General features: G+C 48.3%; 4 protein-coding genes across 4 annotated transcripts; all 4 read right to left on the bottom strand.

Moving 5' to 3' along the window:
• Window positions 1-39370: 39370 nt before the first annotated feature.
• LOC138721388 (inositol 1,4,5-trisphosphate receptor-interacting protein-like 1) lies at window positions 39371-40984 on the bottom strand. The gene has a single exon (XM_069858421.1). It carries the CDS (start codon window positions 40982-40984, stop codon window positions 39371-39373), a length of 1614 nt encoding a protein of 537 aa, XP_069714522.1.
• Window positions 40985-46495: 5511 nt separating this feature from the next.
• LOC138721387 (inositol 1,4,5-trisphosphate receptor-interacting protein-like 1) lies at window positions 46496-48109 on the bottom strand. The gene has a single exon (XM_069858420.1). The coding sequence runs from the start codon at window positions 48107-48109 to the stop codon at window positions 46496-46498; it is 1614 nt and encodes a 537-aa protein (XP_069714521.1).
• A 5510-nt stretch (window positions 48110-53619) lies between these two features.
• LOC138721385 (inositol 1,4,5-trisphosphate receptor-interacting protein-like 1) lies at window positions 53620-55233 on the bottom strand. Its single transcript, XM_069858419.1, has one exon. It carries the CDS (start codon window positions 55231-55233, stop codon window positions 53620-53622), a length of 1614 nt encoding a protein of 537 aa, XP_069714520.1.
• Window positions 55234-60743: 5510 nt separating this feature from the next.
• On the bottom strand, window positions 60744-62357 carry LOC138721384 (inositol 1,4,5-trisphosphate receptor-interacting protein-like 1). The gene has a single exon (XM_069858418.1). The coding sequence runs from the start codon at window positions 62355-62357 to the stop codon at window positions 60744-60746; it is 1614 nt and encodes a 537-aa protein (XP_069714519.1).
• Window positions 62358-70867: the final 8510 nt, after the last annotated feature.

Here is a 70867-nt window from a genome sequence, read left to right as displayed (position 1 = left end):
ATACCCACACAATCATTCAATTCAAAAATTAATTTGGAGATCAAGGGACTGACTTAGGCCTATACCAGTGAGCAAAAGCGATTCAGGCTTTGTCACATGATCCAAGAGAACTGAGCAACAACAGTTTAGCTGCTTTAATCCTGCTTAATTTGAGTGCAAAGAAATTCACATGTGCTACTAAGAACATTTTGTGAGTACACTGTGTCCATTTTTCTGGGTCCCCACGTCCAAAGACTTTGTTTCATTGAGAGCTCACGACATCCTTGATTAGCAACCCCCGTGCCGGCAAACGAAATGTACAGTATTTTCCAGAGGTAGTGAGCGACTTACTCAGAAAATATCCTGACAAAAAGAGGTGGTTTCAGAAAATGCACTTTACAGTCTGGGGTGACAGCACAACCAAGCACCTTTGGGAGCTTCGGCAGTGAAGCAGGTCCCACTTTCATAGAGCAGGGGCTCTATGAAACAGTGACCCAAAAAGTATATTTAAAGAAATAATACAGCTGTGTCATGAGAGATCTTAGCAATATACATAGAATCATAGGATCGTTAAGGTTGGAAAAGACCTTGAAAATCGTGAAGCCTAACCATCAACATAATACCAACGTGTCTACTAAGCCATATCCTGAAGCGTCATGTCACATCTACATGCTTTTTGAACACCTCCAGGGATGGAGACTCCATCGTTTCCCTGGGCAGCCTGTTCCAGTGCTTCACCACTCTTTCAGTAACATTTTTCCCAAGATCCAGTCTAAACCTCCCCCAGCACAGTCTGAAGCCATTTCCTCTCATCCTATCACATGTTCCTTCGGAGAAGAGACCAGCACCCACCTTGCTACGACCTCTTTTTTTTGGTAGTAGTAGAGACCAATAAAGTCACCTCTCAGCCTCCTCTTCTCCAGGATAAATAATTCCAGTTCCCTCAGTCAAACCAGACTTTGCATAGGCTACAGGGTCATTAGCAGTGAAAAGGTACCCCCTTGCCAGCCATCACCACATGATCCCAGGGCCACACAGTGGGGTACCAGCCCACCTGAAGCTTGGCTACAGCCTGTTTTGATGGAGACAGCCAAGCAAATTTTCATTAGATGAAAGAAATCTTACAAAAATCCCATCTGGCAAACCCAGGCACACACACATACCCTTTCCCTCTCTAGTGCCGCGTGCACTTGCTGCTTTTAGAAGAACTTAATTAAAGTCAGTAGTGAAATTTCTAAGGGAAAAAAAAATGTAATCCTTTACAGTAAATGTGCTGTGATTGTTCTGGGTTCACCCTGCCTCTCCCCCTTGACTGGTCTCACAGTGAGACAACATAATCTGAGAGATCAAATAGCTGAAACCAGCCATGCTTGCTTTCCATCCTCTTCCTGACAAAGCAAATGGCTTTGGACAAGGACTTGAACTGCTTGATCCAAGCCAGGAGTCATGCTCATCCCTGGATCTAGCAGTTCCCCCGGTTCAGTAGCTGGCTGCCCAGCTTGTGTAAACGCCTTTCCTGGACACAAAGATATCTCTCTGTAGGAAACCTCCCTTTCCAGGAGCATGATTGCAGCAGACAACTTGTGAAAAAGTCCTGGCTTTGTCCTCTGCCTACAAGCACAACATGAAGGTGTAATATCCTTACTCCCACCCCCTTCAATCCCTAGATGTCTGGTGAGGAGTCCCTAGGAGTTGCGTGGAATGGGTGGGAGCCCCCTGTTTAACCTGGAGAGGGCGAAACCGTAACTCTTCACCTGAAATAAGTGTGCTGGGGCAAGGGGATGGAAATGGGCTGAGGAAACCAAAGAAAACACCTGGGCAGCAGCCCTACGCAAAGTGCAACACAAAGGATCTGTGCTCCAAGGCACATAGCGCTGCCTGCTTGCTGCATTGTTGGGTCCTAGAATCTCCAAGCCCATATTTCTAGGTCTGTAACTTATCCAGCTTCGACGGGCCCAGTTTTCCATGAAATGTGAAGGTGCAGATGGAGTCACATCTTCAGATGTTTCACAGCAAACTTCATAGGCAGATTTAGCTGGGATTTACCATGGGGGAGTCTCAAGGGCCTCTTTGTCCATCACCTTTGCCTTCTTTTACAGCTCCATCAAGACCTGTGGTTAGCTGACGGTTGGGGAAAAGTGCCCAGACAGACATTCACAGGAATTTGTTCATTTAAATTACAGCCCTCCAAAATGCTGGCAGGTCGATTAAAGAAGCTACCAAATAAAAGCCACAACGACAACAATACTGCGGCTCTGTTAAAGAAAGAAGCCATACAGAAAAGTCTGTGCTGGAAAACCAACCAATTCAGCATCAAAGAGAGAAGAAATAACAAGCAAATCTTGCCCTCCTCCCCTTACCAGCGCGGTGTATTTTATCTAGTCAGAGTGGCGGTGCTGGCGTGGAGCCAAGGATCTCACCAATAGATACAAGCGATGCTGATTAAGAAACGTAACCAAAGTAATTAATGATGGGGGAGGACTGACTCCTGGTGCTGGCAGCAGAGCTGGGATCTGACTTGTTCTTTGCAATGGTTAACCTCAGAAAGAGTCAATTAGAGCAGGACTTCCCAACCTTTTGCAACAGACGCTCTCACTTTCAATTAAAATGGCTCGCTAGGAACCCAGAGCAGCAAGTTTGAGTCAGCAGGCTCCACAGAGCATCAGGCTTCCCATGCCTTTGTAGTTTCTGACTGGATTTTTCTAACATGCCAGTTTTTAATTTGCAAAAATATTGTCTGGATTTCACCCAGGGATTCAGATGGGCTTCAGCGCTCTGTGCTCTGTTCAATATTCTGGACAAGGTCCCAGCCTCTCCAGTATTAGCAATGGCACTTGCTCTGATTTTCAGGACAGCACTGGGATCTCCCTCTCTTTAGGTCAATCCTGTTGATGAGGTCCATGTATGTTAATGTTGGGTCAATATTCTGGACCGCTGTCCAGATCTAGATGTTCAGTTCTGTCCTCTGGACAGGGTCAGGTTTGTCCATACTCGGATCATAGCACAGGGTGGGTTTTGGGGAGATGAAAGTGATTTCAGCCCCCTAGATACATTAGCAGTTTGGTTCAGTTTGATATTCTGGGTGAATTCAGTAACAGCTCTAGCTGATTTTCTTCAATATCGACCAAAGGCATAAGCTAGAAACTCTAGGCTGAAAAGCAAATTTTAACTTTATCCATTCTCTCTTACATACTTTGTGTCAAAATAATAATATATGAGAGAATTTCAAGGGAATCAGAATAATTTTCATTTTTTATTTTATTTTGGGGAGGGACTTCTGTTCCTTGCAGGAAATCTGAGTGTTACTGAGCAAATCTTAGCCCCTTCTAGCAAGTCCAAAAGATGAGCTTCTGACTCTTCCTGGCTGGGCCTCCCTGGCTCTGCCAATGGACAGACATGGATTTATCCCTTGTTTTCCTTTACCCTTAAACTTCCAGATTGTCCACCTCCTCTTTTAGGGACAACAGGCAGAATTCACCATGAGATGAGATCTCAAACCCCGTGGCAGGGGGGTTGCAACTAGATGATCTTTAAGGTCCCTTCCAACCCAAACTATTCTGTGATTCTATGAAATTGAAACCAGGCAGAGGTTTAAAATAAAAGCTGTTTTCCTGCACACTGGAGACTGAGTCTTTCAAGCTCTTATTGCAATTCGTGCTGAAGTCTGTAGGCAACATCCAGACAGGCAGAAGCTCTACTGGTTTGAAAGGAGTGTCTGCCTTGTCTCCTTCCCAAGTGGAACTTCATTTTATGTAGCTTTGATTTATGACCACATAGAAAGACTGCACTGTGCTAAGCATTGGTGTTATACTGGGGAGGTAAGATCTTGAGCTTTATCCTCCCTTTGTCCCAGGCATAATCACCCTAAAAATACAAATTACTGAATATTTACTCTGTTTCTGGAGACACGTGTATATAGTCTCCTTTCCCACGCCCCTTTTTAAACATGTAAAGTCAAGGTTCGTTTTCATGACATTCTTTTACGATTTTCATCTCAACTGGAGAAGACGTTTTCCAGCCTGCAAGGCAGAGGCTTTGCTTCAAATTGTCAAAAGTAGCAAGTTCAAGTCCTGTGGTGAGGGTCACATTTTTTATAATAAACCCTTCATATTCTTTATTATGCACTTATTAAATGGTTCAGTACGTTAATTATCATTATCATCCAATATATTTTGAACGGAATGAAAATGTTTCAACAACACTTCTGCTTGAAGAGGGAAAACATAATTTACAAGTAATTTTCATGAAATTTTGCATGCATGGAGATCTTGTGAGGTAGGGAACACACTTCGTCTGAACTTTATAGCCTTCTTATTCAGTTTTCATTAATAATATTTCCTTTAGTTCTCAATAGGTTTCTCTAGCATTGAGAGAACAATATCAGAGCCCTCCTGCAGCTAATTTAATATCTGTAAATTTCCATGGCTGATAAGCAACAACTGCACAGATTAATAGAAAAGTGAAATAGTGAATGTAGAAGAAATAAACCACAAATGAAAGTGGAGACTGCAAGATGCTATGAAGTGATAATCATTACAAAAAGTTAGGCTTCATCAGGTAAAACCACTAGCAGAAGAACAGTGATTATTATTTGTCCTCTCAAAGAAAATCAAAGCTTTAAATTTGCTTGTTGTTCTCAAAAAACATTCTCTTGATAGAGAGAAAATACTTTCTAGTGGATTTCTTCATCAGCTGCTGAAAAGCATGGCTTATTTCATGAACACTTACTTGCAAAGCCTTTGCACTCCCCTTCTGAACTTTGAGTGACTACAGTCGCTCCCCATCCATCGTCCTCTGGAGAACAGGCCTTATGAGGAACGGCTGAGAGAGCTGGGGGTGTTAAGCCTGGAGAAGAGGAGGCTGAGGGGAGACCTAATTGCTCCCTACAACTACCTGAAAGGAGGTTGTGGAGAGGAGGGAGCTGGGCTCTTCTCCCAAGTGACAGGGGACAGGACGAGAGGGAATGGCCTCAAGCTCCACCAGGGGAGGGTCAGGCTGGACATTAGGAAAAACTTTTTCACGGAAAGGGTCATTGGGCACTGGAACAGGATGTCCAGGGAGGGGTTTGAGTCCCCTTCCCTGGAGGTATTTCAGGTACGGGTGGATGAGGTGCTGAGGGACATGGTTTAGTGTTTGATAGGAATGGTTGGACTGGATGATCCGGCGGGTCTCTTCCAGCCTGGTGATTCTATGATTCTACATCCAGCCCCTATTAATTACATCCCTCCCCATCCTCCTTGCTCCTGTACTGCTGCTTCTTCCCCCCAGCCCTGCTTTCATCCCCTCAGGCAAAACCCACAGCTTTGCAGTGTCTGATGGTATTGTCCTGTCTACGGAAACTCCACTTTTAGAAGACACATTAGTTGCAGCTCTACAGCAAACAAATCTTCCCACAACAGGTCTGTCCCATGCCAGCTTGGGGGAAGAGTCCCCTGGAAAGAATACTCATGAGTCCTGTCAATTTAAGATGTGTTTTTAAATCATGGAATCATAGAATCATGGAATGGTTTGGGTCAGTAGTGACCTTAAATATCATCTAATTCCAACTTCCATGAGCAGGGACACCTCCCACTGGATCAGGTTGCTCCAAGCCCCATCCAACCTGGCCTTGAACACCTCCAGGGATGGGACATCCACGACTTCTCTGCGTAACCTGTTCCAGTGCCTCACCACTCTCACAGTAAAAAAATTTCTTTCTAATATGTAATATAAATCTCCCTTCTTTCATTTTAAATCCTTGCCTGTGCAACAGGCAACAAAAAGTCCCCACTGTACAATCTTTTGTTGTAGCCATCACACACAAGAAAAATGTTGAGATAGGAGACAGCATATTGTGGGTGTTTTAGCAATGGGAAAGTCTGTGGAAGGATCGCAGACCTCATTGTACTAAAATTTTCCCTCCACAGTGAACTGTAGATGGTCTGTAGAGAAATGCAAGCAGTAGCAAGCTGGGAGGGTGCAATTCTGCTCGCACTGGACCAGTCTGGTCTGGTTCTGTGAGCCAATCCATCCTGTCTGGACAGGATTGGAGCCTAACACTGGGCCACCGGAAAGACAGGACCTGCAGGAGGAAATAAATTCCCCTGGAGCCACGGGACCAACCATGGTGCCGGTCACCAGGACTTATCAACAAGCAAATTCTTTTCCAATCCTGCAAATACCCAAAGCCCTGGCACCCGCAGACCTCACATCGCTAATTAAAAATGGCCGTGAATACCTCAATAAACAACACAATCCATCATGTTCAGGACATAATAAAGGGACACGGAGTGGAAAAGGAGCTGTGCCCCAATCCTGCGTGCTATACTGTATGTGTTTCACCACAGGGAAGCATGTGCTAATTTCTTACCTCTTTGCTGACTGCACTGTCCTTTTGCATAGTTGCTGCTAAACTGCATGAAAGGTATTTCTAATCTCGTGACGGTGACTGAAAAGGGTTGAAGGACACAAATTAAGTCTCATAGCAATAGAACAGCCCAAGAATGGAAGGTCAGCCAGTTGACTCTTCCCAGAATCCTCTGAACAATGCAATTATTCATGAAGGAAATTTCAAATTATTTTCATTAGACTTCTGTTTTACCAATCTAACCAAAGTGATTAATTAGGGATTAAAATATTTACTCTGCACATGCTGCCTTGGCACGGCACTAGAATATTTAAGCATTGTACTAAAAGGGTCAGCTGTCTCCAGTTTGGAATTAATTCTCTATTTTCTGTGTAAAAGGGCATTGACACTCATGTCTGTACTACACTTAGGATCCCATTAGGGACACGGAGCGAGAAATAAGTCTCTCTCCTGCCCTTGTAGCTGCCCCAAGCTCCTCAACTTCTTTACAGGGCTACTTTGACTGAGAAGAAGGCAAAAGCAGCAGCAGCAATGGCTACAGAGTGTCGTGCAGCAGATTTGAGGTTCAACATCTATTCCACAGAGCCAGAAAGGATGGAGATGCTCATGAGAACCTGGAAAGAGGTAGTTGTGCTGGAAGACTGAAGAACTGAACTCAGGTATTGTTCTAGCTATGAGTATACTGCACAGCCCTGGACAGTTTCTTGTTCTAATTTGTGCCTCAATTTCTTCATTTTCATTTGGGGCTCGTCAACAGCAGGGTGAAACTTTGTCATGCTTGGTAAAGAAGAGTGGTACTTTGATTTGGGCCTGTGAGGGAGCAAAATACTCTTCCAGTGAGGTTAGTAGGACATGGCCCAGCAGAGGATGCGCATACCCTGGTGTGGACATCTTAAAAATATTTGTCCTTATCTGAGCTTTGAGTTGGCGTTAGGTACAATTATCACACAACTATGATAGGGTGTGCAGAGAAGTGGAAGCTCCCATTACTGCAAGGATTAGGAACCCCAGGCCTCCAAAACCGGAAATTTTGACTTACTAAGAGTGGCAAATGTTTTCACTGGATATGAAGTTTAGAAAAAAGACCGCTTTGCATCCCCCCTGAGAAACAGTCTGCTGGAAGTGCCTCGCTTACTGCATTCCTTTCTTCCATAGGTGCAACCAGCAACCCCAGACCAGGGGCAAGTGCCGATTCATGGACAACAAGGCTAGCACACTTCCTCCATTGACCTTTGGAGCCTCCTGGAATAGATGTACAATTCACCCCTCATCCCCGTTTGCCTAACTGAATTCAAAGTAACGGGATTGAATCATAGAATCACCAGGTTGGAAGAAACCCACCGGATCATCGAGTCCAACCATTCCCATCAAGCACTAAACCATGTCCCTCAGCACCTTGTCCACCCGTCCCTTAAACACCTCCAGGGAAGGTGACTCAACCCCCCCACAAACAGCCTCTGCCAGTGCCCAATGACCCTTTCTGTGAAAATTTTTTTCCTAATGTTCAGCCTGAACCTCCCCTGGCGGAGCTTGAGGCCATTCCCTCTCATCCTGTCCCCTGTCTCTTGGGAGAACAAGGAAAGACTTCTAAAATTGTGAAGGTGAGAGACTGCACAACAAATGGTGCATCAGGCCACAGCAGCCCTCCCAGTGTGGTCAGGGATGGTTGCATTTCATAGAATCCTAGAATCACAGAATGTTCTGAGTTGGGAGGGACCCACAAGGATCATCGAGTCCAACTCCTGTCCCTGCATACGACAACCCCAACATTCCCACAACGTGCCTGAGGTCATTGTCCAAAAGCTTCTGCAATATTGTCAGGCTTGGGGCTGTGACTGCTTCCCTGGGGAGCTGTTTCAGTGCTCCAACACCCTCTGGGTGAAGAATCTTTTCCTAATATCCAACCTAACCCTCTCATGGCACATCTTCCTGCCCTTCCCTCAGATCTTGTCATTGGTCACAGAGAGATCAGTGCCCGCTCCTCCTCCTCCCCTTCTGAGGAAGCAATAAACCGTGATGAAGTCTCCCCTCAGTCTCCTCCTCTCCAGACTGAGCAGACCAAGTGACTTCAGGCGCTCCTCGTACGGCTTCCCCTCTAAACCCTTCACCAACTTTGTCTCAGGGCTGAGGACTGGAGTGGCTTTGCTGGCACGGCAATCTGACACATCTCAAGCAAGTGTGTGTCTCTGCAGGATAGTTAAGATGCAAGGTACCTCAGAGCTGGCGAGTGCTGCCACTGCAACCTCACCAAGATGAAAAAGATGTATAACAGGATTTGCATTCCTTTCTAGACTGCTGCAAGCAAACATTTCACCACTTATTTGTTACCAATATTATTAGAAGTCTCAAACCATTTCCTGGCTGGGGCATGTTTCCTTGAGGGGACTGAAGTCACCTGTCACTTTCTTTCTCATGTTACTTAATCGTTTTAGTCCAAGCAGTAAGCTGCCAATCATATTTAATATTTAGTCACCTTGAATGCATTGCTACTGATTAAATAGACCGCTATTTCAGTAAACAACTGATGAGAGAATACTTACAGCTTCATTATAATTATTCCACCAGATATTAGAACACTGTTCATACCTAAGTCCAAAGAAAATTTAGGTCTTTTCTTATTTATTTCACAAACAACATTTTAATTGCTGCCATATTAGCAGAGCTATCAGTACTAATTGGATAATACCCCTTCAAAGATTTTTCTTATAGCCGCCTCCTTTGCTTGCATGCTTTTAAGGAGTCCATGTTTTTTAGCATCTCTGCTGATTGCCCATGAAGAAATTTACCCTTATGAGTTTATCATCCTGCACCTATATATACATATTTTTCTTTTGGTCTGGTTTGTTTGTGATACAGTGAAAACAAGTGGCTCCTGCAAGAGGGAAGAATAGGATGGCAGGACAAAGACTGTACTGCAACTCATGGCAGAGGTGTGATGAAAAATCCAGGTCTTCTGAGATCATCTATGGCCTTATCACCACTGCCAGATGCGAGTTCCCCAAACGTATTTGTATCCTGGGAGGTGGTGGAGTCACCTTCCCTGGAGGTGTTTAAGGGACGGGTGGACAAGGTGCTGAGGGACATGGTTTAGTGTTTGATAGGAATGGTTGGACTCGATGATCCGGTGGGTCTCTTCCAACCTGGTGATTCTATGATGATTCCATGATGATTCTATGCTGGGTGCAACCCTGGGGAGATGGGCTGGATGTCCTGAACCCAAGAGTGAGAGCCAGCATCAGGCTGCAGGGTCATCTGCGTCTGGGGAGGTGGGAATGAGCTGTCAACAAAAGCAAGTCCAGAGAAGAGCAATGAAGCTGGGGAAGGGGCTGGAGAACATGTCTGAGGGACCTGGGGGTGTTTAGTCTGGAGAAGAGGAGGCTGAGGGGAGACCTCATTGCTCTCTACAACTGCCTGAAAGGAGGTTGTGGAGAGGAGGGAGCTGGGCTCTTCTCCCAAGGGACAGGGGACAGGACGAGAGGGAATGGCCTCAAGCTCCACCAGGGGAGGGTCAGGCTGGACATCAGGATGAAATCTTTCCCGTAAAGGGTCATTGGTCCTTGGCAGAGGCTGCCCAGGGAGGGGGTTGAATCTCCTGCCCTGGAGGGGTTTAAGGGTCGGGTGGACGAGGTGCTGAGGGACATGGTTTAGCGACTGATGGGAACGGTTGGACTCAATGATCCGGTGGGTCTCTTCCAACCTGGTTATTCTATGATTCTATGATTCTATATCCTCTATTCCACAGAGTCAGAAAGGAGGGAGATGCTCACGAGAACCTGGAAAGAGAAAGTTGGGCTGGAAGACAAAAGAATTGGACTCAGATTTTGGCCTAGCTATAAGTATCCTGCACAGCCCTGGACAATTTCTTCTTCTAATTTGTGCCTGAATTTCTTAATTTTCATTTGGGGCTCGTCAGCAGCAGGGTGAGACTTCGCCATGCTTCCATGGCCTTATCCATAGCACATCCCCTACTCTGGGCAACGTACTCCTGGAGGCTTGGAGGATCCTTTTAGAACATACTTGAAAAGAAAAGTAAACTTACTGTTAGTAGACTTGAAAAGCAGGAGTCTTGCTTCCAGCAGAAAACCTCTTACAGGGTGCACAGTTTGAGAAGTGGTGGCAAGAGATGCTGCAGAATCAGATTCATAGACTCATAGAATCACTAGGTTGGAAAGGACCCACTGGATCATCGAGTCCAACCATTCCCATCAATCACTAAACCATGTCCCTCAGCACCTCGATTGAAGCTGGGCAGCAGGTTTTGACAAATTATATGCTTGATAACGGGTCTTTGCACACTGATGGTAAATTTTTGGACTGAGTTTGGGTAAGAAATGAGAGGCAAAGAAAAGATGTTCTGTATCACCAGCATCTAGGCAGGATCTTCAGGCCTTGCTTCTGGAAGGAAGGTTTTATTTAGAAACTCTGCTAGGGCCACTTTTCAAAGGAAGAGATAATACATGTGTTTGTTTCGCTTCAGTGAGAGAAAATGAGAAATTGTTACTTAAGGTTGACCTAAACATTTCTTCTTGTTTCCCTCCCCCTCACTTACCTCTTCTCCTTCCTCCCTCACAGTTTTTCAGTTTGACCACTGAACTGAAAAATTAATTATTCTTACAGCTCTATTAAAGGATGACTTATGCCAGGCTGCTTATAGACAGCCTAGCCGATGTATATTAAATATCTCTATATATGTATATTATACATCTCTATTTCTTATTTGATTTTGCCTTTCTTTTAGCATCTATCCCTTCTTTTGATAATTTCAAAATGTTCAAGTGCTCACAGGGTGCCATTAAGCAAATACATGCTAAAATAAAATAAAATATGAGCCCTAGAAATACCACTAATAATAATGCTGAAGTTGAACCGGAAAAGTAAAATTGCCCCATCACTTCATAGTCAGAATTTTGTGCTACAAAACCCTCGGGCGCACATGGTCTTCAGTGTGCATTGTGATGATTATCTGTGTAGGAAAACAGCCTAAAATGCAAAATCCTAACCTTCATGCAGCTAGCTAAGGGGAGCAGCACACAATTAAAGCATGAGGAGCACTTACATTGTTTTCTCTTTCTTATGTTACCTTCTACTTGTGTCTCCTTGTACCAATGCACCATCCTGGGATGATCCACGGAGTAACAGCAGAAGACATCCAGGGCTGTTTCTCTGCAGCTGGCAACAGCCAACTACCTTTGTGCAAAAAGCAATGTAATTACAGGCTTTGGGATGTTTCTGTTTCCAAGAAACAGCAATATTTGAGCAAAGGAGAGGACAAAAGCATAGCTCCCACAGGAGAAACTTCAGAGCACAAGCAATAGCATGGTGTGAAGAGATATCACATACAGCTGGGGGGAAACCAGGACACTCACAGGCAAAATCCAGCAGTTAAGATAATAGCATCAGCTTCTTCCTCTTGCAGCTGGGTCAGATCTTTCTGATTTCTCAGGAAAACTCACTAACCTTAACATCTTCTGGAGTGAATTGTTTATCTAGGAGAGTAAGGAAGACATGGATTGAGAAACAGGTTTGTGTGATCAATAGAATGAGTATTCAACTAGAACTACATTCACATCGTTCTTCATTCGCCTCTCCCCATCCTCTCAAGGGGGTCTGTGCTTTGGTGAATCCCTGCTGGGGTCAATTAAACTCACTTTTCCAAGTGAAGAGCTTGAAGATAGAGAAAAGGCAGAATTCTGGCCTGGGCAGTGCAACCCCAACTGCCTCCACCATGGACAAGGTGGTTTTCACAGCCGCAAAGCCATGAATGGATCTGTCCATCCCTACATTAGAGACTACATATCCAGCTATGAATCAGCAAGGCTGCAGGGTTTGCAGATGCGAAACCAAAGATAAAACATCCAGAAGTAGACATAAGGCATTCTTAGTCAATGGGATCCAAACTGTGAAAACACTTCCAGAGGAGATGACATAAATGTGAGGTCCAGCTGTATTTATGTCACATCATAAGACATTTTATACTCCTAGAAGAACCCCGTAGAGAACAATCTCAGGCAATGTCTTGCACTGCTGCAAGAGATAGAAATGTTCACAAATCCTATCAGATACTCTTCCTTACTTGTCTCAGCCACAGTAACATGGATCGCTGGTTCAAACCCTTCCCAACCCAAGGATCAGGTAAGATATGTTGCTATAAAATCATAGAATAGTTTGAATTGGAATGAACCCTAAAGCCCACCCAGTTCCAACCAACCTGCCATGGCCAGGGACACCTCCCACTGGATCAGGCTGCTCAAAGCCCCATCCAACCTGGCCTTGGACACCTCCAGGGTTGGGGCAGCTAAGATTTCGCTGGGCAACCCGTGCCACTTCCTCACCACCATCGTTGTGAAGAATTTCTTCTTTAGATTAGATTTTCCTCTAGTCTAAATCTGCCCTTCTCCAATTTATAGCCATTCTCCCTAGTCCTGTCACTCCATGCCTTTGTAAATGTCCCTCTCCAGTTTTCCTATAGCCCCCTTCATGGGGAAGGTCACTATAAGGTCTCCTCGGAGCTTTCTCTTCTCCAGGCTGAACGACCACAACTCTCTCAGCCTGTCTTCATATGGATGGTGCTCCAAGCCCTCTAATCATCTTTGTGTCCTCCTCTGGACCTGGTCCAACAGTTCCATATCCTTCTAATGTTGAGGATTCCAGAACTGGACACAATACACCAGGTGGGTTCTCACAAGAGCAAAGCAGAGGGGCAGAACCTCCTCCCTCAACCCCCGGTCGCTGTGTAACTTACTACACCATCTTAAGTAGTATTTCAGGGTGTAGAATACACCCACTCTTCTTAAATTGTCTGAAAAGGTCTTACTTTTCTCACTCATTTAGTTTCAAACAGGCCTATGGAAACATTCAGTTTCCAGCCCAGCTAAGATTGGCAGCAGGAACAAACATTAAAATGTTCAGAACATCTTAAAGAGCAGAGTTGCAGAGTTAGAGCTTTTTATTGTTGTGTTATAACTTTGCTTTAATCAACTTTTTATCCATTGACTCCCTTGCAAGTTCCAACCAATATAATTAGCACTATCTAAATTAGTTATCACTCAAAATTACTTCCTTCTTGGAAAAAAATTTTTATTTTAAAATTATAGGTGTTGCCATAGGCTATGCCAGAACTATATGCTTGGGCACATTTTAAGTAGATAATATTTTTAATCCTAATTAAAAAAAATATTTCTCCCTCCATAAAATGTTAAGATTTGTGAATGACCTTGTTTTCCTTTTGATAGACACATGGTAACAATCAACTGATCTTCATTCATATACATACTCTGCACGTTTCATTGAAACATTATATTGTTCAGCTAAGCTCTTATATAAACTGAACACACTTTTTCATTGTCAGGTTTATTCTCATTTCATTGCACACTTGATAGAGAGCAGAGAATCTAACATTTCCAAAGGGTCCCTATTTCAGAACCTGCTATTTACACAGTGCCATCAGTAAGCAAGACTGTGTCCTCAGTAGGTGCCACAACATCAGTTCCTACTGAATTCAAGGCAAAGTGCAAGCGCATGAGTACATCTGATAAAACATTGGTCAACTCGCAGCTGTGTGAGCCGAGAGCGGAGGTGCTAAGATACAGAATCTCCTAGATGTGGTTTTGGACCCAGGACTTGTGCAGGGTGGCTAGTGGGCCTGGGTAACCCAGCTGAGCCGCTTCAAAGAGACCAAACTGGGTAGTCAAAAGAAGTCCACAAAGTTGTTAGCTGGCTTTGAAAATGTTTTCTCTGATGGAAATTTTCAGGCATCCAAGCTTGGAAATACTGCTTGGAGATTTTGTACATTCTCTCATAGCTCAAGCCATTGAGAAGCATGCGAGTTCAGCACTGCTGCAAAAGAGCTGTTTGTAGATCTTAGGGGAATTGGCTTTAGTTGTTGATCTATTATCTTAAGTCAATGTGGAAGGGTGGGCAGTTCCTTCGAAGCCCCAGCTCCAAATCTGAATGTTGCTGACAGCCATGGGCTGCACACTGTGTTCTCCCACCCCAAGGGGAGGAGATGTTGTTCACAGAACAGTTTACAGGCAGAGGACAACAATGGCTCTTTAGAGTTCCCATTGGAAGAATCTCCTGGTAATGGGGGGTGTTTGCTTTGGCATTCTTCTCTCGCTCTCTTCCTCTAGGAGAAGAATTCAAGTATATCCACCCACCTACACAGCACCTGCCAATTATCCCTTGTTTACAGAAATAAACATGGGATGGGGATGCTTCAGAATGGCCTGAACTCTGAGTACAGACTCCTCCAAACACAGAAGAAGAACAGGATGAAGCATCTGATGTAGGATGCGGGAAAAGACATGAGCAAGACAGGCTGTTGGCACATGGCTGGAAGGAAAGCTGCAGTGCTTCACAAGGAAAGAACTAGCCTCACCAAAGGACCACCCTAGTTCTTAGATTCTAGTGTCCTTTAATGTTATCCTGCAGTGCAAGGTAGTCAAATCAGCTTTATTATTCACTTGGTCACTTGGTTCCCACAGTAACTCATTGCAATAACAACATTCACCACAAACCACCCTTTTCACATATTCATCCTCCAATCCCTCTCTCTGTCTCAGTTCCATGTCATAGAAGTAAGAGTCGGGGGGAGGTGGGAGGTGCAACAGGAATCCAAGCCACCTTATGATTTAAAGATATTACTTGGTATTTGGTAAAGAGAAAGCTGAATAATTTCCCACAACCGGAGGGCAGTGCTATCTTTCATCCTGACTTGTTCTGCTATTTACAAAAACTGCATAATTACCAGAGCAAATGCCACGTCACAGCCTGCACCTGCTACGGGCAAGATAGAGAACATGTTTCTGAAAGTAATAATTAAATAAACCCATCAGTCAATCAGCTTCATGGAGTTTTGTAGCTTCTGTGTGCTTTAAAAGGAGCAAAACAATGCATTTGTGCATTGAGCTCTCTCTCCACATTTTTAATGGCAATTATTGCATGTAAACTAGCTTTTGTAAGAACAACGAAGCAGATGGATGTGGTCTGAAAAAAAACCCAAGCAAATACACCCACTGGAAAATCAAAAAGATAAAAATGCAAAGTCACTGCGTGTGCAGTTGTCTGTATGCTATGAAATGATTCTATTTAGCCTCAGCATCTGAATATTCCCAATGGAAATGTTATTATAAAAGACAACAGGTTGTTTCAGCAGGATTGATCAAAAAGTGTAATTGCAGTTTCAGGCATGGTACCATGAAGTGACTGACAATCCCAAGTGAAATAATTATTTTTACCCAGCAGCTCACTCTGAAATGGAAGAGCCATCCGGGAAGAGAGGAAGATGCTTGAAATCATGGGAAGCAGTGAGAGGGTAAGGATGTGAGGAAAGGATTGACTGCAGAGAAGTGTCTTCTCTTCTACTCTTCATTTCTCCTTTGAGCTGTGCCACTAATGCTGCTGCCAGACCTGCTGAGCACGGCAACCCTCCCAGGCTGCATTCAAAGACAGGATTCAGGCTCTCTCTGTGGCTACAGCAGTTTCATGATGCAAAAAATTCATCCTAGCCCAAGCCAAAGGAAGTGATGGGTGCTAGATCTTCACATGGACAAGACAAAAGTTTAGTGCTTGGGTTCAGATATCTAGACAATACCCCACATCTGTCTGCGTGAGTCCCTCTACATCTTTTCATTAAGTATTTTCTTCTCTACCAAACTGATGTTTGCAGTGCCCGTTCCCTTTATTTTGCACTTTAACTTAAAACTAGGATGAGAAACTGGATGGGACACTTACCCTGTGTCACCACTGGAGAGAGCCATATGTCATTGCTTCTTCTCTGTCAACAGACAAATTTGCAGTAATAAGCCTTTTCCAAGTTTTGGAAAGTTGCATGCAAGGAAGGATTATGAGGATTAAAGGGGTGGAGGGCTCTACTTTCCATTAAGGATTTGCTGACAAACAATCTGTTGGCAATTAATAGATGTTTTTGGAAGTGGCTCGTGAATTCTTAACTGAGTTGAGTAAAGCAGTGATCCCAGTTCACAAGCCCACAGAGCACTCTGGTCTGTGGTATCTGCATCTGTGGTTTGCAACTCCTTTTTTCCCAACTTCTGATGTTTAAAATTTCACGACAGTGGTCTAGCCACTGTGTATTTAAACCAGTTGCTAATGTTATTCTTCTTCATTACCTTCAGACACCTTTCAGAAGCAGTTCTTGGACAAGTTTGGAAATCCTTGGTTTTGACCAAGAAAATCAGCAAATCCTGACTTCAAAATGTGGATTTTAATTGCTAATTAAGCCTTTACAAAGTACCGGAGAATCAATTCTTGAAACATAGTGTAGCTAAGAAGTATACTTGAAAAGGCATCACATCCTGAATAGGAAGGCAATAGAAATGCTTCAAGAAAATCCCAGCTGATGATTCCTACAGGCAAACAGACCTAGGAAATACCCTTCATAATCACCTCTTAAAACAGCGAGGAAATAACTTCTAGGAAGGATTTTCTTCCTTTCCTTTTCAGTACCCTAGACATTCGGAAACTCTTCCTGAGATTTGTGGTGGTACCTACTTAAAGAGTAATTTATTGACATTCCTAAGAGAGAAAGCTTTAATTCACAAAATATTATTCATCAAAACGCTACAAAAATGGCAGTTTTATTCTGATCCTAATCTATAAAGCTTTTTGTCTATCTTTAAAGCTATGGTTATCTTGAAGTGCTTAGTCTCATATTCATTGCTTTTATAATTGGACAACATAGAACAATGGGAGATTTACTAGTTTATTAAGAACCAAAATGAATGTAATCCAATATCACCCTTTGTTGAAAGCCACCTACAAAAGAATTGCATGAGGATGTGAAATGAATAATCTTTCTTGGTTTTCTCCTCTTGAAATCACTATAGTGCCTTTCCAGAGCATAATAAATGGCAATGTGTTATGGAAAATTACTACAAGTCTTACCAAGTAAACAAGTTCAGTAGATATTTAGGAACTGCTGCAGCTTGTTTCTGACAAATGTTTCCACAGAGGAATCCTGTTTTTCAAGTGCTTCTGATGGTCCAGGATTAAAAAAGAAAGACTTAAAATCATCAGTCTTGTTCTTGTTCTACAGACAAGAGTATGTTCGATTCAACCTAAACTCATTCGTTCTTTTCTCATCATTATAGATGATTATAGTCTCATTAGCCCTTTAAAAACCAACTGAATGTTGAACACTGAACAGGAGTCAAATCTTCAAGGATAAGAGCAATGAAAACATGGGAACAGTGTGTCCCAGTGATGTGTCAGAGTTTAAAACAAGTAGTCAGACAAGCAAATGGATTTTGATGCATATTTGCCATATACAGAACTTATTTTTCAACTCCTGCATCCTTTCTAGGCTGGGATGAAGCTGAAACAGGTTGAAAAAATTTTCACAAATCCTGGTTTAGATGAAAATGGGCCTCGATTCTGCAGTGAGCTCAGAAAATAACTTTTGCCAGCTTGGCCTCCTGAAGCCTGCTTCAAATTTCCTATTGCAATGCTCTATGACCATTCAGTTATACCTTTAATTACGTTTTCTTCCTTGGCCCTCAAAGGGCTTTATAAAGAAAATGGCACTATGCTTGTTTTACAATCAGAGAAACCGAGGCACAAAAAGACAAAACAATATTTTCTCCTTTTAGACTGGACCTTGAGACCAGATCAATGAAACTATTAAGAATCATTGTTGCCTGATACATGGAAAGGTCTGTGCTCTAAACCAAGCGATGCCCATCGGCTGTATTTTGTGGTCCTGGGAGCACTGACCATCTCCCTGCCAGCTCAGCCAGTTCTGATCTTGCTCTGTAGCTTCTGGGCTTTATTGTAATGCAACTAAAAGAAGTATTGAGCCACTTGGAATAGACCGTCAGAGAGATATTGAGAGCTTCAGGGAGGGAATCAGAAAGCAGAGGTGTAATAAGCTAATTCTTTAATTTTATTTTATTTAAGGTGGTGTTTATGATAGCCCTTATTCCTACCTCACTTTCCTGCACCACGATCCTGTGATCTTCTCATCTCCTGGGTGAACATGGTGACCACAAGATGGGAGAAATCTCTTCTTCTGCAAGACAGGTTTCAGCTTCCCACTTCCATGAGGGGTCTGGGCTGATGAATCCCCGATGAGCTGGTGAGGAAGATGGGAAAGTTCCAGCAAACTGCCACAGCTCAGCTTCTCCCTCTGCATCACCTGTATCCAAAATAGGTACACACTGCCACCAGAACAAAGCATTTAAATCCTTTCCATGCCAAAAATCAGGGGCAGCATGCTGGATTGGCACCAAAGGCTCCCGCCAACCTCAGCAGTCACTGACAAACTGATCCTCTGGGGTCTTTGTACATCTACACCTTGCAGAGAATCTGGCCGGTTCTCGAAATGCCTCAAAGAGGGGGGGACTATCACTACAAGCTCCCTCAGGCAGATCGTACCTAAGATCATTTATCAAGTTAAACTTTACTCATTGGCTTAAAGAACACATAACCGTTATTGTCGATTTCTCTGCTCTATCACAGCTAATGGCAGGGCAGGATGTCAATTGTTTCTTTCCTCAGGACTTGTATGCTCTTCTGCTTTTCCCCATAGATGCTTTCTTATATAGAGTAAAAAAATGTAATGAATAAATTGAAAAAAAAAATGCTTGTAGACCCAAAAGAAAGAATAGGTCTATTATAAAATAAAATCTCTTTTAGTAGCTATTAGAATGCATTAAAAATATTCACAGGATTCTTCCCTCCAGTTATGTTGCAAAAGCCATGCAAATAATAATTGTGGCTAAGTGCACTACAGTGACAGTCAATATTGTACTTCCCAAGCTAGTACTCATTATTCTTTATGGAACTCATGCATTTTGTGAAAGATCAAAAGATTTACATATCATATGGAGTGCTTTAGGGAGTGACTTGCTGTGCACTTTAAATGTGCGATGTTCCACAGCCATTTAAATACAGATTTCATTTCTCTCTTTTTTGTGATATTAAATTTGAAAAAAAGAGGGAGAGAGAAACGAAATCGACTTGGGTACCTTTGTTCACATCATGAAATACAATTTTAATTTGGTTCCAATATAGAAGTTTAATATTTTCATGGGATGTTATTGAATAATCTGCTAGGCTCAGCACTGGCCTTTGCTCAGGAATGAGATGAAAGAAATCAATTTTTTTTTATGAGCATCGCAAGCAAAATCATCTGCTCTTCCATGCCCTGGAGAAAGGGACAGACTCTGACACGCAGCTTTGCCTCCCTCCATCACTGGCTTCCCTGCATCCTCCTCCAGTTAGACTGGTCTGTGCTCATGGGTGGAGGGTAGCAGCAAATGAAGGAGCTGATTTCTTTAGTGCAAGAAAGAAGGAAAATGACGTGATCTTATCAATGTTTATCAATTTCTAAAGGCCAGAGAATGGGGAAAGACCCTTTTCAGTGATGCCCAGCGACAGGACAAGGCACAAACCAGAGAACAGTAAGTTCCACGTGAACATGAGGAACAAATTTACTGTGAGCGTGACAGAGCACTGAACAGGCAGCCCAGGGAGGTTGTGGAGTCTCCTTCTCTGGAGATATTTGAACCCACCTGGATGCCCTCCTGTGCAGCCTGCTGTTGTTGAAACTGCTTTAGCAGAGAGATTGGACTCGATCTCCAGAGGTGCCTTCCAACCCCAACCATTTTGTGATTCTGTGCTGCCCTAGGCTGTGGGAAACAAGGCAACATCATTCTGCCACAGCCTGTTTGTGTGCCCTCAGGTGAACCACTGCACACAAAGTTCCTCTGTGCAATAGAGAGAAAAAAGCATTTTTTTGCTTTTTTTGCCTTTCCAGGATGTTGTGAGGATAAAGAAACGCATTAAGGACAGGTGAATGGTTAGTAACTAAGGTAATACGGCCACATGGCTGCATAGAGGGTTTTTGAGGCCATTTTTTGCCATGCCTACACTCTACTCAACATGTTTGGACTCCTGAGATTTGCCTTTTCTCATGTGTTCAGCTGTGAAAGGATCAGCTGCTTAGACTAGCCCCTTCATCTACTTTCTCTGCCCCTGTGGTCATGCCATGAGACCAAAGATGGGGTACAAGCCCTGGGAAAATTCTTTGAATTCTTCCAAACTGAAGGTGAGATGAAATCTACAGATACCCTGAGCCACACTCCTGGGAGACCCACGAGTACACCAGGATGGGCTTTGCAGAATAGTCTTTGTGACCAGAGAAGGATCATAGATAAACACAGGTTTTGGGCAGTCCCTAAGGGAAGGATTAAGAGGACAACAGCCTGTGTCATTCTGAGTCCACTCGTCAGCAAGGTGAGGAGCTGGGCACCACCCAATATGTGCAGCTACACTACTAAGGTCTGGGAAACGTAACCCTATTTCTCCTCTGACGGAAGAAAAGAAAGGCTACTGAACAAGTAATTAGACCTTTATTTCTATGGAGGAAAGAAAGCGTTGCGTGAATAGGAAATCTACACAATTTGTTTGCTTCGGGTGCATCCTGCTTTATTTTCCGAATGAAGCAAATGGAAAACCACTTTAATGAAGCATAACTATGTTGTGATTAAGGCTTACTCTGTCTAAATATTGACTCAGATAACATTTTCTCAGGACGAACAAACCATAACCATGAATCTGGCATCAAATTCAGGAAGATTAATAGGAAAGATGAGTTTTCCGGCTGTCTGAAGGGAAGTTTGACATGGCCAAGGCAACATTCAGAGACTTTTCTTAGTATTTATGAGACCCAGCCAGAGAGCTTTCAAGAGGCTGTAGCTTTCTTGTTCCACTGGACTTTTGAAAGCTCAAGGAAAAATATCTCTGTCCTCTGTCTCTGGTTAGCACAGAGAAGGAACAGAAGGATAGGAATTTCTGTAAGAAAACCCCGTTGTCTTGGAGCCAAGATTAACCAGAGAGTCTTGCAAGCCCTAGTGAAATACAGACCCTGGCTCTTTGATCTGCTCCTGCAGGTAAACTCAGAATAAGACTGCATTCAATTCTGGAGTCCTCAGCGAAGCAAGTCCAGAGGGGCCACAAAGATGATCAGAGGGCTGGAGCACCTCCCATATGAGGACAGGCTGAGAAGGTTGGGGTTGTTCAACCTGGAGAAGAGGAGGCTCCAGGGAGACTTTAGAGCAGCTTCCAGTACTTAAAGGGGGGGCTACAGAAAAGCTGGGGAGGGAAAATATGTGAAAGACATTTTTGTTTAGCCATTGTCATCTGCTTTATACTCAGGCTCAGAAACTCCAGCTCAATCAGGATCCTATTTTGCTGGAAAACAGACAAGACAAGTGAATCTCTGGGTTACCACATCATGAAGAAGGCATACATATGGGTAGAACACCACGATACTTTTTCTTGGGAGCTCAGATCTTTCCATCGCTATCTACAACCAGAAAAGCAATAGTGGCTTGCAGAGGAATACCACCTCCAGGGCTAACCAACTGCCATGGATAAGAATATCTAGGAAATATACATAAATAGACAGAAGAAGATTAATTTTTTTGCACAAACACTTAAGAGAAAAACCTTTCTGGGAAGACAAAAAAGCTCCCTGAAAGATGTATTAGCTCCTCAGTCCAGGGGAGTTTTTGATCATTCTTAGGATTTTGGAATTAAAAAACACATGACGACAGACAATTGTGTTAAACAGATGCAGATGGACTTAAAGGAAAGATTGTCTTTGAACAGAGAAATTCCTCTCTAGCTGTGAGCTCTCTCATTCCTCATTGGGTATTGCCAGTGCTATGGATGGCCCATAAGCTCTCCAGTATAGATACAAAGCATCTGGAAGTATAGAAAGCTGTCTAGAAAGCTGCCTGGAGGAGAGGGACCTGGGGGTGTTGGTTGACAACCGACTGAATATGAGCCAGCAGTGGCCCAGGTGGCCAAGAAGGCCAATGGCATCTTGGCTTGTATCAGAAACAGCGTGACCAGCAGGTCCAGGGAGGTTATCCTCCCTCTGTACTCGGCACTGGTGAGACCGCTCCTCGAATCCTGTGTTCAGTTCTGGGCCCCTCACCATAAGAAGGATGTTGAGGCTCTGGAGAGAGTCCAGAGAAGAGCAGCAAAGCTGGTGAAAGGGCTGGAGAACAGGCCTTATGAGGAGCAGCTGAGAGAGCTGGAGTTGTTTAGCCTGGAGAAGAGGAGGCTGAGGGGAGACCTCATTGCTCTCTCCAACTACCTGAAAGGACGTTGTGGAGAGGAGGGTGCTGGCCTCTTCTCCCAAGTGACAGGGGACAGGACAAGAGGGAATGGCCTCAAGCTCCGCCAGGGGAATTTCAGGCTGAACATTAGGAAAACATTTTTCACGGAAAGGGTCATTGGTCCCTGGCAGAGGCTGCCCAGGGTGGGGGTTGAGTCCCCTTCCCTGGAGGTGTTTAAGGCACGGGTGGATGAGGTGCTGAAGGATATGGTTTAGTGTTTGACAGGAACAGTTGGACTCGATGATCTGGTGGGTCTCTTCCAACCTGGTTATTCTGTGATTCTGTGATTCTGTATTTCCAACACAAACAAAATAAGAATAACCCTCTAGCTCAGGAACAAAGAGTGGGAAGGGAGAGACAAAGAGGTGTAGAACATGTTCTAACCTGTCACTGTGAGATAAGGCTCAGCTCGATCGCTTCACTGAGTACGAGTGGGCACATGTTCAAATATCAATGTTTTCTTACCCTTGTCGGTGTGCAAGCACGAACAACTAGTTAACATGAAGCTTCTTGTGAAACTGAAGAAATTTGCAATGGAAACTTTTCTGTCCCTCCGTACCTCTCTTGTGACACCTCATCTGGAGTATTGTGTCCAGTTCTAAAATCCTCAACATAAGACGGATATGGAAATGTTGGAGTGGGTCCAGAGGAGGCTACAAAGATGAAAGATGATCCGAGGGCTGGAACACTTGCCGTATGAGGACAGGCTGAGAGAGTTGGGGTTGTTCAGCCTGGAGAAAAGAAGGCTCCAAGGAGAACTTATAGCAACCCTCCAATACCTGAAGAGGCAAAAAGAAATCTGAGGAGGGACTGTTTACAAAGGCAGGTAGTGATAGGACCAGGAACAAAGGGTATAAACTGGAGAAGGGTAGATTTAGACTAGACATAAGGAAGAATTTCTTCACTATGAGAGTGGTGAGACACTGGAACAGGTTGTCAAGGGAAGTTGTGGCTGCCTCATCCCTGGAGGTGTTCAAGGCCAAGCTGGATGGGGCTCGGGTAGCCTGATCTAGTGGGACATGTCCCTGCCTATTGCAGGGGGGTCAGAACTAGATGATCTTTAAGGTCTCTTCCAACCCAAACTACTCTATGATTCTATGAAATTGGTGCTCATAAGAATCTGGTTTTTTATTGGCAGAAGATGTAAAAGCAATGATGGAGATTCTCAACAAGCTTTCAGAAAGTGATCTGTGGAATTGCTTTAAACATTGGTGGCATTGTATGTAGCTGTGTGTCAGCTCAGAAGGGAACTGTTTTGAAGGTGATCATAGCTGATTTTCTTTATTTGTTTAAAAAAAAGAGTTACAAGCCCAGCCTCATTTTTTTGTATCAGACCTTGTATAGCATTTTGTCATTGTATTTCCACCTTATCACCCATCTAGCCCACCTAAACTTTCGAATTTCAGCTCCATTCACATTGTAAACTTCTCAAAGCTAAGCTCTGCAGTTCCAAGGATTTCTAGATGGACAGGCAGGAGAAGCGTGCAGGTTAGCTAACTGTTTGTAAAAGATAAAATTATTCTTTCCCGAAAAAAACCACCAACAACAACAGGAGAGACACAAAATAATAAACCGGCAGATTTCACAAGCCAATTGACAGAAACCTTTACGCTGATGCTTTGTCTTCCTACCAGCTGCAGATCCCAGCCCTTATTTTGGGCTCTGCACTGCAATACAGGGCTTTCCTTTGCACTAGAAGACACTAGAAATAAAAGAAATATAGAAACGTAAAGGCTGAAATTAAAGTGGAAGAGCAGCGGGAGCATGGCAGTAGTGGTGTTAATGCTGAAGTATTCCCTGGGAGCGTGAGCTGGCAATTGTAGTGGACACCCAGATATTTGAAATGCAGCCAAATAATTTGGCACGTCTTTAACTGGCACAAAGCAGTCTTGGTAGAGCTTCCTACTGCTGCTGGCACTTTTACAGCTGTCTTTCTTCATCTTGCTCTTCCCACTGCAACAGCAACTCAACAGGTGTTTCCACAGACACAGTGTGTTTGGCAGCTGTAACCCTTCAATATTATCGCTGGAATACATTTTTGTCCCTCTCAACAGCATCGCTTGGGTCCATTGCCCAGAGGCTGACATGGCAACAGGGACAGCTGACCAACTGGATTTGGGAAAAGGGGGCTGTGTGTTTGGGCAGCCAGATGTATGAGCCGGTAAAACAGTTGGAGAACATCAATGCTTGGCGTGGCCCTGGGAAGCTGGATTGATGCTTTGCTGAAATTTGTCAGGAACCCATCTTCGGCTCACCTGGATCTTCCCTGGCTTTTTCATTCTTGCCCTAGGACCTCCTAGTCCCATGTCCCTTTTCTTCATTGCAAATGTCCTCCCAGCTTTGACCTTCCAATCTTGAGCTTTCATAAGGACTGAGCGTATGCTCAGATCACAATGGGTTTTCTTTGTCCAATCCTACTTAGCCTTCAGCTCAAATGTGCTTAGGGAAGAAGACAGAAGAACTCAGATCCTGGAGGAAGCCTGTGAACTCTGAGATTTTCAAACCCAGAAAATACTCAGAGAGATTCAAAGGTGAATAATTTCAGAGTAGGGTTAACAAGAACATTAAAATTAACAATTGTCTTGTTTTCTTTATTTTTCAGCATACCTCTATATTTTTTTGGCCTTGAGTAGCCATTTCTGTTTTCTGATTTCATATCCAACAAAGCAGTCTCCATTCTTCCTGAAATGCAGTCCATATCTTGCTGAACATTATCTTCTTTAGGTCTCTGGTACATGGTGTATGTGAGAAACACAGCCTTGAATGATTTTCTTACAGGACTCCAAGCAAGGATACGAAGAATTTTTTTTAAAAAAAACATCTTTTATTAATCTATAAACACATAAATGCACACAAAAGCCAAGAACAACTGTGCTATTTCAGATGAAAGTTTCATTTAACTTATCATCCTGCCTCCAACAGCTACAGAAAGCCAATGGCTAAGGAGAGGTTTATGAACCAGACTGATGTTTCCACAGCACATCTTCCCAGTGTGCAAAACTTTGCAGCTGAGAAACTTCCAGAGCAAGAGACAGATGGCGCTTAATAGCTCCCAGACAACTTTCTGTCTATGAATTTATCCACTTGCTTCTTGCTTAACAGGCTACCCAGGGAGGTGGTTGATTCACCTTCCCTGGAGGTGTTTAAGGAACGGGTGGACGAGGTGCTGAGGGACATGGTTTAGTGTTTGATAGGAATGGTTGGACTCGATGACCCGGTGGGTCTCTTCCAACCTGGTTATTCTATGACTCTGTGATTCTATGAACTTATGCAAACTTAGAGCATCCAGCAGATCCCACAGTAAGGAGTTCTACCACTTCACAACACTGTAAGTGGCACCCTGGGCAGCCTGATCCAGTGGGAGGTGTCCCTGCCCCTTGCAGGGGGGTTGGAACTGGATGATCTTTAAGGTGCCTTCCAACCCAAACTATTCTATAATTCTATGTGAAGAACCACCTCTTCCTATTTATTGTGAATGTACCTCCCAAGAGTTTGTCTGATGTCCTTGAAACTTGCATTAAAAGAGAGGTGGAAAAACAATGAGGTTTTGTCCCTCCACTTCTTCCGTGATTTCACAGGTACAGTTTTAGTGGTACGTTATCCCTCTGCCTTCCTCCCTTACTGCAAAGTGATTGACACAGAACTTCAGAAATGTAAATTTGGAAATGTCCCATTGGATCTGTAGTTTCTTTCCGCCTCAGAACCTCTCACCTCTCTGAAGAGGCGGAATAACATTTCTAGCCCCTATGTTGCTCTTGTTTATATATCTATAGGTAGACACACGCCTGCTAAACTACAGCCAGGGCAATTAAAGAGCATTCCTCATGGTATCGCTGCCACAGAATAAAACAGTGCATTAAATCTTGGTCCGTAGCTGTGTAAGAATTCACTTTCTGATTAGGGCCGGAAGGCCACAAGGCTGTTAAAGCCCTCTTTCCACTCTCCCCAATGTTGCCATTAATATGTAAAAGCTTAAGCTTGCTAAAGGGATTATTTCCCATCCTATCTGATTGTAAACTGGCATTTCAATGATTACATGTATCTTTTTGTCATTTTCTCGTAAAACATCTTATTCTTGAACAGCATAATTGGCCTCTTACTAATGTTTAATGAATGATTAAATCAGCATAAATGCAACATACAGCTCTACATGGAAAGCATGTTTGCAACCTCCAGAGCCACAGAAATGTAGTTTTGCAATACAGGTTTTAAACGTTATAATTTTCTAATTATGGACTTTCTGGTGTATTTCACACGAAGTACATGGGGAAGTAAATGTGAATTCACCTGTATGAGCTCTCAAGCACTTCAGATGCTTATCATTTTGCTTGCAATTTCTAACTTACCTATTAACAACACCTCCATGGTTTTTATACATTATATAATCAGTGCAAATTAAAAGCCAATTAGAATCACATTAATTGCACAGCTCAGGAAGGCAAGTCCTTTCAGGGATAGCCAAGCCAGAACACTTCTTTGCACTGACATATCACATTTAGCAGCCTTAAAAGAGACTCCAGATGTTGTCCAGGCAAAAGAGTTCAAGTGAAATGAATGTTTATCTGAGTGACAGGAGAAATGGGAAGGTGTTTCTTCAAAAGAGGGAGAAATAAAGGAAGGTGCAAATTCAGTTTGCTGAAGATCCAAGTTTGAGAGGTGTTTAGAAGTGGAAATCCTGTGGAAATATGATGATTATGTCAGGAGTCACAGATGTAAGAGTTGTTTAAGAAGGTCCACTTTAAGGAGGGACCCTCAGCTGACAAAACCCAGATAGATAAAATCACGACATGCTGTTACCAGGGTGCCTATGGGACTCCAGCACACTATGGCAGTTGAAAATCCAAGTACAGTCCTAGAATACCTCAGGCCAACAAAGTTGAGGAAGTGTCACTGACCTTGGTGGTGGCTGCCCCATCCCTGGAGGTGTTGAAAGCCAGGTTGGATGGGTCTTGGGGCAACCTGATCCAGTGGGAGGTGTCCCTGCCCATGGCAGGGGGGTTGGAACTGAGTCATCTTTAAGGTCCCTTCCAATCAAAACTATTCTGTGATTCTCTCCAGGAACACTGGTAGAGCAGAGTGCATCGTTCAGGAGAGATCTTCCCACGTCAACAAGTACAGAGAAAAGTGAGTCAGGGGGATGGGAATTCCAGTCTCCCAAGATGCAAAAGAATTCAGCTTTCCCTGTAGAAATATGGCAGGGAAGTAAGCACAACAAAGCAAAGATGCCTGCTTAGACAGAAAACTGGCATTACCACAAGAATATACCAGAGCAAGCCAAATAGTTTCAGGGGGGAAGTTCAGTTACAGCTCCCACGCACTATAAGGTCCTGAAGCAGCTATTTGACAGATGCTGCAGGGCCAAGAAAATGTATGGGGTTTAAAGTGAAGCTGGATGTGTTTATGAGGGAGACTGGAGGTCAGTTCTCCCAACAAAGCTACTATCTGCATTGTTCAGGAAAAAAACTTTGTCTACAATGTCAGCAAGCAAAATGATACGCTAGAAAAGCCTTCTTGAGAAGTGCAGAGCACATGCCATGCTGCTTTTCTAACCAGGCTCAAGACAGCCTACACTAAGATACACGACCACTGGACACCTGAGCCCTCCAGCATCCTTCAGGCTCACCAGCATGTCAGGTACTCTGTTCTACTCCAGACGCATTTAGATAACATCATTTGACAGCCATGGTTTATATGGGGTAGTTGAGGTTCATGGGAGTGAAGTCCATCAGGTGGAACAGTCAAAGCCTTGTTTGGGAGTAATGCTGCTGCAAAGATTATTCTTCAAGCTCAGTCTGCTGCCTGGCTTTTCACCACAAATCTGTGTGGGTACCTGCTCGTGAGCCATTGAACGAGGGTCAACATATGCCAGCAAAGCTTTGCAAGTGGTTATGCAGTTAAAATAGGGTCCAGCAGGCTTAAGGATAATTAATATAGCCAATAGTTTTAAGAATCACCACTGTTTACTCCCAAGTAATTCAGGCTCAGGAAATACTGTGAAAAATATTTTAAGCTACATGTGTTAGTTTGCTGGCCTGCATTGTCCAACAGTTTTATTTAATGAAACTCTCTGGAGACTCCTTAGCTAGCTCTGGACTTTTACTCAAGAAACAGCTATATTGAACGTGGAGAGGAGAAGAAATGGTTTTTTTTTTTTTTTTTTTTATCCAGCCATTCCAGTGTGAATTTTCACTATAAATGCCTTCTTCCTCCTGCTCTCCAGTAGCTGCAGCCTTTCCTCACATGTTTGTACAGCACAGCCCCACGGTCAGGACTCCCTCTTTCTGCCCACCACCCAGCCTGTGATGTTGTCCATAGAGCCCAGCTAAGAAGAATTCTTCCCTGCAGCCTGCTTTACCATATAACCTTCCCATCTCTTCCTTCCCCATCCACTTCTGGCTTGCAGTACAATCTCAAGCCAGTAAAAAAACCATATATGTATAGTGGCCTGTTTTGGTGACAAATACAAAAATAAAATAAAATAAAATAATAAAAAAAAAAGAAAAAAACCCTAAAATAACTCACTGAAATGGCAAAACAAGGTCCTATGTAATGAACTTGAGTATTTAAAAAAAAAATGGTGAGAAATTTGTTTTCCAGTTTCTGTAATTCTGGTACTCCAACACTTTATCCAGCTACAACTGCATCACAGAGTAAATCTGAGTTTGGCAAATGCTTACTTGGTCTCATTATCTGGTTTACAAACTCACTGAGGGATTTTATAGGGCCACAAGCAGGTGGACCTTTGGTTGGCATCGCGATTTGGATTAATGGAATGCCTTGTCCACCAGCAGGAGCAAGTGTTGCAGCTCTCAGCAAAACCAGTCTGGATTTTATTAATTAACATTATAAGGAAGAAAACACAGGCACTGAAACAGACACAAATTCACCTGCTAGAAATAACAAAAAGCCCAAGCAGGAAATGAGAGAGCATAATTTTTTTACCAAAATCCAAGGTAAAGGCATTAATCAAAACCTTTAGAAGTCAAGAAAGCTGGGGAGGGACTTTTTATAAAGGCATGTAGTGATAGGATGAGGGGGGGTATGGCTTTAAATTAGAGAGGGGCAGATTTAGATTAGAAATAAGGAGGAAATTCTTCACGATGAGAGCAGTGAGACACTGGCACTGGTTGCCCAGGGAAGCTGTGGCTGCCCCATCCCTGGAGGTATTGAAGGCCAGGTTGGATGGGGCTTGGAGCCCCTAATCCAGTGGGAGGTGTCTCTGCCCATGGCAGGAATGGAACTAGATGATCTTTACGGTCCCTTCCAACTCAAACCATTCGATGATTCTGTGATTGATTCTGATCTACCTGACTGATATTATGGCAAGACCAAAGGGTTAAGTTAGCGTTCCAATTTTCAGTACAATCCCAAACTGGTTTTATGCTAAACAAAATGTTAAACAAAATCACAGCATCATATTATCTCTCTTTATAAATAAGCCACTGCCCCTGCAATCCCTGATAATGCAGCATTGGGTGCCGTGGCTGTCTGGAGGGCTTCTCTGCTTTGAAAATCTTAGAAGAGATACTGAAACATCCAAGAAAGACATTTCTGGAAAATCTGCAAGTGGAGAATTAGAGCTGAATGGCTGACCAACCAGTTTTTTTTCCAAATTGATATAAGATGCCTTTTTTCATCAAGTAAGCCAATCTTGTATTTTAGGAAAATAATGGTAATAAAATAGAAAAAAACATGCAGTGTTAAACTCCTTCAAGAATCCACTGATCTATCACTAAGGAAATCCTCACCAGCCATGTCAGAGGGCTTCACATGAACCATAACAGAATCTACTAAGCTGCTCTGTTTGCACTCCCTGCCACAGTACAGTGGTTTCAGTCAACACAGATACCTGGAGACGACTGACTTCAAACACTGTTTATTGAGCAAACATCCACCATACAGCTCAAAAAAAAACAAAGAAAGGAAAGAAAAAAAATGGGTAAGTATCTCCATGAATGTGACTCAGGAGAGACACAAGGACTTTGAAGAGTCAGTGGCAAATATCCTACTGCTAGAAGCATCTGCCTAATGAAAGAGGCCAAGGATAAAATACTCGGTGTACCAAAATCTAGAACCACGGTTGGACTTGGATGTCTAGATGAAGAGTTTTGCCAAGTTGCTGCTTAACTCTCACAACACATAAATTCTCCATGTGCTCCAGTTTCCACCAGACAAGTCTTCACAGTACCTGAATTTCACCTCCCCACTCAGGTACTGCAAAACACTGTTGGGATTCTCACATTGGATTCTTCTAGAGAAAAAACAGGGAGGCTGTACTCAGTCAAAAATAAAAGAGAAAGGATATGCTACTTGTTAAAATGTTCTGTAACAGCACCCCAGATTTCTCTCACGTCCTTCACTGAACCTGATCATCTTTGTGCAAAATTATTCAAAGTGTCCTAGAGAAAACAGCCCTTGCCTGCATGTTAAAGGTACTAATTTGCCAGATCTATAGTAATATTTAAATATTTATGGAGAGCAGAGCAGTCTCTGTAGCAAAGATAGAGAGAGACTAAACTCAGAACACAGCCCATTGGCTGAGTCTTCCTTCCAGAAAGGCACTAGAAAGGAGTTTAAACTCCTGGTCCTTCTCATGCCATAGGGAACTGCTTCTAATCCTGCTGGTCACCTTCCTGTGGATCATGTAGGAAGAAGCTGCCCTGTCCCACTACCAAGTGCCAGCAAAGAGTTAACCTCTGTGAACTTGACGTTTAAGGATCTCCCATCCCTTCTCCTCAACATTTCCAAGCAGCTGGGAATGAGCTACTGCTTTTTACCTCCAATACCCTTCCCAGCCCCTTCAGATGCATCCTACCATCTCTCCGTTACTATTAACAATTAATATTGCCTCAACAGACCTGAATCCTATCTTACCCCTTACACTTCCACACATACTTTCTTCCCAGCTGCCTCTCATGCCTGTGAGGACATTCTTCACATGTATCTCATATCTTGCCATCCTTCCCAAATATTCCCTCTGTGCTCTGGTTTGACAGCTGTCAGACTGCTGGATCAGTGTAACTGATGTCAACTATGTCAGCCAACACCATCTCTTTGTTTCCACTTTTTTTTGACCCTCCCTTCTCCACTACCCTCCTGTACCGATATTATCAGCTCCTTGGGGCAGGCATAACCTCTTTGTTCTGTACCCATACAGCACCCACACAATAGTACTCTCCAAGTCTGAAATCCTTCAATATTATGAGTAACAAAGGTGGAGCTCAGCTTGAGTCCCTGCCTACTTCCAACATTACTGCACTGCACCATGTGTAAACCGTGTGACTTAAGGATGTTCCCAGCTTTAAGGTTCAGAAAAAGGCTCCAACTGCATCTCTGACTCCATTTTGGTGTTTGTATTTGGTGAAAATCTTCCTTCCCTGAACCTGATTTCCTGTGCCAAGAATCACAGCATGTGCCTGTGTCATTCACTGGCTCTCAACAATTCAGGGAACAGCATCTGTGGAGCTCATTTTTTTCTTAGCCCAGTCAAGACCCGCCCGAGGTGTGGAAGAGAAGTCTTGTCAGACAAAGAGCTCCTGGCTCATTCTTCATCCCTTTTCATGACAGGACTTACCCTCAGCTCCACTTAAATCACAGGGAAGGGTTACCTTGTGTGGCAAAGTGACATGTCTTATAAGTCCTGGCAACTTCTTAGTCTTTAACCACAGTGGTTTAGTTTCTAAATGACTCATGTTCCTTAGCTATTCAATCACATCACTCCTGTGAAAGGACGCACCAGTATTAGCACATTGTAAAACCAGGCAAAAGAAACAGAGAATCAGAGAATCATAGAATAACCAGGTTGGAAGAGACCCACCGGATCATCGAGGCCAACCATTCCTATCAAACACTAAACCATTCCTCTTAGCACCTCGTCCATCTGTGCTTTAAACACCTCCAGGGAAGGTGACTCAACCACCTCCCTGGGCAGCCTCTGCCAGTGCCCAATGACCCTTTCTGTGAAGAATTTTTTCCTAATGTCCAGCCTAAACCTCCCCTGGCGGAGCTTGAGGCCATTCTCTCTCGTCCTGTCCCCTGTCACTTGGGAGAAGAGCCCAGCTCCCTCCTCTCCACAACCTCCTTTCAGGGAGTTGTAGAGAGCAATGAGGTCTCCCCTCAGCCTCCTCTTCTCCAAGATAAACACCCCCAGCTCTCTCAGCCGCTCTTCGTAAGACCTGCTCTCCAGCCCCCTCATCAGCTTTGTTACTCTTCTGTCTCTCTAGAGACAGACAAAGAGATTGCTCAAACTGATTTTGGCCATTTTAGAATGTTTTCCAGGGGTTACGCCTCTATGAGTTTTTGACATAACTTACCTGGAGAGGTACATAGCACGGCAAAGCCCTGGAAACTTCAGCTGCTTTACTGCTTAGGTCAATATTCTTTTGTTCACAACAAACAGCAGAGCCTGGAAAAAGAACTCGAAATGAGTCAAGCTTATACTTGCAGGGAATTTCTAAGGACTGTGAAAGAGAAGGGTATATGCAGAAAAGCAGAGATGACATGAGGCAGAAAGGCAACAGGAAATGTATAAAGCTCATTAAGAAAACCACTGAAATCTTTCTGAGATTTCCCAGATGAGGACAGCTAAAGGCTGTGCAACTGGAGCACCTTCGGTCCCGCATATCAGAAGGAAAGAAAATGTGAGAGAAAATGCAAGAGAAAGAACAAATTAGGCAATAGATAGTGAAAGAGAAGCACGATGTGTTCTTTTCCGTTTGTTTGCAGGAAGAAGAGAAGCTGGACAAGATACCAGCATCCCTATCTGCTCTAGAGGAAGGCTGAGCACCACGTCTCCTCACTGCCGATTCGTTGTCATAGCTAGTCCCCATGGCCAAACAAGCGTTAGCGGTTGGTCTGTGTATGGGACTGCCCTGTTCCTCTCCTTCACGGGGAGGATATGCCCTGCTTTCTTCTCAGAGCAGGAGAATTGGCATGGCAAAGCTATTGCAGATGGATGAGCAAAACCACAGCTGGCATTGCAGCTTGCATTTAGACAACTGAAGAGCCTGCCAGCAGCCACGCTTCTTGGAAGTGATCATGCCGTAAATATTTCACTGAGTGTTGCCCATGGCCACTAAGTACTGAAATATGCTTCTATAGCAAAGGCTCTGTATCTGGACCTCAAATCTCCTCAGTCCCAAACTTCAGCCTTGCTCCCATCGACTCCCATAACTCGTCTTCATTCTGCTAAGATTTAGTGGGATTAGATCAACACAGCTGCACCTACTTCCTGTGGTTCTTTATATTCTTTCTGCTTTCTTTTTTAATTCTCAAGGTTTTATTGTTTCTGGAGAATTTAATTTAAGAAAAAGACTTGTTTTCTGGTTTCTGGGGTTTGGGTTCTTTTTCAAATAAACAAAAAACCCCACAAACCTGTGCCTCCAGTGAAAGGGAAACTTTTCCTGCCAGAATTAAGTGGAGGTGGTAGAAATGAGGATATTTGAACAAAGAAAACAGGAGTGATCACTACCCCATCGCTGGAGCACACAGGGAAGGCAGTGAGAGAAATGGAACAGCAGCAGTGAGAAATATGCATGTGTATTCAGCCCCTTTGTCAAAAAAACCTTGTGCTGCAGCATTTCAATTAACAAAGTAGGATGGTTTACCTGATAAAATGCTCCCTGTGTGAGTGTAATTACATATTTATGCCCCACAGAGATTTTTTAATTTCTCTTCAGTTTGTTTGCCTTGAAAGTATTTGTCACTGGAAATGTTCTTGATGTGTAATTTTAAGGCAGGGTTGGCCAAATCTGTAGTTTGTTTTCATTTTAGATTTACTTCACTGAAGAAGGATTGGAAGATAATGTATATTTTCAGTGCAAAGAAAAAAAAATTCAATAAGTAAGGTGATGCATCACCCAGCAGCAGAAAAAAATGCACTCAACTGCTGCTTCAGAAATTTCAGTCTTTTTTTTCCTCTGTCTCTTACTTGAAATATATTCTTAGGTTCTTGAAATAGCTTATTGTTCTGCCACTTTCATTCAGTCTCTGTTCCCCACACATGTTCCAGTGAAGCTGCAATGAACAGGCAATATTTTGGTCACTATTTTCCTATTTTTTGAGCCCCTCACTGAGCAATCCCTGCTTTAGAAGCTTGGTGCGAGCATCAGCCCACCTCCAGCAAGGCATTACAGATGTTGCTCAAGCCTACACATGTGAGCAGTTGCATTGCACTCAAATAGACAAGCATTACTTGAAGCTTAATTACTCTGGTGGGTCAAGATCTCACAGAGTACAACTGCTGTGAATTCCTCATCATGGCTTTGTTTAGCCATAGAAAAGAATAGTTAAGACTTAGGAGAGCTGCTCAAATGCTTGATGAACTGCAGAACCCTAGTTCCCATCTAAACCAAATCTGTCATAGTCTGGTTTTCTTCCTTATTTTCACTGAACATCTTCAGAAAGGAAGTGAAAAATTCTGAAAGTCCAACTGCACCAGGTTTGGCTGAAGGTCCCTGCTGGCCGTGGAGGTCAGTATCTCTCTAAGAGATTACTAGAGAGGTTTCCTCAAGCTACGGCAGTAGTTCAGCCGGTGTTTGAGAAGCCACCACTGTGTGAACATTTTTACTGAGGACTACCCTAGTTCAACCTTGCAGGCAGGCAAAAAACTTTGAGTGGAATCAGGAGTCAAATCTGCAACTGAATCCACTTCCCAGAGAGCAGGCATGCTACACTGGGTGGTTCACTGGCACAGGAATGGTACTGCTGGGGCAGGCAGAGCTTCTTGCTCTGGAGATGATGAATATCCATATTCATCTCCTAGACTAGCAGTTTCTGACACTGGCATGGTTGAATTCATCTTACAGGCCTGGCGGAGATAAATGGAGTCATGAAGTTGGCTTTGCTTCTTCCTCTCAGACAGATCCCGGAGGGTCGCAATGAGCATCTGTTCTGTCTCTTCAAGGATGTGCAAGGCGAACTCGTGTCTTCTTTTTACTACCAGGTTGTGTGAGAACTCCAGGAGCGAGGCTCAGAGATGTTATTTGACTTTGTTCTCTGCCAAACTGTCACACTTCCCTATCACAGCCAGAATTGTCTTCTCTCCCCCAGCTGTCCTGATGCCCGTAAAGGAAAAGCTCCTAGATGAAAGACAAAGAAGTTGGCTAAAGCCCAACACATGGTCATGGGAACCGATGTAGGGCATAAGGAAAGCATGCAAAGGAAATACCCTAACATCGTAACCTCTTCAAAATGACAGTGCTCCTAAGCAGTGTGGAATGGAGGATATTTCTCCCCACTTCGGTTGCCCAAGAAATGCAAACTTCCTTTCATATACTAACCTGGATCTGCGACTGCTGTGCTGTATCTGCATTTGGTTGCTCTTAGAATCATAGAATCATAGAATCACCAGGTTGGAAGAGACCCACCGGATCATCCAGTCCAACCATTCCTATCAAACACTAAATCATGCACCTCAGCACCTCGTCCACCCTCCCTCAAACAGCTCCAGGGAAGGTGAAAACACCCCCTCCCTGTGCAGCCTCTGCCAGGGACCAATGACCCTTTCCGTGAAAAAGTTTTTTCTAATTTTCAGCTGAAACCTCCCCTGGTGGAGCTTGAGGCCATTCCCTCTCGTCCTGTCCCCTGACACTTGGGAGAAGAGCCCAGCTCCCTCCTCTCCACAACCTCCTTTCAGGGAGTTGTAGAGAGCAATGAGGTCTCCCCTCAGCCTCTTCTTCTCCAAGATAAACACCCCCAGCTCTCTCAGCCGTTCCTCATAAGGCCTGTCCTCCAGCCCCTTCACCAGCTTCGTTGATCTTCTCTGGACTCGCTCCAGAGCCTCAACATCCTTCTTGTGGTGAGGAGCCCAGAACTGAACACAGGATTTGAGAAGCGGTCTCACCAGTGCCGAGTCCAGAGGGAGAAGAACCTCCCTGGACCTGCTGGTCACACCGTTTCTGCCCAGTGGTCCAGCCTGTTCAGATCCCTTTGGAGCCTCCCTACCCTCCAGCAGATCCACACTTCCATCCAGCTTAGTGTCGTCCGCAAACTTGCTAAGGGTGCACTCGATGCCTTCATCCAGGTCATTGATAAAGACATTGAACAGGGCTGGGCCCAGCACTGAGCCCTGGGGAACCCCACTTGTCACTGGCCTCCAGCTGGATTTCACACCATTTCCCACCACTCTCTGGGCCCTCCAGCCAACCAGTTTTCCACCCAGGAGAGTGTGTGCCTGTCCAGCCCAGAGGTGACAGTTTCTCAAGCACAATGCTGGGAGAAACTCTCTCAAAGGCTTTGCTGAAGTCCAGGAAGATACATCCACAGCCTTTCCCTCATCCAGCAGCCGAGTCACTTGGTCATAGAAGGTGATCAGGTTAGTTTGGCAAGACCTGCCTTGTGTGAACCCGTGTGGACTGGGCCTGATCACCCGGTTCTCTTGCATGTGCTTCATGATAGCACTCAAGATCACCTGCTCCATGACTTTCCCTGGCACTGAGGTCAGACTGACAGGCCTGGAGTTCCCTGGATCCTCCCTGCGGCCCTTCTTGTAGACGGGCACAACATCAGCCTCCAGTCCAGTGGGACTTCCCCAGTCTTCCAGGACTGTTGGAAGATGATGGAAAGGGCTTTGGCCAGCACATCCCCCAGCTCCTTCAATACACTTGGATGAATCCCACCCGGCCCCATAGACTTGTGGCTGCCTAGTCGGGCTAGCAAGGCTCTGACCACCTCCTCTTGGATCACGGGAGCCTCATTTTGCTCCTCTAGCTCCTGGGTTTGTACACAGACGGAACGACTTTCTTTACAATTAAAGACTGAGGCAAAGAAGGTGTTAAATACCTCAGCCTTTTCCTCATCCCCTGTCACTGTTATTCCTTCTGCATCTAATAGGGACTGTATGGTCTCCCTAGCCCTCCTTTTATTATTTATATATTTCTAGAAAGATTTTTTTGTTCTCTTTCACAGACTTTGCCAATCTGGTTTCTAGTTGAGCCTTAGCCCTTCTGATTTTTTCTCTACACAATCTCACTTCCCTCCTGTAGTCCACCCAAGAGGCCTGTCCCCTCTTCCAGAGCCCATAGACATTTCTCTTCTTTTTGATATCACTCAAGATCTCTCTGTTCAACCAAGCTGTTTTTTCCCCTGCCGGCTTCTTTTCCGGAACGTGGGGATGGCTTTCTCCTGAGCCGCTAGGATTTCCTTTTGGAAGAGCTCCCAGCCTTCATGGGCTTCCTTGCCCTTAAGTACTGTCTCCCATGACACTTTTGCTTCTCAAACCTTACCCTATGTGATATTGTAATAATTGTAATAAGACTAATAATCCACAATCATGGCCTTGTAATGCCGCTATTGTATAATAAACTGTACTGTAACGATACCGGGTCGTAACGCTTGGACAGCAGGTTCCATTAATTGTTTCACAAAACATGCGTGATTCCAGGAAGGACGTTGGTTGGAAATAAAAACTTGTCCACCATTCTCTACCAGCATTTTGTGGACATGTCATTTGAATCTGCTCATCAAACAGCGGCTGCAATTTGTGGCAGGGAGAGACTTTACCCATTCAATTGCTCAGCCACTTTTTCGGTCTGCGCTTTCTGCTCTCTGAATTCAGCTTGCCAAACATCTCTTGCAGCTTGTAACTCCTCTTGGGGCAGTCAAAGCACGTGAAGAGGGGCTACAGCACCTCCCATACGAGGACAGGCTGAGAGAGTTGGGGTTGTTCAGTCTGGAGCAGAGAAGGCTCTGAGGAGATCTTACCGTGACTTGAAAGGGGCCTACAGGAAAGCTGGAGAGGGACTGTTCCTAAAGGCTTGTGGTGATAGGACAAAGAGGAACGGGTATGAACTGGAGAGGGGGTGATTTAGACTAGACATTAGGAAGAATTTCTTCACCGTGACAGTGGTGAGACACTGGAACGGGTTGCCAAGGGTAGTGGTGGCTGCCCCATCCCTGGAGGTCTTCAAGGCCAGGCTGGATGGGGCCTTGGGCTGCCTGATCTAGTGGGATGTCCCTGCCCAGGGCAGGGGAGTGGGAACTGTGTCCCAACCTGACGGGCCTGCGGTGGTCAGGAGATGCATCACAGCTGTCTTGAAGGTATAGATGGACGAGCTACTGCCTACCAGGATGAGTTGCCCCTGGATCCCAAGGAAGGCACTTCAGGATCCCCATGACACAAAGGCAACGTGCACAGCTGGGGAGGGGGACAAACTATTCCCGTCGGCTCAACGTGGGAGCGCAGAGAGCTGGGGGAATCGGTGAAAGCAGAGCCCAGTGCCCCAGTCCTTCTGGAAATGCTCCTCGGCTCTGCGGCAGCTGAGCAGCCAGCACCCTATGCCCACGGCCCCTGGGAGAGTGATGCACAGACACGCAGAGACGCAGCCTTTGTTCAAACACACCATTTATTGGCAACTTTGTACAGGGTAAATAGCCCGGAGGGAATGGATTCCCTCCAAGAGACGGGGACGGTCGCCGTGTAGGGGAAACAGGAGTCTCTGGCACAAGCCTCCTCGCAAGGGGCTCTTCAGCTTCATCGGGACCTACCGCCCCGAGTGCGCTTTTGCTCTGGAGGAGACGTGTGGCAGCAACTCCCCGAGTGCTCACGTGCAAACCCCAGTCAAGGGTCCTTCCCTCTTCTAAGGGTCATTACTTTGTCTTTCTTTGTCCTCCTCACTTGTCCTTTGGCTCTCTTTGGCCACCTTCCCTTTTTGGAGAAGGACACTTCCAATAGGACAGTTTGTAACTTGGATGGGAAACACAGTTGAGAAAGCCCATCTTCTTCTCCATCTGCTTCTGCCTTTGACAACACCGTTCCTCATGGTTCTTAGCACAGTCTTTCTCCTGTGGTGTGTCAAGTGCCAGTCAGGCGCTTGCTTAAACTCGCAACAATACAATACACCGTCTACCTCTCCACATCACGTGTGAGGATGTCACCTGCTATCAACTGTGAGACCAACAATTAGACTCTGTGCATGGAGACCTCTTTCAACGTCTCCTCACACAGCCTTACGAATTGATATTGCAGCTGTTGGAAATCACGCAACGCCTCGGCATAGGCCGCTAGATCCTGTGTGAGGCGTTGGAAGAGATTGAGTGGCTCGGCCTTTCTGAAGGACGGCGGCAAGCTTATCTCCTCGGGCACGTTCTCATTGCCAAGGAAGAAGTGTTTGAGGCACTTCTCCTTCAGGCAGCAGTGCATGTATAGCATGATGTCTCGCAGCCGCAGTAGCACATACCTGCTGCGCCAATCTGAGAAGGGGATTGTGGTCAGGAGGTGCATGACAGCTGTCTTGAAGGTATAGGTGGAAAAGCTTGTGCCCGTCAGGACGTGGGCGCAGTAGTGAAGGCATTTGAGGTGGACACGGCCGGGTGGCACCTGCCTGGCCACATACTTGAAGAACTTTGCCTCGGCCACAGCGTAGGTCACTGGCCACGTAGTGCTTGGGGTGGAGGTGTCGTCTGGAGCCTGGCTACTTAGGAAGATGTCCGAGTCTCCGTGCTGCACCCCAAAGATCAACTCAATGAAGAAGGTTCTTCCAGAGGCACTTGTCAGCTCCAGCCTGCAGGACCGGCTGGAGGGCAGAGTCTTCATGTTGTAGCAACACAGCTGAGGCACATCCCTCCAGGCTGACATTGTGAGGTTCTGGAACCAGTGGGCAGTTTTGTGCACATCTAGGTAGCAGCCTGTGCAGAGGGTGTGTAGGAGGCTGGGGTCCTGGTTTTTTGTGATGTCCTTCCGAGAATGGTGGAGGAAGCAGGTCATGTTCTCCTTCATCTGCTGCCCTGTGCAGGTGCACTCCAGCTCCACGTGGATGCGGGGGTCTCCTGCTGGCATCTCCCTTGCGGTGCCAAGCTCCAGGTTGAAGGTGTGGCCGCGAGGTGCCTTCAGGGGCAGGAGCAGCTGGTGGACAGCATCACCATCACAGGGAAACCAGCCTTCGAAGGAAGTGCCCACACTGATGGCTTGTGGCGGCACAGGGTAGAAACTCTCACACAACTGCTTGTGGACAACCGAGAGGAGTTCATCCACCAGATCCTCCACCACCAGGCAACTGTACATCACATACTGCACTGGCCTGCAAGAGCGCCTTTCAGAAATCCCAACCCGATCCCTCTCATCATCAGAACCTTCTCCTTCACTTTCTTCCTCCTCCTCTTCAACCTCCTTCTCTTCCTCCTCCACCTCCTCTTCTTCCTCCTCCTCCTCCTCCACCTTCAACGTTTTGCAGCCAGCCCTTTCCTCAGCGCTGCTGCTGTCTGCCGCACGGCTCCTTTTCCTAAAGCACCAGCAGAGGCCCAAGAGCAGGACCAGGCCTCCAGCAATCACCCAGAGGTGCCACTGCTGCAAGGCAGTAGAGTGCAGTGCTACCCTGGCAACGTCCCACTGCTTCTGTGTCTTCAGCTCCAGGGACCTCTCCTCTACCACCTGCCATAGCCGAGCCGCCTCCTTCTCCAGAAACAGGGCATGCCGTGCCATGCGCTCACGCGTGGCCTCATCCAGATCATCACCAGCCATCGGCAGGCCCGGGATGAGGGATAGGAACACACGGACGAGGAATGCTGTGGCAGCCATGGCCTGCAGGAGGAAGGAGAAGAGGGCTTCAGAGGGGCTGGGCTGGAGGGAGCTGGTGGCAGGGGAGAGGGACCTTTGGGGCAGGCAGGAGTGGGGACGAGGCAGCTGGGAGGCAGCGATGCCTTTGAACCGCTCCCTGCCCAAGGTGCTCCTGCCAGCGTCAGGGGCCTCGGTGCTGGGACAGAGCCGACCCTCCCTGGGACCCACGGTTCGGCCCCAGCCCTCGTCCAGCCCAGCCTCCCGCCACGTGTGCACTCACCACTCTCCCACGCCGCAATGGCCAGGGCTGCCTGTCGGTGCCTTTATAACCTACCCCGTGGTCCCTCGTCCTTTGTGATGTCACAGGCACCGGAGCACACCACGGGAACCGGAGCACACCACGGGAACCAGAGCACACCACGGGCTCACCCCCCAGCCAGCCCCAGCCTTTGCCCCCCCGGCTCAGCGACTTTCACCTGTCCCTTCCCTGCTCCTGCTGGCCACACCATTTCTGACCCACGCCAGGATGCTCTTGCCCGTCTTGGCCACCGGAACCCCTACTGCCTCATGCTCAGCCACTGTTGACCTGCACCACCAGGTGCTTTTCCTCCAGGCAGCTTTCCAGCGGCTCTTTCCCAGCCCTGGAGTGATTCATGGGGCAGTTGTGACTGAAGTGCTGGCCCTGGGATTCTGCCTTTTTGAACCCCATAGAATCGACCTGGGACCATAATCTGTCCTGTCCCCATTCCACTGGAGAGGCTTCTTGCCCTCAAGCACGCCAACATGAATGAACCAGCAGTGGCCCAGGTGGCCAAGAAGGCCAAAGGCATCTTGGCTTGGATCAGAAACGGCGTGACCAGCAGGTCCAGGGAGGTTCTTCTCCCTCTGGACTCGGCACTGGTGAGACCGCTCCTCGAATCCTGTGTTCAGTTCTGGGCCCCTCACCACAAGAAGGATGTTGAGGCTCTGGAGCGAGTCCAGAGAAGATCAACGAAGCTGGTGATGGGGCTGGAGAACAGGCCTTATGAGGAACGGCTGAGAGAGCTGGGGGTGTTAAGCCTGGAAAAGAGGAGGCTGAGGGGAGACCTCATTGCTCTCTATAACTACCTGAGAGGAGGTTGTGGAGAGGAGGGAGCTGGCCTCTTCTCCCAAGTGTCAGGGGAGGACGAGGGGGAATAGCCTCAAGCTCCGCCAGGGGAGGGTCAGTCTGGAAATTAGGAAAAAATTTTTCACGGAAAGGGTCATTGGGCACTGGCAGAGGCTGCCCAGGGAGGGGGTTGAGCCACCTTCCCTGGAGCTGTTTGAGGGACAGGTGGACGAGGTGCTGAGGGGCATGGTTTAGTGGTTGATAAGAATGGTTGGACTGGATGATCTGGTGGGTCTTTTCCAACCTACTGATTGTATGATTCTATGATTCTAATTTTGTGTCATCTGCGGAGTTACCTAGGGAGCACTGAATCCCCTCATCCAGATGAACAATAAAGATCTTAAACAAGACTGGCCCCAACACTGAGCCCTGGACAATACCGCTTGTGACCGGCCACCAAAGGATTGAATTCCCTTCCCAACCACACCCTGGGCTCCACCATCCAGTCAGTGTTTTACCCACCTAAGTGCACACCTAAGCCATGAGCTGCCAGTTCCTCTAGGAGAAGGCAGTGGCAAACGGTGTCAAAGGCTTTACTGAAGTGCAGGTAGAAAACATCCACAGCTTCTCCCTCAGGCACCGAGCGGGTCAGCTGGTCATAGAAGGAGATCAGACAGGTCAAGCAGGACAGTCCTTTCATGAACCCGTGCTGGCTGAGCCTAATCCCCTGCTTGTGGTGCACGTGCTTGGTGAGCACAGTCAAGGGGACTGCAGCAGGATGCAGGGTGGCAATCAAAATGTCTGCAGCAAATCAAGTCTCCTGCACACCAGGGCTGACTCTGTCTTCTTCGGATCCCACGTCCGGCTTAGAATCATAGAAGCATCAAATAACCACGTTGGAAGAGACCCACCGGATCATCAAGGCCAACCATTCCTATCAAACACTAACCCATGCCCCTTAGCACCTCATCCACCCGTCCCTTACACACCTCCAGGGAAGGTGACTCAACCCCCTCCCTGGGCAGCCTCTGCCAGTGCCCAATGACCCTTTCCGTGAAAAATGTTTTCCTAATGTCCAGCCTAATCCTCCCCTGGCCGAGCTTGAGGCCATTCCCTCTCGTCCTGTCCCCTGACACTTGGGAGAAGAGCCCAGCTCCCTCCTCTCCACAACCTCCTCTCAGGTAGTTGGAGGGAGCAATGAGGTCTCCCCTCAGCCTCCTCTTCTCCAGGCTAAACACCCCCAGCTCTCTCAGCCGTTCCTCATAAGGCCTGTTCTCCAGCCCCATCACCAGCTTCATTGATCTTCTCTGGACTCGCTCCAGAGCCTCAACATCCTTCTTGTGGGGAGGGGCCCAGAACTGAACACAGGATTCGAGGAGCGGTCTCACCAGTGCCGAGTCCAGAGGGAGAAGAACCTCCCTGGACCTGCTGGTCACACCGTTTCTGCCCAGTGGTCCTGCCTGTTCAGATCCCTTTGGAACCTCCCTACCCTCCAGCAGATCCACACTTCCATCCAGCTTAGTGTCGTCCGCAAACTTGCTAAGGGTGCACTCGATGCCTTCATCCAGGTCATTGATAAAGACATTGAACAGGGCTGGGCCCAGCACTGAGCCCTGGGGAACCCCACTTGTCACTGGCCTCCAGCTGGATTTCACACCATTTCCCACCACTCTCTGGGCCCTCCAGCCAACCAGTTTTCCACCCAGGAGAGTGTGTGCCTGTCCAGCCCAGAGGTGACAGTTTCTCAAGCACAATGCTGGGAGAAACTCTCTCAAAGGCTTTTCTGAAGTCCAGGAAGATACATCCACAGCCTTTCCCTCATCCAGCAGCCGAGTCACTTGGTCATAGAAGGTGATCAGGTTAGTTTGGCAAGACCTGCCTTGTGTGAACCCGTGTGGACTGGGCCTGATCACCCGGTTCTCTTGCATGTGCTTCATGATAGCACTCAAGATCACCTGCTCCATAACTTTCCCTGGCACTGAGGTCAGACTGACAGGCCTGGAGTTCCCTGGATCCTCCCTGCGGCCCTTCTTGTAGACGGGCACAACATCAGCCTCCAGTCCAGTGGGACTTCCCCAGTCTTCCAGGACTGTTGGAAGATGATGGAAAGGGCTTTGGCCAGCACATCCCCCAGCTCCTTCAATACACTTGGATGAATCCCACCCGGCCCCATAGACTTGTGGCTGCCTAGTCGGGCTAGCAAGGCTCTGACCACCTCCTCTTGGATCACGGGAGCCTCATTTTGCTCCTCTAGCTCCTGGGTTTGTACACAGACGGAACGACTTTCTTTACAATTAAAGACTGAGGCAAAGAAGGTGTTAAATACCTCAGCCTTTTCCTCATCCCCTGTCACTGTTATTCCTTCTGCATCTAATAGGGACTGTATGGTCTCCCTAGCCCTCCTTTTATTATTTATATATTTATAGAAAGATTTTTTTGTTCTCTTTCACAGACTTTGCCAATCTGATTTCTAGCTGAGCCTTAGCCCTTCTGATTTTTTCTCTACACAATCTCACTTCCCTCCTGTAGTCCACCCTAGAGGCCTGTCCCCTCTTCCAGAGCCCATAGACATTTCTCTTCTTCTTGATATCACTCAAGATCTCTCTGTTCAACCAAGCTGTTTTTTCCCCTGCCGGCTTCTTTTCCGGAACGTGGGGATGGCTTTCTCCTGAGCCGCTAGGATTTCCTTTTGGAAGAGCTCCCAGCCTTCATGGGCTTCCTTGCCCTTAAGTACTGTCTCCCATGACACTTTTGCTTCTCAAACCTTACCCTATGTGATATTGTAATAATTGTAATAAGACTAATAATCCACAATCATGGCCTTGTAATGCCGCTATTGTATAATAAACTGTACTGTAACGATACCGGGTCGTAACGCTTGGACAGCAGGTTCCATTAATTGTTTCACAAAACATGCGTGATTCCAGGAAGGACGTTGGTTGGAAATAACAACTTGTCCACCATTGTCTACCAGCATTTTGTGGACATGTCATTTGAATCTGCTCATCAAACAGCGGCTGCAATTTGTGGCAGGGAGAGACTTTACCCATTCAATTGCTCAGCCACTTTTTCGGTCTGCGCTTTCTGCTCTCTGAATTCAGCTTGCCAAACATCTCTTGCGGCTTGTAACTCCTCTTGGGGCAGTCAAAGCACGTGAAGAGGGGCTACAGCACCTCCCATACGAGGACAGGCTGAGAGAGTTGGGGTTGTTCAGTCTGGAGCAGAGAAGGCTCTGAGGAGATCTTACTGTGACTTGAAAGGGGCCTACAGGAAAGCTGGAGAGGGACTGTTCCTAAAGGCTTGTGGTGATAGGACAAAGAGGAACGGGTATGAACTGGAGAGGGGGTGATTTAGACTAGACATTAGGAAGGATTTCTTCACCGTGACAGTGGTGAGACACTGGAATGGGTTGCCAAGGGTAGTGGTGGCTGCCCCATCCCTGGAGGTCTTCAAGGCCAGGCTGGATGGGGCCTTGGGCTGCCTGATCTAGTGGGATGTCCCTGCCCAGGGCAGGGGAGTGGGAACTGTGTCCCAACCTGACGGGCCTGCGGTGGTCAGGAGATGCATCACAGCTGTCTTGAAGGTATAGATGGACATGCTACTGCCTACCAGGATGAGTTGCCCCTGGATCCCAAGGAAGGCACTTCAGGATCCCCATGACACAAAGGCAACGTGCACAGCTGGGGAGGGGGACAAACTATTCCCGTCGGCTCAACGTGGGAGCGCAGAGAGCTGGGGGAAGCGGTGAAAGCAGAGCCCAGTGCCCCAGTCCTTCTGGAAATGCTCCTCGGCTCTGCGGCAGCTGAGCAGCCAGCACCCTATGCCCACGGCCCCTGGGAGAGTGATGCACAGACACGCAGAGACGCAGCCTTTGTTCAAACACACCATTTATTGGCAACTTTGTACAGGGTAAATAGCCCGGAAGGAATGGATTCCCTCCAAGAGACGGGGACGGTCGCCGTGTAGGGGAAACAGGAGTCTCTGGCACAAGCCTCCTCGCAAGGGGCTCTTCAGCTGCATCGGGACCTACCGCCCCGAGTGCGCTTTTGCTCTGGAGGAGACGTGTGGCAGCAACTCCCCGAGTGCTCACGTGCAAACCCCAGTCAAGGGTCCTTCCCTCTTCTAAGGGTCATTACTTTGTCTTTCTTTGTCCTCCTCACTTGTCCTTTGGCTCTCTTTGGCCACCTTCCCTTTTTGGAGAAGGACACTTCCAATAGGACAGTTTGTAACTTGGATGGGAAACACAGTTGAGAAAGCCCATCTTCTTCTCCATCTGCTTCTGCCTTTGACAACACCGTTCCTCATGGTTCTTAGCACAGTCTTTCTCCTGTGGTGTGTCAAGTGCCAGTCAGGCGCTTGCTTAAACTCGCAACAATACAATACACCGTCTACCTCTCCACATCACGTGTGAGGATGTCACCTGCTATCAACTGTGAGACCAACAATTAGACTCTGTGCATGGAGACCTCTTTCAACGTCTCCTCACACAGCCTTACGAATTGATATTGCAGCTGTTGGAAATCACGCAACGCCTCGGCATAGGCCGCTAGATCCTGTGTGAGGCGTTGGAAGAGATTGAGTGGCTCGGCCTTTCTGAAGGACGGCGGCAAGCTTATCTCCTCGGGCACGTTCTCATTGCCAAGGAAGAAGTGTTTGAGGCACTTCTCCTTCAGGCAGCAGTGCATGTATAGCATGATGTCTCGCAGCCGCAGTAGCACATACCTGCTGCGCCAATCTGAGAAGGGGATTGTGGTCAGGAGGTGCATGACAGCTGTCTTGAAGGTATAGGTGGAAAAGCTTGTGCCCGTCAGGACGTGGGCGCAGTAGTGAAGGCATTTGAGGTGGACACGGCCGGGTGGCACCTGCCTGGCCACATACTTGAAGAACTTTGCCTCGGCCACAGCGTAGGTCACTGGCCACGTAGTGCTTGGGGTGGAGGTGTCGTCTGGAGCCTGGCTACTTAGGAAGATGTCCGAGTCTCCGTGCTGCACCCCAAAGATCAACTCAATGAAGAAGGTTCTTCCAGAGGCACTTGTCAGCTCCAGCCTGCAGGACCGGCTGGAGGGCAGAGTCTTCATGTTGTAGCGACACAGCTGAGGCACATCCCTCCAGGCTGACGTCGTGAGGTTCTGGAACCAGTGGGCAGTTTTGTGCACATCTAGGTAGCAGCCTGTGCAGAGGGTGTGTAGGAGGCTGGGGTCCTGGTTTTTTGTGATGTCCTTCCGAGAATGGTGGAGGAAGCAGGTCATGTTCTCCTTCATCTGCTGCCCTGTGCAGGTGCACTCCAGCTCCACGTGGATGCGGGGGTCTCCTGCTGGCATCTCCCTTGCGGTGCCAAGCTCCAGGTTGAAGGTGTGGCCGCGAGGTGCCTTCAGGGGCAGGAGCAGCTGGTGGACAGCATCACCATCACAGGGAAACCAGCCTTCGAAGGAAGTGCCCACACTGATGGCTTGTGGCGGCACAGGGTAGAAACTCTCACACAACTGCTTGTGGACGACCGAGAGGAGTTCATCCACCAGATCCTCCACCACCAGGCAACTGTACATCACATACTGCACTGGCCTGCAAGAGCGCCTTTCAGAAATCCCAACCCGATCCCTCTCATCATCAGAACCTTCTCCTTCACTTTCTTCCTCCTCCTCTTCAACCTCCTTCTCTTCCTCCTCCACCTCCTCTTCTTCCTCCTCCTCCTCCTCCACCTTCAACGTTTTGCAGCCAGCTCTTTCCTCAGCGCTGCTGCTGTCTGCCGCACGGCTCCTTTTCCTAAAGCACCAGCAGAGGCCCAAGAGCAGGACCAGGCCTCCAGCAATCACCCAGAGGTGCCACTGCTGCAAGGCAGTAGAGTGCAGTGCTACCCTGGCAACGTCCCACTGCTTCTGTGTCTTCAGCTCCAGGGACCTCTCCTCTACCACCTGCCATAGCCGAGCCGCCTCCTTCTCCAGAAACAGGGCATGCCGTGCAATGCGCTCACGCGTGGCCTCATCCAGATCATCACCAGCCATCGGCAGGCCCGGGATGAGGGATAGGAACACACGGACGAGGAATGCTGTGGCAGCCATGGCCTGCAGGAGGAAGGAGAAGAGGGCTTCAGAGGGGCTGGGCTGGAGGGAGCTGGTGGCAGGGGAGAGGGACCTTTGGGGCAGGCAGGAGTGGGGACGAGGCAGCTGGGAGGCAGCGATGCCTTTGAACTGCTCCCTGCCCAAGGTGCTCCTGCCAGCGTCAGGGTCCTCGGTGCTGGGACAGAGCCGACCCTCCCTGGGACCCACGGTTCGGCCCCAGCCCTCGTCCAGCCCAGCCTCCCGCCACGTGTGCACTCACCACTCTCCCACGCCGCAATGGCCAGGGCTGCCTGTCGGTGCCTTTATAACCTACCCCGTGGTCCCTCGTCCTTTGTGATGTCACAGGCACCGGAGCACACCACGGGAACCGGAGCACACCACGGGAACCGGAGCACACCACGGGCTCACCCCCCAGCCAGCCCCAGCCTTTGCCCCCCGGCTCAGCGACTTTCACCTGTCCATTCCCTGCTCCTGCTGGCCACACCATTTCTGACCCACGCCAGGATGCTCTTGCCCGTCTTGGCCTCCGGAAACCCTACTGCCTCATGCTCAGCCACTGTTGACCTGCATCACCAGGTGCTTTTCCTCCAGGCAGCTTTCCAGCGGCTCTTTCCCAGCCCTGGAGTGATTCATGGGGCAGTTGTGACTGAAGTGCTGGCCCCGGGATTCTGCCTTTTGGAACCCCATAGAATCGACCTGGGACCATAATCTGTCCTGTCCCCATCCCACTGGAGAGGCTTCTTGCCCTCAAGCACGCCAACATGAATGAACCAGCAGTGGCCCAGGTGGCCAAGAAGGCCAAAGGCATCTTGGCTTGGATCAGAAACAGCGTGACCAGCAGGTCCAGGGAGGTTCTTCTCCCTCTGGACTCGGCACTGGTGAGACCGCTCCTCGAATCCTGTGTTCAGTTCTGGGCCCCTCACCACAAGAAGGATGTTGAGGCTCTGGAGCGAGTCCAGAGAAGATCAACGAAGCTGGTGATGGGGCTGGAGAACAGGCCTTATGAGGAACGGCTGAGAGAACTGGGGGTGTTAAGCCTGGAAAAGAGGAGGCTGAGGGGAGACCTCATTGCTCTCTATAACTACCTGAGAGGAGGTTGTGGAGAGGAGGGAGCTGGCCTCTTCTCCCAAGTGTCAGGGGAGGACGAGGGGGAATAGCCTCAAGCTCCGCCAGGGGAGGGTCAGTCTGGAAATTAGGAAAAAATTTTTCACGGAAAGGGTCATTGGGCACTGGCAGAGGCTGCCCAGGGAGGGGGTTGAGCCACCTTCCCTGGAGCTGTTTGAGGGACAGGTGGACGAGGTGCTGAGGGGCATGGTTTAGTGGTTGATAAGAATGGTTGGACTGGATGATCTGGTGGGTCTTTTCCAACCTAGTGATTGTATGATTCTATGATTCTAATTTTGTGTCATCTGCGGAGTTACCTAGGGAGCACTGAATCCCCTCATCCAGATGAACAATAAAGATCTTAAACAAGACTGGCCCCAACACTGAGCCCTGGACAATACCGCTTGTGACCGGCCACCAAAGGATTGAATTCCCTTCCCAACCACACCCTGGGCTCCACCATCCAGTCAGTGTTTTACCCACCTAAGTGCACACCTAAGCCATGAGCTGCCAGTTCCTCTAGGAGAAGGCAGTGGCAAACGGTGTCAAAGGCTTTACTGAAGTGCAGGTAGAAAACATCCACAGCTTCTCCCTCAGGCACCGAGCGGGTCAGCTGGTCATAGAAGGAGATCAGACAGGTCAAGCAGGACAGTCCTTTCATGAACCCGTGCTGGCTGAGCCTAATCCCCTGCTTGTCGTGCACGTGCTTGGTGAGCACAGTCAAGGGGACTGCAGCAGGATGCAGGGTGGCAATCAAAATGTCTGCAGCAAATCAAGTCTCCTGCACACCAGGGCTGACTCTGTCTTCTTCGGATCCCACGTCCGGCTTAGAATCATAGAAGCATCAAATAACCACGTTGGAAGAGACCCACCGGATCATCCAGTCCAACCATTCCTATCAAACACTAACCCACGCCCCTTAGCACCTCATCCACCCGTCCCTTACACACCTCCAGGGAAGGTGACTCAACCCCCTCCCTGGGCAGCCTCTGCCAGTGCCCAATGACCCTTTCCGTGAAAAATGTTTTCCTAATGTCCAGCCTAATCCTCCCCTGGCGGAGCTTGAGGCCATTCCCTCTCGTCCTGTCCCCTGACACTTGGGAGAAGAGCCCAGCTCCCTCCTCTCCACAACCTCCTCTCAGGTAGTTGGAGGGAGCAATGAGGTCTCCCCTCAGCCTCCTCTTCTCCAGGCTAAACACCCCCAGCTCTCTCAGCCGTTCCTCATAAGGCCTGTTCTCCAGCCCCATCACCAGCTTCATTGATCTTCTCTGGACTCGCTCCAGAGCCTCAACATCCTTCTTGTGGTGAGGGGCCCAGAACTGAACACAGGATTCGAGGAGCGGTCTCACCAGTGCCGAGTCCAGAGGGAGAAGAACCTCCCTGGACCTGCTGGTCACACCGTTTCTGCCCAGTGGTCCTGCCTGTTCAGATCCCTTTGGAGCCTCCCTACCCTCCAGCAGATCCACACTTCCATCCAGCTTAGTGTCGTCCGCAAACTTGCTAAGGGTGCACTCGATGCCTTCATCCAGGTCATTGATAAAGACATTGAACAGGGCTGGGCCCAGCACTGAGCCCTGGGGAACCCCACTTGTCACTGGCCTCCAGCTGGATTTCACACCATTTCCCACCACTCTCTGGGCCCTCCAGCCAACCAGTTTTCCACCCAGGAGAGTGTGTGCCTGTCCAGCCCAGAGGTGACAGTTTCTCAAGCACAATGCTGGGAGAAACTCTCTCAAAGGCTTTGCTGAAGTCCAGGAAGATACATCCACAGCCTTTCCCTCATCCAGCAGCCGAGTCACTTGGTCATAGAAGGTGATCAGGTTAGTTTGGCAAGACCTGCCTTGTGTGAACCCGTGTGGACTGGGCCTGATCACCCGGTTCTCTTGCATGTGCTTCATGATAGCACTCAAGATCACCTGCTCCATGACTTTCCCTGGCACTGAGGTCAGACTGACAGGCCTGGAGTTCCCTGGATCCTCCCTGCGGCCCTTCTTGTAGACGGGCACAACATCAGCCTCCAGTCCAGTGGGACTTCCCCAGTCTTCCAGGACTGTTGGAAGATGATGGAAAGGGCTTTGGCCAGCACATCCCCCAGCTCCTTCAATACCCTTGGATGAATCCCACCCGGCCCCATAGACTTGTGGCTGCCTAGTCGGGCTAGCAAGGCTCTGACCACCTCCTCTTGGATCACGGGAGCCTCATTTTGCTCCTCTAGCTCCTGGGTTTGTACACAGACGGAACGACTTTCTTTACAATTAAAGACTGAGGCAAAGAAGGTGTTAAATACCTCAGCCTTTTCCTCATCCCCTGTCACTGTTATTCCTTCTGCATCTAATAGGGACTGTATGGTCTCCCTAGCCCTCCTTTTATTATTTATATATTTATAGAAAGATTTTTTTGTTCTCTTTCACAGACTTTGCCAATCTGATTTCTAGCTGAGCCTTAGCCCTTCTGATTTTTTCTCTACACAATCTCACTTCCCTCCTGTAGTCCACCCAAGAGGCCTGTCCCCTCTTCCAGAGCCCATAGACATTTCTCTTCTTCTTGATATCACTCAAGATCTCTCTGTTCAACCAAGCTGTTTTTTCCCCTGCCGGCTTCTTTTCCGGAACGTGGGGATGGCTTTCTCCTGAGCCGCTAGGATTTCCTTTTGGAAGAGCTCCCAGCCTTCATGGGCTTCCTTGCCCTTAAGTACTTTCTCCCATGACACTTTTGCTTCTCAAACCTTACCCTATGTGATATTGTAATAATTGTAATAAGACTAATAATCCACAATCATGGCCTTGTAATGCCGCTATTGTATAATAAACTGTACTGTAACGATACCGGGTCGTAACGCTTGGACAGCAGGTTCCATTAATTGTTTCACAAAACATGCGTGATTCCAGGAAGGACGTTGGTTGGAAATAAAAACTTGTCCACCATTCTCTACCAGCATTTTGTGGACATGTCATTTGAATCTGCTCATCAAACAGCGGCTGCAATTTGTGGCAGGGAGAGACTTTACCCATTCAATTGCTCAGCCACTTTTTCGGTCTGCGCTTTCTGCTCTCTGAATTCAGCTTGCCAAACATCTCTTGCGGCTTGTAACTCCTCTTGGGGCAGTCAAAGCACGTGAAGAGGGGCTACAGCACCTCCCATACGAGGACAGGCTGAGAGAGTTGGGGTTGTTCAGTCTGGAGCAGAGAAGGCTCTGAGGAGATCTTACCGTGACTTGAAAGGGGCCTACAGGAAAGCTGGAGAGGGACTGTTCCTAAAGGCTTGTGGTGATAGGACAAAGAGGAACGGGTATGAACTGGAGAGGGGGTGATTTAGACTAGACATTAGGAAGAATTTCTTCACCGTGACAGTGGTGAGACACTGGAACGAGTTGCCAAGGGTAGTTGTGGCTGCCCCATCCCTGGAGGTCTTCAAGGCCAGGCAGGATGGGGCCTTGGGCTGCCTGATCTAGTGGGATGTCCCTGCCCAGGGCAGGGGAGTGGGAACTGTGTCCCAACCTGACGGGCCTGCGGTGGTCAGGAGATGCATCACAGCTGTCTTGAAGGTATAGATGGACGAGCTACTGCCTACCAGGATGAGTTGCCCCTGGATCCCAAGGAAGGCACTTCAGGATCCCCATGACACAAAGGCAACGTGCACGGCTGGGGAGGGGGACAAACTATTCCCGTCGGCTCAACGTGGGAGCGCAGAGAGCTGGGGGAAGCGGTGAAAGCAGAGCCCAGTGCCCCAGTCCTTCTGGAAATGCTCCTCGGCTCTGCGGCAGCTGAGCAGCCAGCACCCTATGCCCACGGCCCCTGGGAGAGTGATGCACAGACACGCAGAGACGCAGCCTTTGTTCAAACACACCATTTATTGGCAACTTTGTACAGGGTAAATAGCCCGGAGGGAATGGATTCCCTCCAAGAGACGGGGACGGTCGCCGTGTAGGGGAAACAGGAGTCTCTGGCACAAGCCTCCTTGCAAGGGGCTCTTCAGCTGCATCGGGACCTACCGCCCCGAGTGCGCTTTTGCTCTGGAGGAGAGGTGTGGCAGCAACTCCCCGAGTGCTCACGTGCAAACCCCAGTCAAGGGTCCTTCCCTCTTCTAAGGGTCATTACTTTGTCTTTCTTTGTCCTCCTCACTTGTCCTTTGGCTCTCTTTGGCCACCTTCCCTTTTTGGAGAAGGACACTTCCAATAGGACAGTTTGTAACTTGGATGGGAAACACAGTTGAGAAAGCCCATCTTCTTCTCCATCTGCTTCTGCCTTTGACAACACCGTTCCTCATGGTTCTTAGCACAGTCTTTCTCCTGTGGTGTGTCAAGTGCCAGTCAGGCGCTTGCTTAAACTCGCAACAATACAATACACCGTCTACCTCTCCACATCACGTGTGAGGATGTCACCTGCTATCAACTGTGAGACCAACAATTAGACTCTGTGCATGGAGACCTCTTTCAACGTCTCCTCACACAGCCTTACGAATTGATATTGCAGCTGTTGGAAATCACGCAACGCCTCGGCATAGGCCGCTAGATCCTGTGTGAGGCGTTGGAAGAGATTGAGTGGCTCGGCCTTTCTGAAGGACGGCGGCAAGCTTATCTCCTCGGGCACGTTCTCATTGCCAAGGAAGAAGTGTTTGAGGCACTTCTCCTTCAGGCAGCAGTGCATGTATAGCATGATGTCTCGCAGCCGCAGTAGCACATACCTGCTGCGCCAATCTGAGAAGGGGATTGTGGTCAGGAGGTGCATGACAGCTGTCTTGAAGGTATAGGTGGAAAAGCTTGTGCCCGTCAGGACGTGGGCGCAGTAGTGAAGGCATTTGAGGTGGACACGGCCGGGTGGCACCTGCCTGGCCACATACTTGAAGAACTTTGCCTCGGCCACAGCGTAGGTCACTGGCCACGTAGTGCTTGGGGTGGAGGTGTCGTCTGGAGCCTGGCTACTTAGGAAGATGTCCGAGTCTCCGTGCTGCACCCCAAAGATCAACTCAATGAAGAAGGTTCTTCCAGAGGCACTTGTCAGCTCCAGCCTGCAGGACCGGCTGGAGGGCAGAGTCTTCATGTTGTAGCGACACAGCTGAGGCACATCCCTCCAGGCTGACGTCGTGAGGTTCTGGAACCAGTGGGCAGTTTTGTGCACATCTAGGTAGCAGCCTGTGCAGAGGGTGTGTAGGAGGCTGGGGTCCTGGTTTTTTGTGATGTCCTTCCGAGAATGGTGGAGGAAGCAGGTCATGTTCTCCTTCATCTGCTGCCCTGTGCAGGTGCACTCCAGCTCCACGTGGATGCGGGGGTCTCCTGCTGGCATCTCCCTTGCGGTGCCAAGCTCCAGGTTGAAGGTGTGGCCGCGAGGTGCCTTCAGGGGCAGGAGCAGCTGGTGGACAGCATCACCATCACAGGGAAACCAGCCTTCGAAGGAAGTGCCCACACTGATGGCTTGTGGCGGCACAGGGTAGAAACTCTCACACAACTGCTTGTGGACGACCGAGAGGAGTTCATCCACCAGATCCTCCACCACCAGGCAACTGTACATCACATACTGCACTGGCCTGCAAGAGCGCCTTTCAGAAATCCCAACCCGATCCCTCTCATCATCAGAACCTTCTCCTTCACTTTCTTCCTCCTCCTCTTCAACCTCCTTCTCTTCCTCCTCCACCTCCTCTTCTTCCTCCTCCTCCTCCTCCACCTTCAACGTTTTGCAGCCAGCTCTTTCCTCAGCGCTGCTGCTGTCTGCCGCACGGCTCCTTTTCCTAAAGCACCAGCAGAGGCCCAAGAGCAGGACCAGGCCTCCAGCAATCACCCAGAGGTGCCACTGCTGCAAGGCAGTAGAGTGCAGTGTTACCCTGGCAACGTCCCACTGCTTCTGTGTCTTCAGCTCCAGGGACCTCTCCTCTACCACCTGCCATAGCCGAGCCGCCTCCTTCTCCAGAAACAGGGCATGCCGTGCAATGCGCTCACGCGTGGCCTCATCCAGATCATCACCAGCCATCGGCAGGCCCGGGATGAGGGATAGGAACACACGGATGAGGAATGCTGTGGCAGCCATGGCCTGCAGGAGGAAGGAGAAGAGGGCTTCAGAGGGGCTGGGCTGGAGGGAGCTGGTGGCAGGGGAGAGGGACCTTTGGGGCAGGCAGGAGTGGGGACGAGGCAGCTGGGAGGCAGCGATGCCTTTGAACTGCTCCCTGCCCAAGGTGCTCCTGCCAGCGTCAGGGTCCTCGGTGCTGGGACAGAGCCGACCCTCCCTGGGACCCACGGTTCGGCCCCAGCCCTCGTCCAGCCCAGCCTCCCGCCACGTGTGCACTCACCACTCTCCCACGCCGCAATGGCCAGGGCTGCCTGTCGGTGCCTTTATAACCTACCCCGTGGTCCCTCGTCCTTTGTGATGTCACAGGCACCGGAGCACACCACGGGAACCGGAGCACACCACGGGAACCGGAGCACACCACGGGCTCACCCCCCAGCCAGCCCCAGCCTTTGCCCCCCGGCTCAGCGACTTTCACCTGTCCATTCCCTGCTCCTGCTGGCCACACCATTTCTGACCCACGCCAGGATGCTCTTGCCCGTCTTGGCCTCCGGAAACCCTACTGCCTCATGCTCAGCCACTGTTGACCTGCATCACCAGGTGCTTTTCCTCCAGGCAGCTTTCCAGCGGCTCTTTCCCAGCCCTGGAGTGATTCATGGGGCAGTTGTGACTGAAGTGCTGGCCCCGGGATTCTGCCTTTTGGAACCCCATAGAATCGACCTGGGACCATAATCTGTCCTGTCCCCATCCCACTGGAGAGGCTTCTTGCCCTCAAGCACGCCAACATGAATGAACCAGCAGTGGCCCAGGTGGCCAAGAAGGCCAAAGGCATCTTGGCTTGGATCAGAAACAGCGTGACCAGCAGGTCCAGGGAGGTTCTTCTCCCTCTGGACTCGGCACTGGTGAGACCGCTCCTCGAATCCTGTGTTCAGTTCTGGGCCCCTCACCACAAGAAGGATGTTGAGGCTCTGGAGCGAGTCCAGAGAAGATCAACGAAGCTGGTGATGGGGCTGGAGAACAGGCCTTATGAGGAACGGCTGAGAGAGCTGGGGGTGTTAAGCCTGGAGAAGAGGAGGCTGAGGGGAGACCTCATTGCTCTCTATAACTACCTGAGAGGAGGTTGTGGAGAGGAGGGAGCTGGCCTCTTCTCCCAGGTGACAGGGGAGGACGAGGGGGAATAGCCTCAAGCTCCGCCAGGTGAGGTTTAGTCTGGAAATTAGGAAAAAATTTTTCACGGAAAGGGTCATTGGGCACTGGCAGAGGCTGCCCAGGGAGGGGGTTGAGCCACCTTCCCTGGAGCTGTTTGAGGGACAGGTGGACGAGGTGCTGAGGGGCATGGTTTAGTGGTTGATAAGAATGGTTGGACTGGATGATCTGGTGGGTCTTTTCCAACCTAGTGATTGTATGATTCTATGATTCTAATTTTGTGTCATCTGCGGAGTTACCTAGGGAGCACTGAATCCCCTCATCCAGATGAACAATAAAGATCTTAAACAAGACTGGCCCCAACACTGAGCCCTGGACAATACCGCTTGTGACCGGCCACCAAAGGATTGAATTCCCTTCCCAACCACACCCTGGGCTCCACCATCCAGTCAGTGTTTTACCCACCTAAGTGCACACCTAAGCCATGAGCTGCCAGTTCCTCTAGGAGAAGGCAGTGGCAAACGGTGTCAAAGGCTTTACTGAAGTGCAGGTAGAAAACATCCACAGCTTCTCCCTCAGGCACCGAGCGGGTCAGCTGGTCATAGAAGGAGATCAGACAGGTCAAGCAGGACAGTCCTTTCATGAACCCGTGCTGGCTGAGCCTAATCCCCTGCTTGTGGTGCACGTGCTTGGTGAGCACAGTCAAGGGGACTGCAGCAGGATGCAGGGTGGCAATCAAAATGTCTGCAGCAAATCAAGTCTCCTGCACACCAGGGCTGACTCTGTCTTCTTCGGATCCCACGTCCGGCTTAGAATCATAGAAGCATCAAATAACCACGTTGGAAGAGACCCACCGGATCATCCAGTCCAACCATTCCTATCAAACACTAACCCACGCCCCTTAGCACCTCATCCACCCGTCCCTTACACACCTCCAGGGAAGGTGACTCAACCCCCTCCCTGGGCAGCCTCTGCCAGTGCCCAATGACCCTTTCCGTGAAAAATGTTTTCCTAATGTCCAGCCTAATCCTCCCCTGGCGGAGCTTGAGGCCATTCCCTCTCGTCCTGTCCCCTGACACTTGGGAGAAGAGCCCAGCTCCCTCCTCTCCACAACCTCCTCTCAGGTAGTTGGAGGGAGCAATGAGGTCTCCCCTCAGCCTCCTCTTCTCCAGGCTAAACACCCCCAGCTCTCTCAGCCGTTCCTCATAAGGCCTGTTCTCCAGCCCCATCACCAGCTTCATTGATCTTCTCTGGACTCGCTCCAGAGCCTCAACATCCTTCTTGTGGTGAGGGGCCCAGAACTGAACACAGGATTCGAGGAGCGGTCTCACCAGTGCCGAGTCCAGAGGGAGAAGAACCTCCCTGGACCTGCTGGTCACACCGTTTCTGCCCAGTGGTCCTGCCTGTTCAGATCCCTTTGGAGCCTCCCTACCCTCCAGCAGATCCACACTTCCATCCAGCCTAGTGTCGTCCGCAAACTTGCTAAGGGTGCACTCGATGCCTTCATCCAGGTCATTGATAAAGACATTGAACAGGGCTGGACCCAGCACTGAGCCCTGGGGAACCCCACTTGTCACTGGCCTCCAGCTGGATTTCACACCATTTCCCACCACTCTCTGGGCCCTCCAGCCAACCAGTTTTCCACCCAGGAGAGTGTGTGCCTGTCCAGCCCAGAGGTGACAGTTTCTCAAGCACAATGCTGGGAGAAACTCTCTCAAAGGCTTTGCTGAAGTCCAGGAAGATACATCCACAGCCTTTCCCTCATCCAGCAGCCGAGTCACTTGGTCATAGAAGGTGATCAGGTTAGTTTGGCAAGACCTGCCTTGTGTGAACCCGTGTGGACTGGGCCTGATCACCCGGTTCTCTTGCATGTGCTTCATGATAGCACTCAAGATCACCTGCTCCATGACTTTCCCTGGCACTGAGGTCAGACTGACAGGCCTGGAGTTCCCTGGATCCTCCCTGCGGCCCTTCTTGTAGACGGGCACAACATCAGCCTCCAGTCCAGTGGGACTTCCCCAGTCTTCCAGGACTGTTGGAAGATGATGGAAAGGGCTTTGGCCAGCACATCCCCCAGCTCCTTCAATACACTTGGATGAATCCCACCCGGCCCCATAGACTTGTGGCTGCCTAGTCGGGCTAGCAAGGCTCTGACCACCTCCTCTTGGATCACGGGAGCCTCATTTTGCTCCTCTAGCTCCTGGGTTTGTACACAGACGGAACGACTTTCTTTACAATTAAAGACTGAGGCAAAGAAGGTGTTAAATACCTCAGCCTTTTCCTCATCCCCTGTCACTGTTATTCCTTCTGCATCTAATAGGGACTGTATGGTCTCCCTAGCCCTCCTTTTATTATTTATATATTTATAGAAAGATTTTTTTGTTCTCTTTCACAGACTTTGCCAATCTGATTTCTAGCTGAGCCTTAGCCCTTCTGATTTTTTCTCTACACAATCTCACTTCCCTCCTGTAGTCCACCCTAGAGGCCTGTCCCCTCTTCCAGAGCCCATAGACATTTCTCTTCTTCTTGATATCACTCAAGATCTCTCTGTTCAACCAAGCTGTTTTTTCCCCTGCCGGCTTCTTTTCCGGAACGTGGGGATGGCTTTCTCCTGAGCCGCTAGGATTTCCTTTTGGAAGAGCTCCCAGCCTTCATGGGCTTCCTTGCCCTTAAGTACTTTCTCCCATGACACTTTTGCTTCTCAAACCTTACCCTATGTGATATTGTAATAATTGTAATAAGACTAATAATCCACAATCATGGCCTTGTAATGCCGCTATTGTATAATAAACTGTACTGTAACGATACGGGGTCGTAACGCTTGGACAGCAGGTTCCATTAATTGTTTCACAAAACATGCGTGATTCCAGGAAGGACGTTGGTTGGAAATAACAACTTGTCCACCATTGTCTACCAGCATTTTGTGGACATGTCATTTGAATCTGCTCATCAAACAGCGGCTGCAATTTGTGGCAGGGAGAGACTTTACCCATTCAATTGCTCAGCCACTTTTTCGGTCTGCGCTTTCTGCTCTCTGAATTCAGCTTGCCAAACATCTCTTGCGGCTTGTAACTCCTCTTGGGGCAGTCAAAGCACGTGAAGAGGGGCTACAGCACCTCCCATACGAGGACAGGCTGAGAGAGTTGGGGTTGTTCAGTCTGGAGCAGAGAAGGCTCTGAGGAGATCTTACCGTGACTTGAAAGGGGCCTACAGGAAAGCTGGAGAGGGACTGTTCCTAAAGGCTTGTGGTGATAGGACAAAGAGGAACGGGTATGAACTGGAGAGGGGGTGATTTAGACTAGACATTAGGAAGGATTTCTTCACCGTGACAGTGGTGAGACACTGGAATGGGTTGCCAAGGGTAGTGGTGGCTGCCCCATCCCTGGAGGTCTTCAAGGCCAGGCTGGATGGGGCCTTGGGCTGCCTGATCTAGTGGGATGTCCCTGCCCAGGGCAGGGGAGTGGGACCTGTGTCCCAACCTGACGGGCCTGCGGTGGTCAGGAGATGCATCACAGCTGTCTTGAAGGTATAGATGGACATGCTACTGCCTACCAGGATGAGTTGCCCCTGGATCCCAAGGAAGGCACTTCAGGATCCCCATGACACAAAGGCAACGTGCACAGCTGGGGAGGGGGACAAACTATTCCCGTCGGTTCAACGTGGGAGCGCAGAGAGCTGGGGGAAGCGGTGAAAGCAGAGCCCAGTGCCCCAGTCCTTCTGGAAATGCTCCTCGGCTCTGCGGCAGCTGAGCAGCCAGCACCCTATGCCCACGGCCCCTGGGAGAGTGATGCACAGACACGCAGAGACGCAGCCTTTGTTCAAACACACCATTTATTGGCAACTTTGTACAGGGTAAATAGCCCGGAGGGAATGGATTCCCTCCAAGAGACGGGGACGGTCGCCGTGTAGGGGAAACAGGAGTCTCTGGCACAAGCCTCCTCGCAAGGGGCTCTTCAGCTGCATCGGGACCTACCGCCCCGAGTGCGCTTTTGCTCTGGAGGAGAGGTGTGGCAGCAACTCCCCGAGTGCTCACGTGCAAACCCCAGTCAAGGGTCCTTCCCTCTTCTAAGGGTCATTACTTTGTCTTTCTTTGTCCTCCTCACTTGTCCTTTGGCTCTCTTTGGCCACCTTCCCTTTTTGGAGAAGGACACTTCCAATAGGACAGTTTGTAACTTGGATGGGAAACACAGTTGAGAAAGCCCATCTTCTTCTCCATCTGCTTCTGCCTTTGACAACACCGTTCCTCATGGTTCTTAGCACAGTCTTTCTCCTGTGGTGTGTCAAGTGCCAGTCAGGCGCTTGCTTAAACTCGCAACAATACAATACACCGTCTACCTCTCCACATCACGTGTGAGGATGTCACCTGCTATCAACTGTGAGACCAACAATTAGACTCTGTGCATGGAGACCTCTTTCAACGTCTCCTCACACAGCCTTACGAATTGATATTGCAGCTGTTGGAAATCACGCAACGCCTCGGCATAGGCCGCTAGATCCTGTGTGAGGCGTTGGAAGAGGTTGAGTGGCTCGGCCTTTCTGAAGGACGGCGGCAAGCTTATCTCCTCGGGCACGTTCTCATTGCCAAGGAAGAAGTGTTTGAGGCACTTCTCCTTCAGGCAGCAGTGCATGTATAGCATGATGTCTCGCAGCCGCAGTAGCACATACCTGCTGCGCCAATCTGAGAAGGGGATTGTGGTCAGGAGGTGCATGACAGCTGTCTTGAAGGTATAGGTGGAAAAGCTTGTGCCCGTCAGGACGTGGGCGCAGTAGTGAAGGCATTTGAGGTGGACACGGCCGGGTGGCACCTGCCTGGCCACATACTTGAAGAACTTTGCCTCGGCCACAGCGTAGGTCACTGGCCACGTAGTGCTTGGGGTGGAGGTGTCGTCTGGAGCCTGGCTACTTAGGAAGATGTCCGAGTCTCCGTGCTGCACCCCAAAGATCAACTCAATGAAGAAGGTTCTTCCAGAGGCACTTGTCAGCTCCAGCCTGCAGGACCGGCTGGAGGGCAGAGTCTTCATGTTGTAGCGACACAGCTGAGGCACATCCCTCCAGGCTGACATCGTGAGGTTCTGGAACCAGTGGGCAGTTTTGTGCACATCTAGGTAGCAGCCTGTGCAGAGGGTGTGTAGGAGGCTGGGGTCCTGGTTTTTTGTGATGTCCTTCCGAGAATGGTGGAGGAAGCAGGTCATGTTCTCCTTCATCTGCTGCCCTGTGCAGGTGCACTCCAGCTCCACGTGGATGCGGGGGTCTCCTGCTGGCATCTCCCTTGCGGTGCCAAGCTCCAGGTTGAAGGTGTGGCCGCGAGGTGCCTTCAGGGGCAGGAGCAGCTGGTGGACAGCATCACCATCACAGGGAAACCAGCCTTCGAAGGAAGTGCCCACACTGATGGCTTGTGGCGGCACAGGGTAGAAACTCTCACACAACTGCTTGTGGACGACCGAGAGGAGTTCATCCACCAGATCCTCCACCACCAGGCAACTGTACATCACATACTGCACTGGCCTGCAAGAGCGCCTTTCAGAAATCCCAACCCGATCCCTCTCATCATCAGAACCTTCTCCTTCACTTTCTTCCTCCTCCTCTTCAACCTCCTTCTCTTCCTCCTCCACCTCCTCTTCTTCCTCCTCCTCCTCCTCCACCTTCAACGTTTTGCAGCCAGCCCTTTCCTCAGCGCTGCTGCTGTCTGCCGCACGGCTCCTTTTCCTAAAGCACCAGCAGAGGCCCAAGAGCAGGACCAGGCCTCCAGCAATCACCCAGAGGTGCCACTGCTGCAAGGCAGTAGAGTGCAGTGCTACCCTGGCAACGTCCCACTGCTTCTGTGTCTTCAGCTCCAGGGACCTCTCCTCTACCACCTGCCATAGCCGAGCCGCCTCCTTCTCCAGAAACAGGGCATGCCGTGCCATGCGCTCACGCGTGGCCTCATCCAGATCATCACCAGCCATCGGCAGGCCCGGGATGAGGGATAGGAACACACGGACGAGGAATGCTGTGGCAGCCATGGCCTGCAGGAGGAAGGAGAAGAGGGCTTCAGAGGGGCTGGGCTGGAGGGAGCTGGTGGCAGGGGAGAGGGACCTTTGGGGCAGGCAGGAGTGGGGACGGGGCAGCTGGGAGGCAGCGATGCCTTTGAACCGCTCCCTGCCCAAGGTGCTCCTGCCAGCGTCAGGGGCCTCGGTGCTGGGACAGAGCCGACCCTCCCTGGGACCCACGGTTCGGCCCCAGCCCTCGTCCAGCCCAGCCTCCCGCCACGTGTGCACTCACCACTCTCCCACGCCGCAATGGCCAGGGCTGCCTGTCGGTGCCTTTATAACCTACCCCGTGGTCCCTTGTCCTTTGTGATGTCACAGGCACCGGAGCACACCACGGGAACCGGAGCACACCACGGGAACCGGAGCACACCACGGGCTCACCCCCCAGCCAGCCCCAGCCTTTGCCCCCCCGGCTCAGCGACTTTCACCTGTCCCTTCCCTGCTCCTGCTGGCCACACCATTTCTGACCCACGCCAGGATGCTCTTGCCCGTCTTGGCCACCGGAACCCCTACTGCCTCATGCTCAGCCACTGTTGACCTGCACCACCAGGTGCTTTTCCTCCAGGCAGCTTTCCAGCGGCTCTTTCCCAGCCCTGGAGTGATTCATGGGGCAGTTGTGACTGAAGTGCTGGCCCCGGGATTCTGCCTTTTTGAACCCCATAGAATCGACCTGGGACCATAATCCGTCCTGTCCCCATCCCACTGGAGAGGCTTCTTGCCCTCAAGCACGCCAACATGAATGAGCCAGCAGTGGCCCAGGTGGCCAAGAAGGCCAAAGGCATCTTGGCTCGGATCAGAAACGGCGTGACCAGCGGGTCCAGGGAGGTTCTTCTCCCTCTGGACTCGGCACTGGTGAGACCGCTCCTCGAATCCTGTGTTCAGTTCTGGGCCCCTCACCACAAGAAGGATGTTGAGGCTCTGGAGCGAGTCCAGAGAAGATCAATGAAGCTGGTGAGGGGGCTGGAGAACAGGCCTTATGAGGAGCGGCTGAGAGAGCTGGGGGTGTTTAGCCTGGAGAAGAGGAGGCTGAGGGGAGACCTCATTGCTCTCTATAACTACCTGAGAGGAGGTTGTGGAGAGGAGGGAGCTGGCCTCTTCTCCCAGGTGACAGGGGAGGACGAGGGGGAATGGCCTCAAGCTCCACCAGGGGAGGGTCAGGCTGGAAATTAGGAAAAAATTTTTCACGGAAAGGGTCATTGGGCACTGGCAGAGGCTGCCCAGGGAGGGGGTTGAGCCACCTTCCCTGGAGCTGTTTGAGGGACAGGTGGACGAGGTGCTGAGGGGCATGGTTTAGTGGTTGATAAGAATGGTTGGACTGGATGATCTGGTGGGTCTTTTCCAACCTAGTGATTGTATGATTCTATGATTCTAATTTTGTGTCATCTGCGGAGTTACCTAGGGAGCACTGAATCCCCTCATCCAGATGAACAATAAAGATCTTAAACAAGACTGGCCCCAACACTGAGCCCTGGACAATACCGCTTGTGACCGGCCACCAAAGGATTGAATTCCCTTCCCAACCACACCCTGGGCTCCACCATCCAGTCAGTGTTTTACCCACCTAAGTGCACACCTAAGCCATGAGCTGCCAGTTCCTCTAGGAGAAGGCAGTGGCAAACGGTGTCAAAGGCTTTACTGAAGTGCAGGTAGAAAACATCCACAGCTTCTCCCTCAGGCACCGAGCGGGTCAGCTGGTCATAGAAGGAGATCAGACAGGTCAAGCAGGACAGTCCTTTCATGAACCCGTGCTGGCTGAGCCTAATCCCCTGCTTGTGGTGCACGTGCTTGGTGAGCACAGTCAAGGGGACTGCAGCAGGATGCAGGGTGGCAATCAAAATGTCTGCAGCAAATCAAGTCTCCTGCACACCAGGGCTGACTCTGTCTTCTTCGGATCCCACGTCCAGCTTAGAATCATAGAAGTATCAAATAACCACGTTGGAAGAGACCCACCGGATCATCAAGGCCAACCATTCCTATCAAACACTAACCCATGCCCCTTAGCACCTCATCCACCCGTCCCTTACACACCTCCAGGGAAGGTGACTCAACCCCCTCCCTGGGCAGCCTCTGCCAGGGACCAATGACCCTTTCCGTGAAAAATGTTTTCCTAATGTCCAGCCTAATCCTCCCCTGGCCGAGCTTGAGGCCATTCCCTCTCGTCCTGTCCCCTGACACTTGGGAGAAGAGCCCAGCTCCCTCCTCTCCACAACCTCCTCTCAGGTAGTTGGAGGGAGCAATGAGGTCTCCCCTCAGCCTCCTCTTCTCCAGGCTAAACACCCCCAGCTCTCTCAGCCGTTCCTCATAAGGCCTGTTCTCCATCTCCTTCACCAGCTGATCCAAGCCAAGATGCCTTTGGCCTTCTTGGCCACCTGGGCACACTGCTGGCTCATATTCAGTTGGCTGTCAACCAACACCCCCAGGTCCCTCTCCTCCAGGCAGCTTTCTAGACAGACTTCTCCTAGTCTGTAGCACTGCATAGGGTTGTGCTCCAAGTGCAGGACGTGGCATTTGGCCTTGTTAAACCTCATGCCGTTGCACTCTGCCCAGCGTTCCAGACTGTTCAGATCCCTTTGGAGCCTCCCTACCCTCCAGCAGATCCACACTTCCATCCAGCTTAGTGTCGCCCGCAAACTTGCTAAGGGTGCACTCGATGCCTTCATCCAGGTCATTGATAAAGACATTGAACAGGGCTGGGCCCAGCACTGAGCCCTGGGGAACCCCACTTGTCACTGGCCTCCAGCTGGATTTCACACCATTTCCCACCACTCTCTGGGCCCGGTCAGCCAACCAGTTTTCCACCCAGGAGAGTGTGCGCCTGTCCAGCCCAGAGGTGACAGTTTCTCAAGCACAATGCTGGGAGAAACTCTCTCAAAGGCTTTGCTGAAGCCCAGGAAGATACATCCACAGCCTTTCCCTCGTCCAGCAGCCGAGTCACTTGGTCATAGAAGGTGATCAGGTTAGTTTGGCAAGACCTGCCTTGTGTGAACCCGTGTGGACTGGGCCTGATCACCCGGTTCTCTTGCATGTGCTTCATGATAGCACTCAAGATCACCTGCTCCATGACTTTCCCTGGCACTGAGGTCAGACTGACAGGCCTGGAGTTCCCTGGATCCTCCCTGCGGCCCTTCTTGTAGACGGGCACAACATCAGCCTCCAGTCCAGTGGGACTTCCCCAGTCTTCCAGGACTGTTGGAAGATGATGGAAACTGCTTTGGCCAGCACATCCCCCAGCTCCTTCAATACACTTGGATGAATCCCACCCGGCCCCATAGACTTGTGGCTGCCTAGTCGGGCTAGCAAGGCTCTGACCACCTCCTCTTGGATCACGGGAGCCTCATTTTGCTCCTCTAGCTCCTGGGTTTGTACACAGACGGAACGACTTTCTTTACAATTAAAGACTGAGGCAAAGAAGGTGTTAAATACCTCAGCCTTTTCCTCATCCCCTGTCACTGTTATTCCTTCTGCATCTAATAGGGACTGTATGGTCTCCCTAGCCCTCCTTTTATTATTTATATATTTATAGAAAGATTTTTTTGTTCTCTTTCACAGACTTTGCCAATCTGATTTCTAGTTGAGCCTTAGCCCTTCTGATTTTTTCTCTACACAATCTCACTTCCCTCGTCTTCCATCCAAGAGTGATTGCCAAAACGAAATAAAAATCTGATATGAGTTAACATACAGCAGGGAGAGCTTTCTGCTGCTGCACAAGTTCTCTGCACCCTTTCGAATCAGGTGCTCACCTGCAAAGCCTTCACTGGGCCATTTCCATCTCAGACTCCACCCCTGCATCCCAAGATGCTGTGTGGCACTGAGGCAAGCAGGTCTGAGGTGCACGGAACCACATGTAACCACCCAGGCACAGTGAAATTAGGGTACTTCACCCTGGCTTAATCTTTACCCATTCCATCAGGTGATAGGTCTCATACTCTTTATACAGTCCCATGCAGCGATTTCTAATGTTTACCTATATAAGAAATGCTACCATATAATCACAAGCATCCTCAGTTAGGCTGGACCCAACTATTGCAAGCCTAGCTGTTAGCACTAGATGTTCCAGCTTCCAGGAGCAGCCACTTGGCTCTCACCCAGTTTGAATGCAGCTCCCCAGGAAGACAGCACCCCTGGCCCAGCCTGTGCCAAACACAAGGGCTGCTTGGTAGTCCCACTCTGTGGTTTCTGGAGAAAAGTTAGCAAGGACTGCTAACTAAGGCTGCCAAGCATCACTGCACCTCAACCCTGCCTAGCCCAGCCCCACCTTGCAGCGTAGCACCACGGAGAACCATCCATCTACCACTCTTGAAACCCTCACCTTCCAAGCTCCAAAAGGCATGAGATGGGCCTGTTGGGACTCTTGGCACATGAAGATTTTGATATTCCTCCTGTAGGGACAGGAAAGGCACCTGCTCATTGATTACATGATCTCCTGGGATCTCTTCTGGCCCCATCTTTCCACAATTAATCACCACCGCCTGCTGTCAGGATGGTTTTGTGATGCTGGCAGCTATTTCCCAGCAGCAAGACTGAGGTCAAACACCAGGCAGTTGTTGACACCAATTAGTTCTGGCTTAAATGGCCCAAATTATCTGTTCCTTTTGCAATCTAAGACAACCAATAATAACAACAACATAGCAGCAACTCGAAAGAAATAAACAAACGAAAAACACATCCTCTTAAAACACATTAGCTTCTGTTACTGTCATGGTACCACTGTAAGACCCAGTGCATTCTCTATTCTTATGTTCCAGTGATATCTCATGAGACAGACAACCTACCACACACTGCAGCCACATCAAAAAGTGAAAGGCCACTCACAAGCTTCCAGCACCAGCTCTTCTGGTGTGTTCTTCTTCACCTAGAATTCAATTTGGCTTCCCCATCCTGTGTTTTACCCCTTAACTACAGAGGGTCCATCAGGGGCCCATGGCACTGCTGGGTACATTTGAGTGCATGAAAAACTCCTAAGGGATATTGATTTCTTTGAGTCATTTGCACTCAACTCCACATATCATCTTAGAAATATCTGCTTTTTAAGCTATATGGTAATGCACACTGTGCATCTGAGATTAGAATATGGCCCTGAGGAAAAAAATGCTCTTCTCTCTTTACAGCTGACAATGCATAGCTTATTTTTCTAAGCTCCTCGTTTTCAAGAGATTCAAATCCAGTGTTTGGCAGACACAGTTTCAAGGGAGATCTCCGAAGTTGGTTTGGCTTTGAGCATCACCATTTCTATCTTCAGGGTGCAAGCATTCACTGGGTGACATTGACCTGTGGCTTCTATGTCCAAAGGCAGATTGAGCAGTTCAAAACAAGGTGAAGAAACCTTCAGCCCTCCAACAAGCAGCCTCAGAAGTCTCTGGGGAGATACACTGTGAGAGGATGCTCTTGGAAACCCCAAAAAGATTGCTCTGCTCCTGTGGCTTCCATTTATTGCTTTGAAATAGTCCATCACCCACCACCTCCTGCCACCTTATACCACTAATGTTAGACCTAGCATCCACAGGTCCAAAGGGAGAGACTTAGAATCATAAAATCATTAAGGTTGGAAAAAGATCTCTAAGACCATGAAGTCCAACCATAAACACAACACCAACATGCCCACCAAACCATACCCTGAATGTGCCATGCCCATATATTTTTGAACATGTGCAGGGAAGGAGACTCCACCACTCTCCTAGGCAGCCTGCTCCAACGTTTCACCACTCTTTCAGTAAATAAATCTGTCTTAATATCTAATCTAAACCTGTCCTGGTGCAACTTGAGGCCATATCCTCTTGTCCTATCACTTGTTACTTGGGAGAAGAGACCAACGCTCACCTCTCTACAACCTCTTTTCAGGCAGATGCAATAGGGTCCCCTCTCAGCGTCCTCTTCTCCAGGCTACACAATCCCAGTTCCCTCAGCTGCTCGTCATAAGACTTGTTCTCCAGACTTTCTCTGTAGGTTATTGATCACCTCTTTTGACTATCCACCCCTCCGTCTTTTATTACTAAATAGTTCCATACAATTCCCATCCTTTCTCTTAAACCACAATATACAGATTTTTTTAAAGATTAACAAACCCCCTGAGAGAATGGGGAAATAAAACATCTTTTTTTTTGCTAACCTTATGGAACCCGAAGAACTGGTCTTTCCTGCACAAACAGGTTCCATCTCATGTCAAAATAAAGTATATACATGTCTTCTTCTCCAGCCCAATGAAGAAACGGCGCCTTTAAACTGCATCACTAACATCTCTACACAAATACAACTCCGAAAGTAGAACAAATTGGGCAATAAAAACATGAAATAAAGAAGCTGTTGTAAATGGGCACATCATCAGCACACAGGGAAGCGGACCAAGAGCCCCAAGACTGTGTGGACTTAGACTGCCACGTAGAGTGTGCTTGTAGAGTCTACCATTCTCTTGGCCTGCTCCTGCCCAGCCTCTAGCCTGCAACGATAATGAATTAAGTTCTGCCTGCAGTAGATGTGGCTATTTCATCTTGGCAGCACGAATGTTGCTAAGTGAAAGCACGTCTTTCTGAACTGCCTTGCTCATGGGAACCATTTAATCATTATAGAGCAATTATAGAGGTCTTTATTCAGTTGTTCCTTAAGTCCTCATTCAGGCAAACCTATTTCAATGGGAACTGTGCCTGAAAGGGACTCATCAAAACCTGACCAGGAAATGGCCAGTAAGAGTAACCTATTTCCAAGAGAGAAAAACTCGTGCATTACATCCATAATGGGTAACTTCTTATGAATACACCTATTGAAGTATGTTATATTCATTAAACTCCATTTGGAGAGGAAGGGTAACCTTCCAGTTAACACAATTTCTACGGGCTCATGAGAGCTAGGTTCTGTTCTTGGCTTTGACGTAGACACCCCCTGTGACCATGACCACACCACTTAGTAATTCTACCTTGGATTTAGTGAAATAGGTAATAAATTGGGACAGTAGTAAGCGTCAGTTTAAGTGTATTTGTGGACTGCAGCTCCTAGTTGCCTTCTCTGCAAAACATCAAAGAATAGACCAGCTCTCCTTTTTTTTTTTTTTTAACATGTATTTTTTTTCCGATCACATCTTGAGGCAGGGCTGGTCTTTTCTTCTGTGTACATCATACCATATGTCTTTAATAAGGGCTGTGCTGTAACACAGAGCAGTAATACTAATTGTTATCGATACAAGCAAACAATGCTGTGCTTTTGTGGCAAATGTCCACTAGGAGCTTGACTGAGACCATCAACATTTCATTTGGGACTTAAGCCCCATTTGAACTTGTCTCCCAACGCGAGAGTTTACAAACACAATTTAGTCCCTATTTGAGTAGTGCTTTGAAGATGTAAAGTGCTAAATTGTGTATCTGTGTGTATGAGAGACAGAGACAGAATGTGTAATTTCTTTCTGCATTCAGGGAACACAAGATTTCCTTTTTTTCCCGTCTTTTTGGAAGCAAGTTTACTGCTGAGACTATTAGAGAAAATGCAAATGTGCAGACTGTTTGTTAAGGCTCCAGGAGAGAAAGCCCAGGCAGTTGTTACCATGAGTATTTCTAGGAAAATGGGAAATCTTTGTCTTTAAGTGTATTTATTCGGCTAAAGAAAGTTTGCACATCTTGTGGAGAATGGTTCTGGAGGAAATTAAATTTCAGCTGCACCTCCATATCACTTCTACACCCGCCAGTTCTTTCTACCAGCTAGTGATGTCCTGCACCACGAATGCATTTGCTATGGTCACTAATGCTAGACAAGTGTTATTGTGCAAGCACTATGTTTTTTCTTATATTTATCCAAGAAAAGAAGACAACAGCTCTACTCCTGCACACAACAGATTGCCTGTTGTAGCAGAACCCACCAGGAAAGTTCCTGAAAGCACAGAGAGGAAACATGAGGAAGTTTTGAAGCAGAGTCAAAAAAAAATGAAGTTATATTATATGTCTATATAGGCTGGTGTAGCTGGATCCAAGGTCAACATATCACAAGCCATGTTTGGTCCAGAAGACATGGAGCTATATTAGTGCTTATTAGTGCTTATTAACTTGGACACAGCCTGGTGCTAACGTGTCTATATAGCTTTCAAACTGGTTGTAGCTTCCATCCATCTAGGTTGGAGAAGAGTCATTGGTGTGATCTCTGTGTCCCCATTTTATTGCATTTCTCTCCACACTTGCTTTCAATCTATGAAATCACTGATCTGTAAAAATGCTTCCACCAAAGGACAGTTGGTATCCTGAGGGAGAGGGAGGTTGCAAGGTTTGTGGCCATAGATAGAAGATCGAAGATATGAAGAAGCTGGAGTTTAAAATAAAACAAACTGAAGAGGTAAAAGCTTTATCCTTTTATGTAGTTGGTTGGCAAAAGAGGATGTGAGAATGGAAAATGGGCAAGAGAGACAGAAAAATGAGGGACATACAGACTTTGACAGTGACCTTGGAAACAGAAAACTGAGCAAAGCCAGAGGATGACTGTGCACAACACATCTGTCATGAAAGACAATC

Source organism: Phaenicophaeus curvirostris, chromosome 5, assembly GCF_032191515.1.
Source record: "Phaenicophaeus curvirostris isolate KB17595 chromosome 5, BPBGC_Pcur_1.0, whole genome shotgun sequence".
Taxonomy (NCBI): domain Eukaryota; kingdom Metazoa; phylum Chordata; class Aves; order Cuculiformes; family Cuculidae; genus Phaenicophaeus; species Phaenicophaeus curvirostris.
Note: the sequence above shows the minus strand (reverse complement) of the source record. Positions and strands in the feature narration are given on the sequence as shown.

Excerpts from the sequence above, each read along its gene's own strand:
- LOC138721388 (XM_069858421.1), bottom strand. The coding sequence starts at position 40,984 with ATGGCTGCCACAGCATTCCTCGTCCGTGTGTTCCTATCCCTCATCCCG.
- LOC138721387 (XM_069858420.1), bottom strand. The coding sequence starts at position 48,109 with ATGGCTGCCACAGCATTCCTCGTCCGTGTGTTCCTATCCCTCATCCCG.
- LOC138721384 (XM_069858418.1), bottom strand. The coding sequence starts at position 62,357 with ATGGCTGCCACAGCATTCCTCGTCCGTGTGTTCCTATCCCTCATCCCG.
- LOC138721385 (XM_069858419.1), bottom strand. The coding sequence starts at position 55,233 with ATGGCTGCCACAGCATTCCTCATCCGTGTGTTCCTATCCCTCATCCCG.